The sequence below is a fragment of the Pan troglodytes genome, chromosome 5 (genome assembly GCF_028858775.2).
Source record: "Pan troglodytes isolate AG18354 chromosome 5, NHGRI_mPanTro3-v2.0_pri, whole genome shotgun sequence".
NCBI classification, from domain to species: domain Eukaryota; kingdom Metazoa; phylum Chordata; class Mammalia; order Primates; family Hominidae; genus Pan; species Pan troglodytes.
Genome location: NC_072403.2, coordinates 171902402 through 171974490, shown reverse-complemented (window position 1 = coordinate 171974490; position 72089 = coordinate 171902402). Strand labels below are relative to the sequence as shown.

Here is a 72089-nt window from a genome sequence, read left to right as displayed (position 1 = left end):
CATTGAAGCTCATTGAAGACAGAGACTATAATTACACATTTTTCAGCAGAGCCTAGGATTGCTCCATGCATATAGGAAGATAAATATTTGCTAAATGAATATTTGAAGTTTCATACACCTCAAAGATTCATCTTAATGATAGATTTCCTATTTAAATAATCCATTCTTCATAGAAAGCCTAATGGTAGTTAGTAAGACATCATGCAGGGCTAAGCACTTGTCCTCATCAGGGTAAGTCCACATCTCTAACAGCCACAGACCACAATCACCGCAGAATCCAGAGAATGATACTGCCACAAGATGGCAGAATGACATCGTGCTTCAATATAACGTTTTCAGTTTGAATTATCTTCCAAAACATTGGTAGCCTACCCACTAGGCTGCCCTTAGAGCACATTGCACGTCCCCAGGAGAAAATGGAATAGAAGTTGACTTGACTTTCAGGCCATCCTCACCATGTCTCCCGGTCTTTGCAAAGGGCGTTAGACAACAGGTGATGCCCATCTCCCGAGCACCTGCCACCAGAGACTCTAACACAGTAGGTCCTGTCTCCTGCAGGAGGAGTGGACTGCGGCCATCCAAGTGTCAGGACTTGTGGGTGGTCAGGGTGCCAGGGCATCTTCTGCTGGCAGCTTCTTAGCACTAGGTGCCTCCTCTTAGCCCACAGAGAACCAGATGGAAGTTAACATTTGGACCTGTTGGTCGGGGCTTCCCCCTCCATTTCCCTGTGTCCTTGAGCCACCCACATGCAGTCACCCAGGGCACCCCCACCTGTGGCTCATTCAAGGGATGGTAGAACGCAGACAGAAAAGGGGTAGTAATTGGCCTTGCATTTTGAAAGACTGGTGGAGATATTTTTGAATGTATTTTTTTCGGAGAATGCACGACAAGGAGTAGCAAGGCTTTCTTCTCTTGCACTTTCTCCCCAAGTCTGGATGAAGATTTCTGGAGCTAGACCTCTCTAAAGATGGAAGCCCTGCCCTCTCCATCCCTAGAATCCCCGGATCATTTTGAAGAGAAAGGATCAGAAGCCCAAGAGCCACCTTTCCTGGGTAGAGCCTGAAGGAACCAGGAGCCCAGGAAGAAGGGCAGACAAGCTCCCCTGACTCCAGTGTGACAAAATAAACGTCATTTACAGAAGACTCACAGTATTCCAGGCACTGCTCTAAGTACTGACTGCTTTAATTTTCACAACAACCGTATGAGACAAACTATTTTTATTTTTATTTATTTATTTATTTATTTATTTTTTGAGACTGAGTCTTGCTCTGTCGCCCAGGCTGGTGTACAGTGGCACGATCTTGGCTCACTGCAATCTCCACCTCCCGGGTTCAAGTGATTCTCCTGCCTCAGCCTCCTGAGGAGCTGGGATTACAGGCGCATACCACCAAACCCAGCTAATTTTTGTATTTTTAGTAGAGATGGGTTTTCACCATGTTGGCCAAGCTGGTCTTGAACTCCTGACCTCAGATAATCCTCCCTCCTCAGCCTCCCGAAGTGCTGGGATTACAGGCATGAGCCACCATGCCCGATCTGAGTCAAACTATTTTTAATTAATGCCCACTGTTGTTTTCAGATGCAAAAACAAAGTTCCTGCCTTTGCTGGGAAATGTGGGACCTTCCTCCCATCCAAACAGTCTCTGAAGCCCATGCCTTTAACTTCTTATTTTTATTTTTTGTAGAGATGGGGTCTCCCTGTATTTCCTAGGCTGGTCTCAAACTCCTGGCCCTAAGCAACCCACCCGCCTCAGTCTCCCAGAGTGCTGGGATTACAGGCATGAGCCACTGTGTCACATGCCTCAGACTTCTGTGCGTGGAAGACACCAAGGAGAGCTGAACCTGAAGAGGCTTTAGGCTGCACTGGGAAGATCGAATCATGAGCCGTAGGTGCTCAGCTAGAGGAAGGTGGAGGGCACCGACTGCTGAGTAGCCCCTGATGAGGACAAGACCCCAGCAAGCGTCATGCCCAGAGGCCTCCACATAAACTTTCCTCAACTTAGAACTTACTCTTAGGAAGGGCACCAACCAAATTAATTGATTTCTACTCAACAGTGGGTCGATGGCTCAAAGTAGAAATTAAATTCAGTACCAGAAAAGTAAAGAAAAAATCAATTTCTGGCATGTCTGACTTGGACTGAACTTCATTCCCACTAGAATAAGGAAAAGGAAGAAAACAAGCCAGGCACTCTTTAACACCACTCCATGAATCCTCCCCACAGGCGCAAGGGGCTAATGTTGACCCTGAGGACACACATGCCAAGGAGTTGAGGGCCGCAAAGGCCAGCACTAGTGCCGGTGCCTGGTGGAGAACGAAACCCAACCCAGACCAATAGAAAATGCTCAGTGTTTCCACTGCCATGAAGTCTTGGGTATTAAAGGTTATCTTATCCAAGGCTGCCATCTTAGCGATGAGAACACTCAACTTGAAGATGGAGTGAAGCCTCTTGGACTTGCTGACCTGCCAGCCCTGCTGTTCACCCTGGCCCAGTCCCGCTGACTGAATCCCTCTGGAGAAAACTCATGTGACTGGAAAACTTCCTCTTATTCAGTACAAATGACTCCATTTTATTTGCAGTTTTGGCACCGCCTTATCTCTGATTTTGATAAAGGGAGCTTTGCTGAAAAGCTCTTGGCAGTGGTTCAGTAAGGGATTTTTTTTTAATTTAAAAAGCTTTATTGGGGTATCATTAACATGCAATGACTTGCTTATTGATATACAATAAATTGTCCATTTAAACTGAACAGCTTGGTAAGTTTTGACATATGCATACACCCGTAAAACCATCAGCACCATCAAGATAGTGAACGCATCCATCCCCCACAAAACTGTCCTTTGTCCCTCCTTTGTATACCTTTCTGCCCCCCGAAAGCAACCACTGATCTGTCTTCTGTCTCCATAGATTAGAGGGAATTTTCTAATTTAATATAAATGGAACCATATAGTATGTACTCCTTTTTATGTGGATTCTTTTGCTCAGCATAATTTTGACATTTGTCTCCTGTGTATCAATAGTTCACTCAGTTTTATTGCTGAATAATATCCCACTGTATGGGTATACCAGTGTATCCATTCACCTATCGTTGGACATTTATCAGTTTTTGGGGGGTAAGTATCTAGGAGTGAAATGGATGGAATGCATGGAATGCATGGTGGGTCTACTACTTGCAAAGATGGTTGTACCATTTTATATTCCCATCGGTAGTGTCTGAGACTTCCAGTTTTTCTACATCTTTGCCAACACTTGGTATCATCAGACTTTTAAATTTCAGCCATCTTAATGGGTATGTAGTGGTATCTCATTGTGGTTTTACTGATAATGTCTAATGATGTAGAACAGCTTTTCATGTGCTTATTTGCCACCCATATATCTTCTTTGTGAAGCGTCTGTTCAAAGTTTTTACCCATTTTTAAATGGGCTTGTTTGTTTCTTCATTGTTGAGTTCTGAGAGTTCTTTATATATTTTAGATAAAGTCCTTTTCACATACATGCTTGGCAAATATTTTCTGCCCATTTATTGCTTATCTTTTCGTTGTCTTAACAGAGCCTTTTCAATGGCCAAGTTTTTAATTTTCATAAAGTACAGTTCATCACTTTGTTACTTTACGGATGGTGCTTTTGACACCGTATGTAAGAAATCTTTCTTTGCCTAACCCAAGGTAACAAAGGTTTTCTCCTATAATTTGTAGAAATGCTATAGTTTTGGATTTTACATTTAAGTCTATAATCTCATTTGTTAGCTTTTGGTTTTTGTTTTTTTAGAGTCTCACTCCCATTGCTCAGGCTGGAGTGCAGTGACATGATCTCAGCTCACTGCAGCCTCAACTTCCTGAGCTCAGGTGATTCTCTCACCTCAGCCTCTCGAGTAGCTGGGACTACAGGTGCACGTCACCCCACCTGGCTAATTTTGTGTATTTCTTTTAGTAGAGATGGGGTCTCCCCTTATTGCCTAGGCTGGTCTCAAACTCCTAGGCCCAAGTGATCCACCTGCTTCGACCTCTCAAAGTGCTGGGATTATAGGTATGAACCACCACGCCCAACATTTGTTAGTTTTTGAACACACTTTAAATTATGGATTCAAGGAGCTAAGTTTCTTCTTCTTCTCCTTTTTTTTTTTTTTTTTTTTTGCACCTGTTCCAGCATCTTTTGTCAAAAATCAGTTGTCCATATATGTGTGAGTATATTTCTGGACTCTCTACTCTGTTCCATTAATCTATTTGTCTATCTTTATGCCAATGGCATGCTGTTTTGACTGCAGTAGAGGAATTTGAGCATGAGAGGTTTAAAAATGGCTCTGAGGTCCATCTTATCCTGGAGATTTGGAATTCCTTTTTCCTTCCAAGTCAAGGGGGAAAGCCTACAACCTCTTCTTAGAGGTGAGCATGACCTGTCTTTTGCTCAAAGGGTCTTAGAACTGCTGCCAACAAGTTGCAACAGAGAATTTTCTGGGCCTTTGTGGACGATGGGAAGCTCTGCAGAAAATTCATCCATCATTGGCTCCTCAAAGCAGCCTCAGAGCCAAGCTGACAGCAAAGCAAAGGCCTCATGTAGCCACTCCCACTGGCAAGGAGGAGTGCCCTCTCCTGTAGGAACAAGGACTACGGGGTGTCCCTCGTTCTGGACACTTGCTAGCAGTTTCTGTAAAGATTTCCAGACACGGGGGCTGAAATTAGACATTAAAATCAGATTTGGGAATATTAAAGAATTTATTGTACCTCCTTCCCGTCCCTCATTTCCCTCTTCCAACATCACTCTCGATCTTCAGAAATTGTGAGACAGTTACATGCTAAGAAGGAAGTAGGAAAAGAGGCTGTCTCTAGCTCTGTCTCCCTAGGAGCATGGTATTGACGACCTGCATGAGCCTGGCACTGGGCAATGGGCAGGGCTGGACAGAAAGTTAGGGGAGCAGGGAACGTGGAACCTTCTGTATGATCTGTGTGATTTGCCTGTAAATCTAAAACTATTCTAAAATAAAAAGTTGTTTTTTGTTAAAGGTCCAAGTAACTGTTTAGAAGAAAAGTTAGGGAAAGGAAAGGTTTATTAAAACTAATGAAAAACAGCTTAGCCATTATAAAAAGTAACGGCTCTCTTTTATTATTATCTTCCCAACTGAAAAATGACCATAAATCTTCAGTCTTCCACAGACTCCTATTTGTTGGGTGTGCATTTCTTCAAGCTGTGAAACAGCCATAGATGGCTCCATGCAGCAGGAGCAAACGTGTTTTTGTTTCTCCCCCAACCCTTCCTGGTTCAAACACCCTTCCCTTTGTTCCTCCTTCTCCTCAACCCTGGTCAAGTCATTTTCTTTCTGGTTTAATCAAAGATAAGAAAAGCAGATCTTGAAAGTCTTTTCACAGGAGAATCTAAAAATCTCAGTGCTGATGGAAGGTATGAAAGCGTGGGAAGTTAAAGAAGAGGACTTCCGGCTCTCATCATCTATCACCGCTGCTCTGGCATAATACAAATGGAGGATATGAAAACATCCATTCTGTGACCTGGGAATCAGCCCCCTGCTGAGAAAGGTCTTCTACTGAGGAGTGTCCCACTAATGGGATAATCTCACAGATGGATAAACACAAAGACACAGGGCTCTGTCACACACTAGCACCAACCAGGTTGCTGTGTTTCCTGGGTCACAGATTTGCCCAGGAGAAAGTCCATCCACTAAACCCAAGTGTTAAAATGAAAGCAAATACATTGGAGCCTGAACACAACAATGCATGCTACAGAGTGGAATTCCATAAATGGCCTTTTACTACAATAAAATCACAAGGAACTCAAGATAAAACCATTGAACAGTATGTACAATAAGGGCAGTGTCAGTCCAAGACTTGGAGACACTTACCAAACGGAATGGAGAAGGCATTAAATATTCATTGACATGTCAAGTCAGTCTTTCCACATAGAAGGTTCAACGGAGAATGTGGTGGAAAGACCCAAAGTGACCCCCAAAGACACCCACCTTCTGGGATCATGCCTCTGGGTACTCTCCTCCCCTTGAGTGTGGGCAGGACCTGGGACTTACTTGTAACTAACAGGATATGGCAGAGATAAGGGATGTCCCTTTATGATTAAGTTACCATATATACAAGGCTCCCTCTTAGGAGCAGACATGCTGTACTCTCTCTTACTGGCCTTGAAAAATCTGACATGAAGTAAGTGGCCATGGTGAAGAAGCCCATATGGCAAGGAACTGCAGGCAACCTGCCATTGCTGAGAGCAGCTTCAGCAAGAATGCAAAGCCTCAAACCTGCAAGAAGAAGGAAATGAATTCTGCCAACAAGCTGAGGGAGCTTGGGAGTGGATCCTTCCCTGGTTGAGTCTCTGATGACACTGCAGCTGAGTCAACACATTGACTTCAGCCTAGTGAGATGCTGAAGCTCAGAACCCAGATGAGCCATGCCCAGGCTTCTGACCTGCAGAAACACTGAGATAATAAGTGTGTGTTGTTCTGGCTGCTAAGTTCATAGTAATTTGTTACGCAGCAGTCGCTGACTAATACAGGAGATAAGAAATAGTTTGACTTGCTAGCCATTTTTACTTTCATAAAAATGTTGTTTCTAGTTATCCTTTCATGCTATGAGAAGCATCCTTTCCAACTCCCACTGTCACAGAGGGGATCCCACATCTCAAGCTCATGGTGGTCCCCCAGCTGAAATAAATGACTGACTGTAGAAGAGGGGTGGTTCCCCAAAGGAAATACAGGGTCTCATTACCAAAAGAAAAAGGAGATAGAAAGTGAACATCAAAAAAATAGTAATTGCCCACCTGAGAGCCCTCCCCATTTAATTTGACAGGGGAAGGAACAGGTCCAGAGATGGTGAACGGCTTCCACGATCACACAACAACTTCATGGCAGGGCCAGAAGCAACACTTTTTCCTCATGCAGTCCAGGAGTCTTATCACCAGAGCACACTGTGTGACTAATGTCTTTAGATGATTTCATTTCTCTGTTATTTTAACCTATTTAGGAATATTTATTCAGTGAGAAGACATGAAAATCAAAGTTAAATAATTGGTGAAGATAAATAAAAGCTTTTTAAAAATCCAACAGTGGAATCAAGCTTGTTATTTGGAAGAGAAATGTCTACTTGGCTGCCCTTTTAAAACATTTCCAACTGGTTTTTGCATACTTGAGACTTTGAATTACTGCCACGACCAAGAACAACAGAACAGCAAATATGAACCTGTTAAAGAAAGAAAAGAAAAGAATTGAGTTTTTGGTTTCTATTTCCCCCCTCCTCCTCTTCTTTTTCTCCTTTCACATATAAACTCTCAAGGGTCTTTTTGTATAAGAGAAATGCAGCCTTTTGCATTGAGATTATATACTCAAATGCCCCCCTTTACATGTAAATAAATGAGTGGCTAAAGGGGCCAGTTTTGTGCTGAGCACTATGCTGGGCACAGTAGAGGTGACTCTGGGCTTGAGTCGCCTTCCTTGACCTTGTGATTTCTGTCCAGTACATCTGTGGCCCAGGAGCACCAAAGCTTCCAAGAGTAGCAGCAGCTCCTGAGTTTGGATCACAGCTGCTCAGGACCCCACAGGGGTCCTGGGACCACAGAGCAGCTGCATAGAAAGGTCCTATAAGTAGCATGTCACTGCTCAGCCCCTCAGAAGCCAGTCAGGCATTTGCCTCTTGCGTTGCATTCTGCTTTTTATTAAATTGATGCCGATTTCACCAGGCATGGTCTTAGGGATGCCCACAATTCCATGAAGCCTAAGGGGGCAGAGGAGGAGGGAGGATGCAAGTGGAGCAGAAAGTAAGTATAGTGCTACATCTTAGGAATTCTGCCACCAGCTTGCTGTGTGAGTCAGAACAAGTTAACCTCTCTGAGTCTCAGCCTCTCCTGTGTAGAATAAAGATCATAAGGGCTGCTCTGCAACCTCAGCAGGTTGGGCATGTGAAAGCTGCCCGTAACATGTTTAATAAGCATTATGGGTGCCAGTTTGAGGCATTTCTGTTGCCATAACCACTTCTCACCCATGGCTGAGGCCCTGAGGGCTTAGAGGTGATCATAACTGACACGGATGCAGTTCTTACTGTGTACTATGTGCTATGCTATGCACTTTACACATGGCAACTCAGTTCATCTTCACAACTGCCTATGAGAAAAACATTATAATGATCCCCCATGTATAGATAAGGAAACTGAGTTACAGAAGGTTCAGGTACTTGTTTGGAGTAAATAGCTAGTGTGCTGGTACATCCAGAATATAGGTTCTGGCATTGGGACTCCAATGTTTGTGTTCTTCATCAACAAATTCTGTGCCTTGCAGATAAATGCAGTATCACCCAAGAAAGGGACGAAACAGCCCAGGAAACTATCCGTCTCCCTGTCTCCCACCTCCTCTCTCCCATTCCCCATCAGCTGCCCCTGGCCCTCTAAACCTACTTCTGGTCTGTAATGCCTGTATCCTGCTCCAGGTTTCTGGATCCTGGGCCCTGTGCATTGCTCCCTCTATTGAATTTGCCTCTTTGACTTCTCTTAAGCACATGTGGCTTTCTCCAAACTACTCTTAGCTCTTGCACTGCAGCCTGGCGGCTGGGAGTTCGGTTGGTTCCAGGGCTTGTCTAGCTGTGGAATTAGGAAAATTGCAGTTTTTGGTCATTTGGTAAAGAAGGCTGCTTAGGTGACCCTTCAAAACCAATATTGAATGAGGAGACAGCAAGCACCTGACCATGCTAAGGTAGTAATGATGCTAGTCAACCATCGAGTGGAACTTACCAGGAGATTCAAAACCCTGGTGGTGAGTTCCCGTTCAGGTAAGCTCCAGGAGAACAAAGAGACAGCACCAGGAAAAGAGATCACCCTTAAGTTCCTATCTGCTGTGACACAGATTTTTTAAAGGTTCTGAAAAGATCATAGTGGAGGAGGAGCTGGGGAATTGGGCATCTCCTCTCTGGCATCTGCTAAACAAGGATCTTGGGCATAAGGCCAAGCTGTGGGCTGCTTCATAGAGCCACAGTGCTCTTCCTCCAAGTCAAAGTTATGCTAACACTTTTCTTTTTATCAAAAAGGTCTTTTGAGTTCATGACAATCTCTTTTCTTCAGTTTCCAATCTCAGAAAGGTTTAGTGTATTTTTGGATTACTTGTCAATGTATTTGACAAATGAGAGTCCCTCTATTCCTTAGAGTGGTGCTTGGAAGCTCATATCTGATGTTGCAGTAGCAGTAACTACCAGTATCCAACCTATCAATATTGCACAGGACTAGTCTTCATTGGTTGGCCACTCAAACTTTTGTCATTTTGTCATATCTAACCAATGAAACAATGGGTTGTATCTGATAAAGTGGGGCCAAAAATATACATGTGATCTACCCTAGTAAGTAAAAGAATTACTCACTCTCCATCAAGTGATGGGGAGTCTGGGGTTTTTGAACTCCAGACTTAGCTGCCCGGGCCATCTGGTCATAGGAGCTGCCACTCCATTGAGTAGTTCTGATTGGTTGCTGATATGGCAGGCCTGGGAGCATCCCTTTCTCCTGCATGTCCATGTCAAATATCTTTATCTGCAAAGATATTCACTTCATTTAAGGGCATGACCTTCAATAGTCACTTGATTTAAGAGAGAAAATCCCCTTCTTAGCTCAAGAATAACCTCCAAAGACACACACAAAGATATTTATGGGAGACACACCATCTGGGATTGGCTTTAAAATTCTTCAGCAGCAATAACTACGAATAACAACAACAAGACAGGAGTGGAGTTAAATAAAAAGGAACTATGGAATGTTGACAATTGTTGAGCATGAGTAATTTTATTTATGTATTTATGTATTTTGTTAACTAAATTGAAAGGCTGAGAGGAAAACTAAAGCACCCCAAAGTAGCATCACAGGAACAGATTTCCTAGGACTGAGGGCACAGAGGGAAGGATTTGCATTATTAAAACTAGTAAATCTAGAGGAGACACCATGGTGCCGGGATCCAGGCTTCTGAGGAAGGGGCACCTTCCTGGCAGCAAGAAAGTGCTGGGATCTCTGAAGTGCGGTCTGATGATGCTGGTGCTGCCTGTGCTGGAACAACTGCAAAGTGGCCTCAGCTGCTGCTACGGAAGGACTTCCAGCTGCGAGGGTGAAGAAGCATGGCTGGAGGAAGATCGTTAAGGTGAGAATCACAGGATCACAAGCAGACATGGATCCCATAGGGAGCAAGCAGAAAGGAGTGTGTTCCCTTTCCTCCTCCTCCAGCCTTCTCTCTTGAGCCCCCTGTTAGCAAAACCTAAGAGAGAGCCAGTGGCATAGCAGACATGTTTGCAGAGCCTTAGCTCGAGCATCACACAGCTGAGCATAGACAGCTGCTTATTGAGGGATAACATAATAACTGGCACAGTGGATTTACTTTGCCCCCTGTGCTTGTGCTTATCTTTTCCAGCTTAGTTCATTCATTCACTAAACCTTGAGCTAGATGTCAGGTGCTAGTCTAGATTGGAGGATATGATACTAACAAGATGGGCATAATCCCTGTCCTGGGACTTCAGTCAACCTTGACTTTTTTTTCAGTCTTTCACTTTTCTAATAGATTCCAGCCTCTGGCTCCACCCCTGCTGCTGTGCAACCCACTGTGTTGTTCTTGTCTGTTTATTATATATAAAATATACATAACATAAAGTATACATAACATAAAATGTACCATCTTAACTATTTTTAATGTACCATTCAGTGGCATTAAGGACATTCACGTTGTTGTAAAACTGTCTTCATCATCCATCTCCAGAACTCTTTTTCATCTTGAAAAACTGAAACTCAGTAATGATTAAACTCTCACTCCCCACTTCCTCTTCCCTCCAGCCTCTGGCAACCACCATTCTACTTTCTGTCTCTATGCATTTGAGTACTCCAGGGACCTCATATAAGTGGAGGCATACAGCATTTGTCCTGTTATGACTGGCATATTTCACTTTGCATATTGTCCTCAAGGTTCATCCATGTCATAGCGTGTGTCAGAACTTCCTTTCTAAGGCTGAATAATATTCCATTGTATATTTCACATTTTGCTGATCCATTCACTCGTTGACACGTGTTTGGTTTGTTTGCACCTTTTGGCTACTGTGAATAATGCTGTTATGAACATTGATGTATAAGTATGTGTACAAGTCCGTGCTTTCAGCTCTTTTGGGTATATGCCTATGAGTAAAACTGGTTGTTCATATGGTAATTCTATGTTTAACTTTTTGAGAAACCACTCCATGTGTTCACAGCAACCATGCCATTTTACATTCCCACCAGCAACTGGTATCTATGAGCGTTCCGATTTCTCCACATCCATGCCAACGTTTGTTATTTTTCTTCTTTAATAACAGCCACAGGTGTGAAGTGGCCCACTGTGGGCTCTGGCATAAATTTAGCCTGAATACATCAAGTTTCTGCACAGTGTCCTTATTGAGACAGTGCCTCAATTGTCACCCTTGCAGCCTTTTTTCAGCCCAGGCTTTCTCTCCTTTTCCAAACCAGTTTGTTTTTATTGGCTTTTGGAAGTTTCACCAGTTCTCAGAGAGAAGGTTTGTATTCTTTTGATAGAATGAGCTTAATGAAATGCCATAAGATCAGAGATGCAGAAAGAAACCAAGAAAGAGCTTTTTACTTTGATGTGTAGGAGTGTGAACACTGATGGGGCAGGAGCCCTTTCCAGTCTCATCTGGAGGCACAGCAGCAGGGGTGGCCTGGGCCCCAGTAGCAACTGCAGCATTGGCTACCAGTGGGCCAGTTGGGTACCAACCTGAATGTCCAATAACTGGACAAACATACTATGACCATAGAGTGTAATTTCATGCTAGCATTAAATATGCTTCAAAAACATGTTTAATGACACAGGAAAGGCATATGACTTAACTTAGGTGCAAAAACCTGAATACAAAGCAGTAATGATGTTCAATATTATAAACATGCCCTTTAAAAGACTAAGAAAAAGAACATCAAAGTGTTAGCACTTATCTATGATATAGGTCACTTTTAAGTCTCTATTTTCCTGTTCCCAGATGATTTATGATAAGCTTCACATATTTTAATCAGAAAACAAGAAAAACATTTTTAAGCAAACACACCAGTGGCTGTAGTGGGTGCACTAAACTGGCTGCTAGCCAGGGAAAGCACGTGGAACCGCCTGGAACTCTGCCAGGGAAAATCCAGAACGGGGATGGTGGCCGAGAGGATTCAGCTATTTTTATAACTGCTGCCACCGTTACCTGAGCCCTTGCTTCCCTCTCCAGCCTGGTGTGGTGTAGACAAGCAAGGGTGACAAAGAGTTTACAGCAAACATACAACCGCAAGCTCATTGCCACCTCGTAATAGAAAGAACCCCAGAATTAGGGAAAGCACCATTAGCTACTGAGATGTTTACTGATGAAAGACTCTCCTCTTTTTCCTCCATAGCAGTTATATAAATGAGCCAGATGTGGCCTCGTGTGTTGGCCTACAATGTTGTTTAGGCCTTCACAGCAGGCTAGACCACTAGCTCAAAGCCCACTGGCACCAAACTCAAATTCTTCCACATTGATTGCTTTAAATATAGTCCAGAGAAATCTATTTTTGGCAATTTGGAGCCTACCTACTTTACATAGCCCACAAAACTGTGCCCAACATCTGCTAAGCCACAGGTAAGATGAACCTTGTTGCTATGAACTACCCTGTATTAGTCTTTATATTAACATAATGTCATATATGTACATACATGATAGAATGTATATACAGTCATGTGTCACTTAACTACAGGGCTATGTCATTAGGCGATTTTGTCATTATGCAAACATCAGAGTGAAGGGTATTTTAAAAGTTATTTAAGTGGTACACCTGTACAGGGCGCACTTACCACGAATGAAGCCTGCAGGACTAGAAGTTGCTCTGATGTCAGTGAGTGAGTGGTGAGTGAATGTGAAGGCCTAGGACTGTACCGCACACTATGATAGACTTTATGAGCACTGTACACTTAGGGAACACTACATTTATTTCTTCAATAATAAATTAACCTTACTTTACTGTAACTTATTCACTTAATAAACTTTTTAATTTTTTTGTAACTTTTTGGCTCTCCTGTAATAATATTCAGCTTAAAACACAAACATACTGTACAGCTATACAAAATACTTTCTTTATGTCCCTATTCTATAAGCTTTTTTCTGTTAAAAATTTTTTTTCACTTTTTGTTAAAGACTAAGACACAGACACACACATTAGCCTAGGCCCATGTAGGGTCAGGATCATCCATATCACTGTCTTCCAACTCCACATCTTGTCCCACTGGGAGGTCCTAAGGGGCAATAACATACATGGAGCTGTCGTCTCCTATGGTCACAATGCCTTCTTCTGGATGCCTCCTGAAGGGCCTGCCTGAGGCTGTGTTATAGTTAATTTTTTAATAAATAGGTGCACACTCTAAAATAACAATAAAAAGTATAGTATGGTAAATACATAAACCAGTAACATAGTTGCTTATTATCATTATCAAGTATTGTGTACTCTACATAACTGTATATGCTATACTATTATACGATTGCAGCTCAGTAGGCTTGTACACACAAGCAGCACCACAAACACATGAATCAAGTGTTGCATTACAACATTACAGAAGCAATGATGTCACCAAGCAATAGGGATTTTTCAGCTCCATTATAATCTTAAGAAATCACCATCATATATGAGGTCCATCATTGACCAAAATGTCATTATGCAGTGGATAACTGCACATATTCTAATATATTATATACACAGGTATCTATACATATATACACACACTATATATATTCTGTATGTGTACTCACACAATATATGTTATATAACATATTTATATATATATTTATATATGTTACATATAATATTTATATATGTTACATATAATATTTATATATGTTATATATATAATATTTATATATGTTATATATAATACTTATATATGTTATATATAACATATAATACTTATATATGTTATATATAACATATAATACTTATATATGTTATATATAATACATAATACTTATATATGTTATATATAATATATAATACTTATATATGTTATATATAATATATATTTATATATGTTATATATAATATATATTTATATATGTTATATATAATATATATTTATATATGTTATATATAATATATATTTATATATGTTATATATAATATATAATATTTATATATGTTATATACATTTATATATGTCATATATAATATTATATATGACATATATAAATATTATATGACATATATAAATATTATATATGACATATATAAATATTATATATGACATATAAATATTATATATGTCATATATAAATATTATATATGACATATATAAATATTATATATGACATATATAAATATTATAATATAATATTTATATATGTCATATATGTCATATATAATATTTATATATGTCATATATAATATTTATATATGTCATATATAATATTTATATATGTCATATAATATTTATATATGTCATATATAATATATATTATTTATATATGTCATATATAATATATAATATTTATATATTTCATATATAATATATAATATTTATATATGTCATATATAATATATAATATTTATATATGTCATATATAATATATAATATTTATATATGTCATATATAATATATAATATTTATATATGTCATATATAATATATAATATTTATATATGTCATATATAATATATAATATTTATATATGTCATATATAATATATAATATTTATATATGTCATATATAATATTTATATATGTCATATATATAATATTTATATATGTCATATATAATATTTATATATGTCATATATATAATATTTATATATGTCATATATAATATATAATATTTATATATGTCATATATAATATTTATATATGTCATATATATAATATTTATATATGTCATATATAATATATAATATTTATATATGTCATATATAATATATAATATTATATATGTCATATATAATATATAATATTTATATATGTCATATATAATATATAATATTTATATATGTCATATATAATAATATAACATATAACATATATAAATATATGTTATAATTTATATTATAAATTATATAACATATATAACACATATAAATATATATTTTTTTAAGAGACAGCGTCTCGCTCTGTCACCCAGGCTAGTGTGCAGTGGCATGATCTTGACTCACTGCAACCTCCACCTCCTGGGTTCAAGCAATTCTCCTGCCTCAGCCTCCCGAGTAGCTGGGATTACAGATACACACCACCACACCTGGCTAATTTTTGTATTTTTAGTAGAGATGGCATTTCACCATGTTGGCCAGGCTGGTCTTGAACTCCTGACCTCAAATGATCCACCCACCTCGGCCTCCCAAAGTGCTGGGATTACAGGCATGAGCCACCATGCCCAGCAAATGTGTTCTCTCTCTATGTATATACACACACACAGAGGGAGAGAGATTTATAAGGAATTGCCTCATGCAATTACAGAGGATGAGAGGTCGCAGGACCTGTAGTTGGCAAGCTGGAGATCCAGGAGAGCCCATGGTGTTTCAGTCCAGGTCTAAAGGCAAGAGAAGACCCCTGTCCTGGCGCAAAGATGGTCAGGCCGAGCCAGTGAATTCTCCCTTACTCAGCCTTTTTTGTTCTGCTCAGACCTCCAGCAGATTGGATGAGATCCATCCACGCTGGGGAAGGCAGTTTGCTTGACTTGGTCTTACAATTCAAATATTGATCTCATCCAGAAATGCCTTCACAGATAAAACAGAATAACATTTAACCACATTTCTGAGCATATCAATACCTAGTCAAGCTGATGTGAAATTAACCATCACAGATCTCAAACTACTTTGGCCCTTTGGAAGTCTCTGACCCAGACATTCCCCACCTTGTTGCTGAGTGACGTCACCTAGACACATAAGGCCCCTCTTTGACTCTCTCTGGCCCTGGAGTTCCCTTGCCCTCTTCTCCTTCTGGGAGGGTCTCCTGCTGTGAGGGAGCCCCCTCTTCTCAGGCAGCCCCACTCAAGCATCACCCAGTAAAGCTTATTGTACAGGGCTGCCTCTTCCTGATTTGCCTTGAAACCTTCAAGCTGACCACAGCAGTCCTCATTGTATCATTAAAGAACTTTCTTTTGACCCTTTCTGTTCCTGTCCAAACTCTTGGGGAAAAAATGATCACTTTCAAATCACCATGTCCTCTGCATCAAATCACTCCCCAAGGGGCTGGGCGCAGTGGCTCACATGCCCAGAACTGTGGGAGGCTGAGGCGAGTGGATCACTTGAGGTCAGGAGTTTGACACTAGCCTGGCCAACAGAGCAAAACTTCATCTCTACTAAAAATACTAAAATTAGCCAGGCACAGTGGCAGGCGCCTGTAGTCCCAGCTACTTGGGAGGCTGAGGCATGAGAATCACTTGAACCCAGGAGGCAGAGGTTGCAGTGAGCCAAGATCGCACCACTGCACTCCAGCCTGGGCAACAGAGCAAGACTCTGTCTCAAAAAAAAAAAAAAAAATCTGTCTCCAAGCTCATTGCATTTCTTATCCCTAGCTCAGGAATTCTGGTAGAGGGTGCACTAGGAAAGGAGAAGCAGGCTGGGTGAATTAAGTATCCTTTCTTCCACTGAAGCTTCTCTCAATCAACTTGGCAAAGTCAGAGCTTAAAACGCAAACTACTTTGAGAACTTTAGTGGTTCCCAAGTACTGAAAAGATTATGACACCCACTATGAACTTCAAATGAGAACAATATCAAACCGTAAAATTCAAAACTTATATGCATGCTGAAAGTAAAAATAATTTCTAGATCCTTCTGGATGCAAAATGCTAAATGAGTTTATTGAAAATGAATGTTTTGTTGAAATTTTTCTTATTCTGCTTTGTTTTTGAGCCCCTGACTTGCTGGCTTGCCTAGCACAAAGCAGTCCTGTATGGCTAACACTCCAGCGTGGTAAGAAACCAAAGATCTCTGAACCAGGATCGCATAATTTATGATTAGCATGGTGCATGGCATGCAGGAGGTGATCAATAAATGTTTGCACTAATTTGGAGAATAAAGTAGAGAATTATAATGACCACTTTAAAGCCACACACTGTGGAGAACTGCATTTTTCTTCCAGCTGACCTTAAGCCACTGAAATAATGTGTTATGGAAAGTATTGTACTATATTTATTGTTGTTTCTTTTTAAAAAAGAATATAAAGCTCCAGTTTCAATAAAGCCTGTAAAAAATGTCAAAAGGGAAAACAGTTCCTTCTTAACCAAACATTCAAGATTTCTAAATTTAAATAGTGAGGTTTTTTTTTTCCCCTCAGATCTCTTTTTGGTAGATGGAGGCTGCACTATTATATAACCCTTTCTGTTGCCAAAATACAATGTAAATTAACCAAAAGGTTAAAACTGTACCTTTAAAAATATCTTAAACATTTGTTTGAATCATGGAAAGAAAGGGTGGAAGGCAACTGACCTCTGATCTTTCATTTGCCTTATTATTTGGTAATTAATAAATATATTTAGAAATGTTCTTTCTGTCACAAAAATATTGGAAATAATGTTCCTTATAAAAAGATGTCAGACAGAACTTGTAAAATGCTATTTATAGCCTTTTCAGCAGAAAACTAAAGAATAATTGATTTGGCTTATTAAGTTCTGCCTATCTCTGGAAGCCAACAAAACTCCAAACTCCCAAGTTCTTAAATGTCAGAACCCTGTGATTAAATGTCTTGATATCTACAATCTGTCTGAGGCTATTATCTGTGGAAATGTATTTGCTTCTGCCAAATATATTATTCCCTAAAACACAGGGTGGTTGGGATTTTCTCTTGGTTAAAAGTTATCTAACATTAAAATGAGCACCTATTTGCAACTTCCGGAGAGATGTACCCCAGCAGGGGAGTGCAAATCAGAGAGAGACAACATCTTCCAAAAGTGCAGATCAGCCTCAAGTTAGCTCAGTTCGTGATTAGATTAAGATGATCAAACTCACTCTATCTTCCTAACCAAAGCTTGCAGCACACACCTCTGGAAGAAGATAATAATATCACCCATAACTGCAGCATTCTTAACTAGGGTTCCTGATATGGTTTGGCTCTGTGTCCCCACCCAAATCTCATCTTGTAGCTCTGATAATTCCCACATGTTGTAGGAGGGACCTGGTGGGAAATGACTGAATCACGGGGTGGGGTCTTTCCTGTGCTGTTCTAATGATATTGAATGGGTCTCATGAGATCTGACAGTTTTAGAAATGCCAGTTTCTCTGCACAAGCTCTCTCTTTGCCTGCTGCCATCCATGTAAGACGTGACTTGCTCCTCCTTGTCTTCTGCCATGATTGTGAGGCTTCCCCAGCCACGTGGAACAGTAAGTCTAATTGAACCCCTCTCTTTTGTAAATTGCCCAGTCTTGGGTATGTCTTTATCAGCAGCATGAAAACAGACTAATACAGTTACATTTTCATATAATTGGTTTCTTTGTAATCTCATAGATTTTATTTTCTGCATTTAAAAATATTCTTCAAGAAGGAGTCCTTAGGCTTCTCTAGATTGACAAAGGATTCCTGAGTCACATTTATTATATGCAGTGTCCAGAATTCAACCAAAAGTTTCCAGGCACATACACAAAAAATAGAACCAAGAATAAAATCAATTTCATTTCTACGTACTAGCAACAGGAAATATAATTATAGCAACCCCCCACCATCTACAATAGCAACAAAAACTATAGGGTGCCTAGAAATAAATCTAATAAAATATGTGCAAGACCATTACTCAGAAAATTATTAAAACTATTAAAAGTTATTTTAAAAGAACTATAAATGGAAAAATATTTCATATTCACATGTAAAAAAATACTTATCATAAGGGCACAATTGTGCTCCAAAACTGATCTATACATTCTATATAATTCCAAAACAAAATCTCAACAGTATTTTCATGTAACCTGAAAAGATATTCCAAAATCTATATGGGATGTTTTTTAAAATAAGTTCGTTCTGAAGAAAACGCTGAGACAGGGATACATGTGAAAGTAATTTATTAGGAAGTACTCCCAGAAAAAACTGGTAGTGCAATGGAGAATGCAAATGAATCCAAAAGAATTTGGGGAGACCCCTGGCAACAGTTGCTCTATTATCCTAAACAAAATGAACAGCAGAGGGAATTGCCCCTCCAGATATCAAGACTTATATAAGGCTATGGCAATTACAGCATTATGGACTTGCTAGAGAAATTTTTTAACATTGACCAGGGGAAAAAAGTCAGAGTGCTGGCAGAGCCATGCTCATTCTGAAAGCACTAGAGAAGAATCCTTCCTTGTCTCTTCCCAGCTCCTGGAGGTTGCTGGCAATCTTTAGTGTTTGCTGGCTTGTAGATGCCTCACTCCAACTTATCCTTCTTGTATTAGTTACTTTTCACAAGACTGGGCAATGTACAAAAGAAAGAGGTTTATTGGACTTACAGTTCCAATAAACCTGGGGAGGCCTCACAATCATGGTGAAGGTGAAAGGCACGTCTTATATGGCAGAAGACAAGAGAAGAGAGCTTGCGCAAGGAAACTCCCCTCTTTAAAACCATCAGATATCATAAGACTGATTCACTATCAAGAGAACAGTGCAGGAAAGATCCATCCCCATAATTAAATCACCTTTCACTGGGTTCCTCCCATGACATGTGGGAATCATGGGAGTTACAATCCAAGATGATATTTGGGTGGGGACAGAGCTAAACCATATCATTCCACCCCTGGCCCCTGCCAAATCTCATGTTCTCATATTTAAAAACCAATCATGCCTTCCTAACAGTCCCCCAAATTCTTTACTGATTTCAGCATTAACTCAAAAGTTCACAGTCCAATGTCTCATCTCAGACAAGGCAATCCCTTCCACCTATGATACTGTAAAATCAAAAGCATGCTAGTTACTTCCTAGACACAATGGGGGTACAGACATTTGATATATACCGCCATTCCAAATGGGAGAAATTGGCCAAAACAAAGGGGCTACAGGCCCCATGCAAGTCCAAAATCCAGCAGGGCATATTGAATCTTAAAGCTCCAAAATTATCTTTTTTGACTCCATGTCTCACATCGGGGCCATGCTGATGCAAAAGGTGGGCTCCCATTGTCTAGGGCAGCTCTGCCCTTGTGGCTCTGCAGGGTACAGCCTCCCTCCCAGCTGCTTTCACAGGCTGGTGTTGAGTGTCTGCAGCTTTTCCAGGCACATGGTGCAAGCTGTCAGTGGATCTACCATTCCAGGGTCTGGAGGACAGTGGCCTTCCTCTCACAGCTCCACTAGGTGGTACTCTGTGGGGGGCTCCAACCAACATTTCCCTTCTGCACCGCCCTTGCAGAGATTCTCCATGAGAGCCCCGCCCCTGCAGCAAACTTCTGCCTGGGCATCCAGGTGTTTCTATACATCTTCTGAAATCTAGGCGGAGGTTCCCAAACCCCAATTCTTGACTCCTGTGCACTCACAGGGTCAACACCACATGGAAGCTGCCAAGGCTTGGGGCTTGCACCCTCTGAAGCCATGGCCCAAGCTCTATGTTGGCCCCTTTCAACCATGGCTGTAGCAACTGAGATGCAGGGCACCAAGTCCCTAGGCTGCAGACAGCATGGGGACCCTGGCCCCAGCCCACGAAACCACTTTTTCCTCCTAAAACTCCAGGCCTGTGATGGGAGGGGCTGTTGTGAAGAACTCTGACATACCCTCGAAACATTTTCCCCACTGTCTTGAGGATTAACATTCATCTCCTCGATACTTATGCAAATTTCTGCAGCCGGCTTGAATTTCACCTCAGAAAATAGTATTTTCTTTTCTATCTCATTGTCAGGCTGCACATTTCCCAAACTTTTATGCTCTATTTCCCTTTTAAAACTGAATGCCTTTAACAGCACCCAAGTTACCTCTTGAATGCTTTGCTGCTTAGAAATTTCTTCAACCAGACACCCTAAAACATCTCTCTCAAGTTCAAAGTTCCACAAATCTCTAGGGCAAGGCAAAGTGCCATTAGTCTCTTTGCTAAAACATAACAAGAGTCACCTTTGCTCCAGTTCCCAAGAAGCTCCTCATCTCTATCTGAGACCACCTCAGTCTGGACCTTATTGTTCCTATCACCATCAGCATTTTTGTCAAAGCCATTCAACAAGTCTCTAGGAAGTTCCAAACTTTTCCACATCTTCCTATCTTCTTCTGAGCCCTACAAACTGTTCCAAACTCTGCCTGTTACCCAGTTCCAAAGTCGCTTCCACATTTTTCGTTATCTTTTCAGCAATGCCCCACTCTACTGGTACCAATTTTGTCCATTTTCACGCTGCTGATAAAGACATACCTGAGACTGGGCAATCTACAAAAGAAAGAGTTTTCTTCCCACAACATGTGGGAATTGTGGGAGTTACAATTCAAGATGATATTTGGGTGGGGACACATCCAAACCATATCACTTCTGTCTTCACATGGTTCTCTTATAAGGATATATGTCATTGTATTTAGGGTCAATCCTAATCCAGTATAACATCAATATAATTTAACTAATTACAGCTATAAAACCCTATTTCCAAATCAGGTCACATTCTGAGGTCCAGGTGGACAGGAATTTTGGGGGAGGCAGGGACTCTATTCAACTCAGTATACCATATGGCTAAGAGTCATAAAAGATGCTCAACCACTTTTGTAATCTGGTAAATGTAAATTAAGCCCACAACGTTATACCATTTTACACCCTGCAGATTGGCAAACATTGAGAAGTACAGAGAGAATGTGAAGGAAGTAGACTCATATATCGTGGATGGGAGTGTAAATTGGTTCACTTGATCTGACTGGCCCACCTTGAAAGCACTTCGGTATTGTTTTATAAATCTGACCTAGTAATCTTACTCCTAGGTATACACCCAAGAGAAATTCTTGCGGAAGTGTACAAGGAGACATATATAGAAACGTTGTTTAAATAGCAATATGTCCACATTTCAAAAAGTACCTGGAAACAGTCCACTGACAAGAGGATAAATAAAATCTAGTATATTTACTCAGTGGAATATATTTTAGCAGTCAAAATAAATGAACTACACTACACACAAAGACATTGAACCACTCTGCATAATGCTGAGTGGAAAAAACAATACAAAGAAAACTACATAGAATAGGATATGATTTTTATAGACTTCAAAAACACAAAAACTATATATTATGTAGCACACAAGTATGACAAAATGTTAATTGCAAGAGAGTGATAAAGAGAAGAAGTTAGGGTAGCAGTTGATGCAGACATAAGTAGATTAAACATGGACATCATAGCTGCCTTGATGGAATTTTCAAAAGCAAAATCTGAATGTGGTACACAGGAAGGCAAAAAGGTAAATCATTTATTTGTTTATATATATATATATATATAACCTCTCCGGAGACTTGCTGCTGAGAACAAAGGGTAGGGGGACCTGGGCTGCATCATTCTGGAAAAGGAAGGGCTCCAAACTGCGGAGGGAGGTAGGGTGCATAACGACATTTTGTTTATTTTAAAACATTTAAGCTCCTTGGTGAAAGAAGATGTATTCGGTTGCTGTAAAAGTAGTCGCGAGTTTTTGCGTTTACTTTCAATGGCAAAAACCGCAATAACTTTTGCACCAACCTATAGATACCTGCTAATTATTACATAATGCATCTTTTATTCATAACTGTGTGTACTGTTAATCCTTATCTTCATCAAATCAGTTTCATTCTTCTTGGTTCCTTATTTTGCCATGCCCTTGGCCTTGTGCATTATCATCTAATTTATCTCCTATTCTCCCCAAGACACTTTAGAACTGCCCTTCATGCTTCCACCCCCATCTTCTTATGTCTTCCCTCTGTACCCTCCCACTTCCAGGCTCTGCTCTGGAACATTTATGCTGTTTGTGGCCCTCAGGACACAGGACCACGGGATCCTTTTTCAGTAGGAACAACCACCAGGTGAGATGGACCTGTGAGGTGGGAATTTCCAGATACTCCCTGGAATCCATACTCAAGTCCCTGCACAGCGTTCTCCACTCTCTCGGTTCTTTTCTTGTTTGCAAGCAGTGTTGGTGCAGCTGAATGCAGAACCTTCCATTAAAACCTGAAAAGAGAACATTGGAGCAGCCCCAGTTCCATTTCCTCCATGAAGTGTAAGCGTAACATGCCACACTGCAGCAGCTGGGCTGGAGGAGGAAGGCAGGCGAACGAGTGAAGAGCCAGAACACCAAGACTCGTTTCCCAACAGTGCAACTCCACACTACTTATCTCTCTGAAAGATCTGAAGCTTGAAGGAACATCTTAGTCTCTCCCCAGTGATTCCTCATAGCATCTACATGACATGTCAATTTCTCAACTTACTTTTAATGATAACAGTGAAAGTGAATCTTCAGTCAATATGGGAATGAATGTAATACTGGGTAAGATGAAGAGCAGAGCTCTGGGCTCAGACCGTCAGTTTGAATTCTGGTTCTAATGCTTGACTAGTTTCAGGACTGTGGGAATGCATGGAGAGGTGGAATCTCCTCTGACTCAATCTCCGTTCTAAATCCAGGCTGTGAATCAGCCAGGGGCTGAGACCTCTGCTGGGAACGCTTCCTGAGAAAGTTTTCTCTGTGAAGGTCTCCATCATCCAACAGACACTTCTGAGATCTAAGGCCCACTCTCTGCCTCATCTTCCACATCAGCCCTTTTACTGAATTCAGATCAGCTCTGATGAGCCCCTCTGGTCACTCGAGGTCATTTCTTACCACGTGAGAGAAAGAGCATGGGCTCATCAGGCCTCACAGGCCACTTCCCAAGCATTATAACTTCATTCCGTTCTTCACCATACTCTTGTCTGTGCAGGGAGGGGAAGTGCAGGGGCCCAGGGGCTGTCATATTTCTGCAGCCCTCAGCAATGTTCTGCTGTCACTGGCATCGTCTTCCCTCACTTCTGTTCAGCAACTTTATGAAAAATAAGGAAAATGATCAAAAGTTGGTGTCTTCGTCTGTTCAGGCTGCTATCACAAAGTCCCATAAACTGGGTGGCTCATAAACAACAGAAATTTGTTTCTCACACTTTTGGAGGCTGGAAAGTCTAAGATCAAGGCACTGGCAGATTCAGTGTCTGGTGAGGGCTGCTTCCTGGTTCATGGACAGTACCTTCTCACTGTGTCCTCACGTGGTGGAAGGGCTGAGGGAGGTAATGGGAGGCCTCCTTTTCAAGGGCACTAATCTCATTCATGAGGGCCTTATCTTCAGCACCCACTTACCTCCCAAGAACTCCACCTCCAAATACCGTCACATGAAGGGTTAGGATTTCAACATATGAATCTGGGAGTACACAAGCTTTCAGGCCATACCAGTTGGGCAGGAGGTCTGCAAGGAGAAGTCAAAGCAAGCAGGAACTGTCTAACATGATAATGCTCGAAGCGTTGTGGGAGAGGGTGCTGAGCCACTGTCCTGGAGGAGAAAATGGCTGGACGTCGAGGACTGACACAGGCCACTAGGCTGATAGGCCAGCTTTATCCATGTAAAGATAATATAGATTATTCTTTTCCATATGTCTACGCCTAAAATTCAACTGGGAAATACCCTTGTTCTTGGTCTGTAGAAATAAAAGAAAAGATTTGGGGATGCTAAACCCTCCAAAAATACTATCAGCATTGTCACGCACTCACTGGGTTAGCAAGCTCCTAGCTTAGTCACATGCAGAAGGAAGACTGCTTCTCAGCCCTCATCTATTTTCTCTCCTCTTGGAAGAAGAAAGACAGGAAGTGCTCAGTGGCTCAATTCAATTATCATAAGCATTCAACCATCTTTAACTAGAGCTAATGAGCCTGAAGGATTTTTAATGATGTTTTATTGTGTCATTATTTTGTTTTAAGTGTTTTAAGGAATGTTTTGAGCTTTTGACATTTGCCTAAGGGCAACTAATTCTAAAGGGTTCATTTGATTAAAAGCATACATCAATAAATCAATGTAATACTGACCTTTGCAACTGAGTTCCTGAAATATTTATCCTGCAACTTGGGACAAGGCTTATGTTCCTCGTTAAGGATAGTGATGGTACAGAACCTGCAAGTGCTAATCAACCCAATATGAGGAACGTTCTGGTTTTTAATTTGTTAGCAACTGCATTTTATTCATGCTGTACCCAGAAGCCATATGTGAGATCCTCATCCTTCTAAAAGCCCAACACAAAATTCTCATGCATGAACATTTTATTCCTGATCTCTGAAAAGTTCCAATAATTCCCTCTGAATCCAGAGAATATAGTTTGATACAAGTGAACAAAATGGTCCCTGAGCATGTAGAATTGGAATTCTATTTACAGGCAATGTACTTACTACAGAAAATCTCTCATTTTTTAAATCACCTTGTGATTAATCCAAAACAGAATTTCTCAACTTTACACCAATCTCATCCATCAGGTTTGGGTCAGGATGTCTGCTGGTCCTTCTGCAAAGTTAAATCCACCAGGAAACAAGGAAGATTTGCCACCACCGAGGTCAGGATTGTCAAATGGACGTGCTGCAGCCACACTGGAGACCATTTCAGAACAGGGAATTCCCAAAACACTCCAGGCTGGAGGTGGCAAAGTCCGGCCACTACCAAATCTGGCTGCCACCTGTTTTTGTAAAACCCACAAGCTGAGAATAGTTTTTTTACATTTTTAAATGGTTGAAGGGGAAAAGAAAGAATTTCTATGACATGAAAATTACATGAAATTCAATTTTTAGTGTCCATAATGAATTTGTTGGCGTGCTGCCATCCTCGTTCATCTAAGCAGTGTCTGCTTTCACACACCCACAGAGTTGTCATTGCAGCACAGACTGTACGGCCCGCAAAGCCAAGAGTGGCTGCTATCCGGCCCTCAACAGCAGCTTCATTGGAATCAGGGGAGTCTGCACTCACTTGGAAATACAGGTTTGAGGTGGGTTGTTGAATTGGCCTTGTGTCTTTGCCTCTCACTGGCAACAGTGCCAGTGCTCCACTCACTGGAGTGAAGATGAAGAGGAGGTTTGTCTTCATCCTTCATCACCCAAGTATTGACTTGGCACCTGTCTCGGGGCCATGTGCTGCCCAGCATCCTGAGAAACACACCGAGTGCCTTGAAAGTACAATAACTCACTTTTTTATTGTGGTAAAATATACATAACATAAAATTTACCACCTGAAACATTTTTAAGAATACAGTACAGTGGGGTTAGCTACATGCCCATTGTTGTGCAATAGATCCCCAGAACATTTTCATCTCCTCAAACTGAAATTCAGTTCCTACTAAACACTAACTCCCCACTCCCTCCTCCCTCCAGCCCCCGGCCACCACCATTCTACCTTCTGTCTCTATGAATCTAACAACTCTAAGCCCCTCATATGAGTGGAATCATACAGTCTTTGTCCTTCCGGGCCTGGCTTATTTCACTTTACATAATGTCCTCAAGAAATAACTAACATTTGCTTGATGCTTGAAAGTTTACACAGAACTTCCTTGTGCATTATTTCACTTACTTGGCACAGCTACTTCGTGGGGTAGGTTACTTTAATTCCATGATAGCAGATGCCATTGGTCAGCCCTGAAGCCACCCCTGTAGTCACTTGCAGATAGATCCTGTACCTGCCCATGGCTCCCTGTGTCACTCTGCCTAGACATATTCCCTGCTTTAGGCCATGCTCGGCCTGAGCACAGGGCAGGCCAGGAAGAGCTGGGAGTTGACGTCGGGGAGTGATGCTCCCTATTGAGGGGCAGGAGGTGGGGGTCAGCGCCACGGCTCCTTCGTCCTTCCAGGAGGGCAGTTCTGAGGTGGGGCCTCACTGTCCTGGGCCCTTGTTCTCCTTCACTCACCCTTTGCTAACTTCCTCCTTTCCCTGTCTAAATTCCCCACTTTCTCCCATGCTCCTCTGGATGATGGCCACATGAATTACTTGCACTAAATCCTTGTCTCAGGATCTGCTTTGGGTGGAACTCCAACTAAGTCACCAGTCACAGAGACTAACTTGTTGACACTTGCCAAGCTACTAAGTAGGCAGGCTTCTAGTCCTGTTTTCTCATTCCAGAGGCCTCTGCCTCAGGCATTAACAGGCTGGTGTTGGCCAAAATGTACCATACAGGTAATGTTAGCATCAAGCCTGCAAATCACTCCTTCCCCACAGGAATGCCTGCAGGAAAAATAACCTCAACCAGGGCACCTTGCAAAGATGCTGAAGACCTCAATCAGACTGCTCTGTAGAAACGTTATACTCAGTGAACTAGTCCTATTTCCAGCAGGATATACCTAATCTGTCAAGATTGTTTATTATAAATAAATTTGGGATTTATAGGTTTATGGGGGAGGGAAGCTGGAGAAAGGGTACGGGTAGTCACATAAGTATATTCTACCCGTGTAATGAACAACGTGCAAAATGGAGGCACCCCCAAACTTCACCAGTTTCCTTTGAGAACAATGTTTCTTTGTATACGTTGCTCAAAACTCATCAGTCAATGTGAAACTAAAGCGTGTGCCAATGTAGGAGAAGGGGACATTTTGGGAGAGCTCAACAAGATGGCAGAATAGAAGATTCTCTGGAACCTTTCCCCCCACAGAAATATATTCCAACTATTCAAAGACAAGAACACCACCCTGAATTCACCAGAACTTTGGGGAGAAGCTGAGAAACCCCCTAGGTCCACAGAATTGAAAGAAGCCAGAACTGGTAAGAGAAACAATCAATTCGGACTGTGCCACCACTCCCAGCTGGCATAGTGTCACTCAGAGAATGTCTCTAGATCCATGGTTTCCAAGGTGACAGGAGAGAATTACAGGTGAGCATTTTATCTCCCCACTGATCTGGTCATCTTCATGGGACACCCACTCTGGCCCCGTCCCACAGGAACCACTGGGAATGCCAGGATAGCTGAATGACCTGGGGTGAACTGGGGACAAAAAGCCAAGCACTGATTGCAGCAACTGGTGTACTGGTGCACTCTGAGCTCTGATCAGTGGGGACACCATGGTGAAGGGACTGGCTGGCACAATCCACAGGGAGGTCCAAATCCCTGGCTGCATTTTCCACGAGCCTAGGTATACTCGAGAGCCCTCCCCTGGCCTGGAAACAACGAAAAGCTCAAGATTAAGTTCTGATACCCACTTACATCTTCCCTGAACTGGGAAATGTTGACAGAGCAGCAATATAGTTCCAGGGCAATGTTTAAGTTCCAGTGCTCACCGCAAGTCTCACTCAGAACAGGAAGAAACAACAGACCAGAGTTTAAGTTCCAATACTAAGTAGCAAAGCTCTGACACCACCAAGAACCCTTAAAAAACTGTCAGAGGTGACTATCTTCTCAATTGCACAGGGATCGACGTGAAGTGCAAGGACTGTGAAAACTCAGGGGAAAACGACACCATCAAAAGAGATAACAAAGCTGTAGCAATGGACCCAGAAGAATTGAAGATCTCCGAAATGTCTGACAGAGAATTCAGAGAATCACAAAAAGTACAGATAGAAAACTAAATGACATTTGGAAAACAATCTAGAAGCAACATGAGAAATTTGACCAAAAAAACCCCAGAAATAATTAAAACTGTTGGTCTCCTCCAGAAAAGAGTGTTTCATTTGTGCCTGGCACTTGCCTCTTATCATTTGAATCATTAGTTTCATGTTGGGTAAGATCTGTAAGTCACTCTGAATTCGCTTTAACAATTCAACCCTTGGTATGAACATGTATATGTACACATTTAAATAATTAGTGTAAGAGGATCTCCTTATCCATGAATGACTGGTTTTAGTAAAAGATTGTTAAAAAGGAATCTTGTTAAAATGAGGACCAAAATTTCATAGAAAATCATGAAAAAAGTGAAATTAAAGTCATGAAAATTGTTTTAATTTTGCTTTACTAAAACTCATTATAATTTCAACAACATGCCAATAATTTTAAGCAAATGAGACCCCAATAGCTGATTTTTGGCCTTTAGGAAAAGCTAAGTCTCAGGAGACTTCCTTCCAGAACACAATCACCATGTTGTAAGAAACCCAAACCACATCAAAGGGCCTTGTGTAGGAACTCTGGTCCACCTTTCCAGCTGAGCCCCAGGAAATGACCAGCCTTGTGAGTGTACCACCTCGATTGCCCTGCCTAGTCAAGCCTTCAGGTGGCTTCTGCCTCAGCCAACAACTCACTACAACTACAAGAGACGCCAAATGAGAAACTGAACTCAATCAACCCATGGAGCCTTGAGAAATGACAATACATTGTTGTTTTAAGCCACAAAAGTACTTAATTTTTTGGCATAATTTTTCTTTTTTTTGAGACGGAGTCTCACTCTATCACCCAGGCTGGAGAGCAGTGGTGCGATCTCAGCTTACTGCAACCTCCGCCTCCCAGGTTCAAGCAATTCTCCTGCCTCAGCCTCCCAAGTAGCTGGGATTACAGGTGCCCACCACCACACCCAGCTAATTTTTGTATTTTCAGTAGAGATGGGGTTTCACCATGTTGGCCAGGCTGGTCTCAAACTCCTGACCTCAGGTGATCTGCTCACCTCAGCCTCCCAAAGTGCTGGGATTACAGGCATGAGCCACCGTACCCAGCCAATTTTTCTGCCTTTACTTAATGGTTACTTTTGCTGAACATCAAAAAGTGGGTAATTTTTGCAAAAATATCTAAAGACTTCAGCAGTTTTCCCAAGAGCCTCTCTTCAACATTTGATATTAAAACGCTTCTTTTTGGAAGCTCCCATCTCATCATCATCCTTGTTTATTTACCTCTGATTCAGCTGCTAACCGGTCTAACTCCGCTCCATGCTCTTTTATCAATAGTTGAAGTGTATTTTAGCAGTTCTGTGACACCTCTCTTACCACCTTCACAGAATCCTGAATGTTTGTCAAGATCATCAATTAAAGTTCGAGGACAGTTTGCACATTGACTCTCAGGCATCACAAGACTGATCCACAAAACTGTAGATGAGGCAGCAAGAGAGACTCTGGTGCTAAGCAGGGGGATGCCTGATGGTACCCATTTTATAAGTGATACATTTGCTAATGTTTTCATAGCAAGGATTTTTGTTTCCCATATAACCTTGCAAAGTTAAACAGTCAAATGTTAGGTTAAAGAGAAAAGAAGCTTCTTGTTTGTGGAATCAAGCAAGCAAATACTTGATTGCTCCCACCTCCTCCTTTCTTCACTTCTACCACCCACTCCTCACCATCTCATTCAGCAGCCTGAACAGCTGGGTGTCTTGTCTTGTGCTGCTCCTCTCCATGAGAAAAAGCACAGGAAAAAGTATGTATGACTTGATGTGTTTTCCTTTCCAGAAGTGATTCCTAATTTAAGAAGAGGTTGAGTAAAAAGACAAATTTCAGCCTAACAGAACTACTCTTCTAATGGTGAAATTGTAGGGACGCCCATAAAGCATCTTCTAAGTGCTCCTTAAACAACTCCATGAAGGCAGCCAACGATCCCATCTCCATCTCCATCAGTCACTGGAGCTGTGAGGCACAAAGAGAGGGGATGGCTGCTGGTGGCTCTCCAGTTGCTCATCTCAGTGCATACAATGCTGTCTCCAGAGAAACAACCAGTATGTGTGGCAGGGAGCAGGCTAGTCAAGGCCAGTGGTGCTGTTCACCAACCCTCCTCCATCCTGATTCCTGAAAATTCTGTCCTCCGTTATCCTGGACTGAAATTGATGGTGCAGGACAGAGAGGGAGAATTGCTGGTGAAATGCCATCGGGCAGGCAACAGGGGAAGGGGTTGGAGCATCTTAGCCAGGGTATCACCTTAGCCAGGGAGGGGCATAGTGAGTTCCCCCTGAGCACACAGGGGAGAGGCTGATATGAAGGAGATGTAGCTAGGTCAGCAGAGGGGACAGCGGGGATGTCTGGAAGAGTTCTTCCAGTTGCTTCTATTCCCGTTGTGTAAAGGGGAGCCAGCCATCATTTGCTGAGAGTGAGGAAGGGAAAGATGTGGAAAGTCTGGGAAAGAAAAGGTATGGCACGGTTATCCAGGAACTCAGCTTCCAGAGGCTCTCCTGAGTCTCTAATGCTTGAGCTGGACGTAGATGGATAAATGGAGTTTGCTAGATTAAAAAAAGGTAGAGCAATCTGTGCAAAGGGAATAGCATAGCAAGGGGGACAGGGTGACCAGCGGTGTACTTCACTGAAAAAAGAATAGGGGCAGGCCCGGCGCAGTGGCTCACTCCTGTAATCCCAGCTACTTGGGAGGCTGAGGCAGGAGAATTGCTTGAACCTGGGAGGTGGAGGTTGCAGTGAGCCGAGATCACGCCACCGCACTCCAGCTGGGGCAACAGAGCAAGACTCTGTCTCAAAAAAAAAAAAAAAAAAAAGGAAAAGAAAAGAAAAGAAAAAAGAAACGGTGGGGAAATGAATGGGTTACAAGCACCTGCAGGACATTGGGTCAAAAAGTCCATTAGATGATTGGACACACAGGACTGAAGCCCAGCAAAGGGTTCTGGTCAGCAAATGTCTATTTGAGGTTCATTAATAAGCAGGTGATTATGGATCAGGATCCAGGGAGAGTTCTCAGAAAGAGGAGAGCAGAGGCCCAGCCACTGAATTATGGAAAATGTGTCCATTTAAGGGAGGAGCAGTAGAAGAGGGAGGAAAGAAGTGAGAAGATTCCAATCAGGAAGATAGGATTCAAAAAGAGAGCTGGAGAAAAATGTAGCAAACTAGAATCCAAGAAAAGAGATAATTTCAGGAAGACTGTGGGTATTAAATGCCACAAAAGGCATAGGTAGAAAACAGCCCATCAGATTTGACACTGTGGAAGTTACTCACCTTCCTATCCGGACCAATCTCTCTATGATGGTCAGGCTGCAAGACAAATGGCAGGATGTTGAGGGGTGAATTGTGGCAAGAGTCAGGACAGTGAGTGTGGAAGAGCCTTTCCAGAAGGTGGTTTGGAAGGAAGGGAGGGAGGGGAGATAGAAACTGGAAAGGACTGTGGGGCAAGGAATGGCTTCTGGTTAGGTGGAAGCAATTTGAGTCTATTTATATGTACAAAGGAAACAGCCCAGAGAGGGGTGCAGTGGATTCGACCACCACAGCAAATAAGCTGGGGCTACAGCAGTGAGCAAAGCTACGTCCCTGCCCTCAAGGAGCTTGTAGTCTAGCGTGAAGAGACAGAGAACGAGCAAATAAGCAAATCGATATATGGCATGATGAGTGCTGAGGAGAAACCCCAGTGGGCAGGGGAGGGAACAGAAGAGGCTGCATGCAATATGGGGGTGGCAGGAAGAGCCCCTGCTGCGGTGACCTCTGCCACACAATTTTGTTCCTAACACTTGTCAAACAAACTTGTGTGCAGCCTGGTGTTGTAGTTATGCGGTGTCTCTCTCTCCTATGACATAGACAGCGGCTTCCGCTTCCCCGTCTTTGCCTTGTCCACATCATGGTGTTCTGCAGAGAAGGCTGTGCATGAATCTTTGTAGTAGGAATGCTACAAACCCTTCCCGTTCAGTTAGGACAGGCATTATCCAAACAATCTCCTCCCCATCCCCAGGGAATTCTCGGAAGTGGCACCTAGTAACCTACAATGACTTAGGCAAATTGTCTGAATGCCTAAAGGATACAAATGATTTAGTATTCTCTACATATTTGCAAATTTACTTAAATCTTCTTGTTATAGTTTTAACCTTACAGTTCACTTTGGGAATGGGTTTGGGGGAAGAGAGAAAGAAATTAGTCTTTATAACCCTGCCAAACTCTGAATCCTACCTCCTACCTCTTGGTAAGGCATCATTTTAAAAGGTTAGAATAATTTTTATATTCATTATCACATTCGATTTCCCCACTTTATCTGCAGAAAAACAATAAATAGGGGCTTCCTATTAGTTCACCATATTTTCCTTAGTAGAAATTCCTTGTATCTGATAGTCTTTAAGGTCCTCTTTGAGACTAAGATCCCCTTAGAGATGAGACGAGGTTGGCCCCCTTTCCCTACCCCAGAGGCCAGCACACAGCACACACAGGAGAGGACAGGAAACAGAGGGGAGTTGCTCTGATCTCCATATTCTGTTCTTTCCCAGGGAAAATGCTCTGTTTTCAACCAAAAACAAGATCATTCTAAATGTCATTGCTCCACACCCCATCTGGGCTCCTGAAAGCAAAGCTGCCTTGTTTCTGAATCAGATGTTGTCACCCACTGAAAAGCCTCCTGCATCCAAGCTTGGCTGGCAGTGGGGTCCTTGCTCGAGGGGACAGACTCCTCTCCCCCAGCGAAGCTGCCCCACATCATTTCTTTTGAGAAAGGAAGAGGATGGGGAAGGACAAGCAGCAACAGAGAACCATTACATCACTGCCTCTCTGACCTTTTAAAGAGCAAATGGTTAAAATAAATACGATCGGGCTCATTTCTATGGACTTGAACATTTTACAACCTGTAGAATCATGTGACATATTGCCCTTTTGTGGAACTCCTAGAAGGGACAGAAGGAAATAAACATAGCTATGCGACGGGCTTCACAGCTAAAACCCAGGACGTGCAGTGTCTGGAGGGCAACTCATGGCAGGCAAGAGGCAGAGCCCACCCTGGAGTGCTGAGTAAAGATTCTGAGGAAGTCATGCAAGGATCTGTCATGAGCAAAAATATCAGAGTCCTCCAGGATGTGACCACATTTTCATTAGCCCTTGCCACTGAGCCTCCTTCCAGGTGTGATGAAAAAAAAAAAAAAAAAGCCTCAGGAGGAGAGGAGGCAGACAGGTGCAGAGACCCGCACTTGGCTGCAGGTGAGAACTCTGGCTACAAATAACCCACCTCTTCATGGGGGAGGAAGGTCCCAGTCACCCCCAGGAAGTCATAAATTCAACTCCATTCGTAAAAATGTTTATGCAATCAAAGGATTTCAAAACACAGACTTTCATTTCATCTAGTATTCCCACAGAGGGAAGGGGAGCCACGAGAAACTCCTCTACTGGTGGCCAAATGTATTTCTTCACAACCTGAAATGATGCACTAGCACACGGCTTGTTAGATCATAACATCCGCGATGTTTTTCAATAGAGGTGTAATGCCATGAAATGCTTTCATGCTGCAAGCAAGAAGAAGACCTTCGTAAATTTACATTCAATGTGTAAAAACACATAATAACTTCTGTGCATGATAGAGCTGTGTGTGTGTGTGTGTGTGTGCTTTACAAAACAAAAATTTATATCTTGTCTACCATTGAAGGGAGTGAGGAGAGACTGATATTTGTTGAACATCCACAATGTGCCAGGTACTTTACAAGCCTCATCTTCTCATTTCATCCTCACAGCAGACCAAGGAGGTATAGACTATTGCCGCGACCATTTTATGAGTGAGAAAATGAGGCTCTGAGAGGTTTAACAACTTGCCTGAGGTCACACAGGAAGCGACCCTTGTTCTTCCTGCTACATCAAGCTGCCTCCTCAAGTTCCAACAAATAGTTTTGTTACCTTGTCCCGTACACATCTGTAAATCTTCCTGCAAAAGTCATTTTTATGGTTCATGGTAAGATGCTGCCAAAAGAGCTGAAAGAAATAGAGTCTTTGTCAAGTACAGAAATGACAGGTCATTTCCAGAAGATACAGTACAAGAGTTCAATTTCATCATTAATTAGTATCTCATGCATATGGGATGAGATGTCCTTCTGTATCACATTTAGGAGATACTTAAGTCATATTCCAAGCACAAACTAAAAATGACCTGTGCTCCACCATTTTTATCCACAACTTCCCTCACAGTTCTTAGACGACAGTCTCAACTGTGACCGTATTACAATTGTCTTCCTGGCGCCGAGGTTGCATTTCATCTTTGAAAGCCCTGGTCAGAACAACTTTTAAGGACTCCTTGAATCTCTTCTTCTTACTGCTTCCCACAAAGAAGTAAATGAAAGGGTTGGCGCTACTGTTGATTGTGGAGAAGAGCAGGGAAATGTGGTGTAGGTTCCCAAAGGTCGACCAATACTCATAGTACAGCAGGTAAAGGAGTCTCATGGGCATAGCGAAGATGAGGAATATAATGATGGTGACCATGATGACTATGTAAAGCTTGGAGGAATGGGAAGCCCACGTGTTCTTCCGGATCTTCACGACCAAGATGGTGCTGGACACCAGCATGAGGGGCGTGAAGACCAGGAAGCTCAGGATGGCTATAAAGATGATGACTGCCCGGCAGTCACTCCGAGAGTGACTCTCTTCTTCTCTGTCGATGCACATGACATACTCCATGGTGGTCACCAAGCAAGAAAGAGCCCACAGAAGGGCACAGACCAATGCCGACTGGTACTTGGGGCGATGGCATCGGTACCAGATGGGGTAAAGGACTGACAGGCACCTCTCCACACTAATGGCCGTCAGCAGATAGAGGCCCGTGTTGTAGCCAAACAGAAAAGTCACTGATAATGTGACAATTGTGTAGTAATGGCCAGAAGAAAGCTCATAATCTAAAGCATAGTCGATAGACAAGATGAAAATACAGAAGAGCAGTGAGATGTCTGCGATAGACAGGTGGGTGATGTAGACAGTGAAGGGATTTCTTCTCATCCGGAAGCACAGGAACCAGAGGAGAATCCCATTCTCAACAAAGCCCACTGGGGAGATGCTCATAATGACCCAGTGCACGATGGGGATTTGCCGATGTGCATTCCCGACTGAGGCGTTCCTGCCAGTTGAGATGTTCGTGGGTTCCTCAACAACAAATGATGTCACGTTTGACCCATCCATGAGGAGGCCTCAGGCTGGAACTCTTCAGGTAATTTTCTGTAAATATGTCCAGAACAAAACAAACACAAAAAGCCATGAAAATTGTTGAATTGGAATAAAAGGGAGAAATTCAGCTATAAGTCATAATCTTCATGTTATTTAAAAAAAGTTTAACAGACTCTACAGTTATCTTTGTCACAATGATAAGATTAGGCCTTTAGGACCTGATAAGAAAGGAACTTAGACCTGATAAGACTGAGAACTGATTGAATGACCCTTCTGGATCCCCAGTGATAACCATTCATTCTATATCATTGTGTGCTTGTGGCTTAGTGCCAAAAAGGAGATGGCCAGGCAAGAGTGGCCGAGTGCCCTGTGCGGGACCCATTTCCAGTTCTGGCCTGAGCTTTCCTAATGGCATTTTGAAAATCATTTCATCTTCTGTGCCTGCATTCATTTGCCTGAGGGACCAGGTTGACTGCATTAAGACTTGATGACAAAACGCATGTCTGGGCAATGCTGCCACTGTAATTTTTTAATACATGAAGTGCCATAAGCAGTAAGGAGAGGGAGTGCCTGGGACAATGGGTTTAATACTGTACCAATATTGCTTAAAGTGTGAACAATCAAAAGGCATTTATTTTACACGGCTTCAATATCTGCGACAAAGCTGGGCACCTGCTCAGACTACGTAAGCCAGGCAAGCCATTGATGTGTGGACTGGATGGAGAGCCCTAACAAGACGTATGTACGTCCCCACAGACCACAGGCCAGATGGTGCGGGAAACACCATCGCCAGATGCCAGACAAAGCACTCAAAAAAAATTTTTTTTCTAGTTTGTGTGCATGCATGTGTATGTGTATGTAGTAAAACATTGTTCTTTGCTTTCTGAACTTTGTCCATAAGAAGTTGATCAAAATAACTTTTTTTTTTTTTTTGAGACAGAGACTTGCTCTGTCGCCAGGCTGGAGTGCAGTGGCGAGATGTTAGCTCACTGCAACCTCCGCCTCCCAGGTTCAAGCGATTCTCCTGCCTCAGCTTCCTGAGTAGCTGGGACTACAGGCGCGTGCCACAATGCCTGGCTAATTTTTTGTATTTTAGTAGAGACGGGGTTTCACCATGTTGGTGAGGCTGGTCTTGAACTCCCGACCTCAGGTGATCCACCTGCCTCAGCCTCCCAAAGTGCTGGGATTACAGGTGTAAGCCACCGTGCCGGCCAATCAAAAGAATATTTTTAGTGAATAGATATCTGTCTTTTCCTCCTGAGCTCACCTGAAGCGGAATAATACATAAATGTGTTATTTTGTGGCACTTGAATGGCTCTGGTGATATTAGACATTTCTAGAATCAAGTCAGCAGAGCCCCAGCATGTGCAGGGCCCTGAGCTGTGATCTCAGTACAGCCGGGCCTGGACCCTGGACCAGCAGGTAGCCTTTGGGTTGGCGAAACAGGTGTTTCCTTCCAGCGATGTGATCCAGGCACCCAGGAGGACACTGCCTCCGTGGTCCCAATCACACCTATCCCACTGACACTTCCCTCAGCTGTTCTAATGGGATGCAGGAAATTACTTTCACTGGAGGAGAGCTTCCTTTTACTTCATAATTAGTAGACAGAGACCCGGATAAGAACCCACACAGGATGAGAGCTCGCATGCCCTGTCATACCTAACCAAAGCCCTGCTGTAGAGACCAGGCCTTGTTAGAAGTTTGCAAGTAAGACCACCATGTTCCCCAAATTCTCCCCCCACACATTTAGCCCATGCCAGGCACTGTGCTAGGCACTGGGACATGGCAGTAAATAAAACAAAGTGCCGGCCTGGTGGAGTCTGCATCCCAGTGGGGAGGCAGTCAAGCAAAATACAACAACAGCAACAACAATCAAACTGATGTCAGTGCGTGAACAGTTCTATGGAAAAAAGTAAAGCAGCATTAAACGAAAGGAGTGGCAGGGACCTGGGGGTTCCATCGTCCATAGTGTGATGGGAAACGTCTCACTCATGAGGTCACACTTGGGCAAAGACACGAAGGAAGTAGGCGACCGAGGCCAGCAGGTTCTTGGGGGAAAAGTATTCCAGGCAAAAGAAACAGCAAGTTCGAAGTTCCAGAAGCAGGAGGCAGCCAGGAGTGAAGAACTGCAGAAAGGCCAGCAAGGCAGGAACGGCCCGGCAAGGAGAACAGTCAGGTGCTGAAGGCAGGGGTCTTTGGCGACCAGGTCCAAACGGGCTTTGTGGGCTGGTGCTTTTACCCCCAGTGAGACAATAAACCACAGGAGGTTCTGAGAGGAGGAATGTGGTTAACTTGGGGGACTGAGGCGTGAACAGCCTCGGTATGGCCCCTGTGTTCAGGTGACACTCTAGGGGCCATGGCAGGAAGGAGGAGGCCAGGCGGGAGGTGAAGGCACTGGCCTAGACACAGGGAGGATGTTAGCATAAACCAGGTTGTGGCAGAGGTAGTACTATCTGGTGGGAGGTCTTTGATTTGATTCACTGACGGAAGAGATACGTGTTGCGGTAGAAAGAGAGAATACGTGTTTAGCCATTTGCTGAATGGACAGGTGCAGGTGAAGCGGGTTAGCAGGGCCTGTGGAGTTCGAGAAGCCTGTGAGGCAGCCAGGCCATGTCCAGGGGAGCGTCAGGAGCCGGGGGAAAGTTGTAGCTTGGGGATATAAATGTGGGTGTTGTATGCAAACAGGTGGAATTTGAGGCCGTGAGGCAAGATGAGGGTATCTGTGAGGCAAGATGAGAGTATCTGTGAAATACGGGCCATTAAAAAGGAGAAGACATTCAAGGACTGGGCCTTGAGGCATTTCAAAGTTAGAGGCTGGGGAGATGAGGAGGAAGAAGGAGAGGAAACTGCGGATGGCCTGACAGAGAGGCAGGAGGACAACTGGGGAAGAAGCGCTCCCAGGAGGCCAAGTAAGAACGAGTTCAAGGGGAAGAAAGTGGAATCAACTGGGCTAAATTCTACTGCAAGTCCAAGTGGGCTGAGACCTGGAACTTGATATTGACCATGGGAGTGGAGCCATTGCTGACCTTGGTAGGAGTATTTTCAGCAGACTGGACAAAATGAACGCCTGATGCAAGTGGTTGAGAGAGAATGGGAGGAGAACAGGTGAAGACAGTGAGTGTAGACAACCCTCTTGGGGGCTGTGGGGTTGAGAAGTGATACATGGATAAGAATTATACATGGATAGAAAGCAAATAACTGAGGAGTCAGGAAGTAGGGGTCTAGAGCTGGGAGGAGTCACAGCCTTGCCCCAGCATAATTTATACCTGGTGAAGGGGAAGGCAGGGTGTGTGGCTGCAGATCCGGTGAGGTGGGTAGATGTGGTTGTGGGAGTGCCCAAGGCGAGAAGTTGTCTTCTGAAAGTGCAGTATCTCTTTTACAGTAAAGTAAGGAGCAAGGTCATCAGCTGAGAGTGAGGAGATGTTCAGGGTTTAAGGAGAGAGGGCACGATGTGAAATAAATGAGGGAAAGAGAGGGCTAGGGACATACACAAAGTGCAGGATCTCCAGCCAGGCCAACCTAGAGCCCACCCAGCTTAGTGCTCGGGAACCTGGGAGAGACTACTCAGCCTCACCTGTGCTTCTCTACGGCTTAGTTCAGCTGTCCAGGTGCTGACATGGAGAAAGAGGAGAGGTGGATTTAACCAGGGCTGGGGTTTACCAGGCGGGTACGACACAGAGTGGGGGTCAAAGGAAGCAAAGCACATAGAAGGGAAGGGCTACGATGATGGACTCTGGAGCCCAATGGGGTTAGGAGAAAAATGAGGGCACGAGGGAGGTAACAGACGTGAACAGGAAATAGGAGCTACATATCGGAGGTCCCAGCGATGTCAGGGAATCATTGAAGTCCCCGTACTAAAGGCACTGAAGGGGAAGGAGGAGGTGGGGGCTGGAGAACGTGACGCTTAAAACTGAGCTTGGGGCAGTGTAGTTTTGGGGTTATCAGTATTAAGTGCAGAGTGTGACTGTGGAAAAGAAGGGCTGAGGGAGAGTGGAGGATAAGATCATTTGAGCTGAGAGCAGAACCTGGAGCCACAGCGCTGGAAGAATTATCCACAGATGCTGAAATCGCTGAGAAATAGTGTTGGAGACCAGGAATATTGTTGGAAAACATGGCTGTAATCCAGGTGCTGAAATCGTCAAAGAATTTGGGACAGCAGCCCAGGGGTCCGAACCAACCACAGCAAGGAGGGTGGGAGGCGATACAGTGGCCAGCATGCACTTCAGAGACTGGTGTTTTGTTGCTCCTGCTGCTGCTGGTGTTGGAGAGAGAGGAGAGAGGGAAGAAAATTCAAAGTACACAAAAGGTAGGGGTAACAAGGGCCTGGACCAGCGCCGTCCAACAGAAACACAACGTGGGCCACCTGTGCAAGTGAAGTTCTAATAGCCATGTTAAAGAAAGTAAAAAGAAATCAGCAAAATCCATTTTAACAACATACTTTATTTAGCCTAATGTGTTTAACATATTATTTCAACACGTCATCAATACCAAAAATATGGATGAGGTATTTCATGTTCTTTTCCATGCATTAAGTCCCCCAGATGCAGCGGGTATTTCACTCTTGCAGTGCGTCTCACTTCCGATGAGCCTGGTTCCCTATGCTCAGGAGCCTCATGTGACTCGGGGCTCCCATGTTGGCCAACACAGGTAGACAGCCATGGCAAAACCAAAGTCGCTTATGCAAGGAAGCCAAGTGCTTTCATCTTTTAATTACAAACCTAAACCAAAGACCAGAGATGTAAATTCAGGACCTAATCTGAGTTTTTGAGGTTACTGACAAGATCCTCTTTCTGCCTCTGGTCCATGCCCTGGGATCTCTCATGGACCACATCCTTCAGCTGCAACTTCTTGCTGTGTGGAGAGAGCTCTCAGTTACCCCAGGTCACCTCCCCTTCTCTGTCACCCTGCTTGCTCATCCCAGATTCAAGGCATGCTCTATTTTTACTACTGACCCATTCTCCCAAGCGGCCTGTCCTACCCTTTCCTTTTACAATACCAGTTTCTATTTCTGTATTCAACTTTTCTTCTTTTCCCCAAAAGTTTCCAAATAAATTCACAAAATTCATCTGAGAAAGGTGTTTCAAATTGCATCTTCTTTCATTAATTTTTTTTTTTTTTAGAGATAGGGTCTTGCTCTGTTGCCCAGGCTAGAGTGCAGCTGTGTGGTCGTAACTAATTGCAGGTTGAACTCCTGGGCTCAGGTGACACTCCTGCCTCAGTCTCCCAAATCACTGGGACTACAGGTGCATGCTACCACACCTGGCTTGTGTTTTATTTTTATTTTTGTAGAGATGGGATCTTGCTATGTTCATACCCAAGACATTTCTCCTTGTAACAGAGCAGAGTTAAAATTTTTTAATTAAAAAAAAAGTTTAGAGATAGTCTCACTCTGTTGACCAGGCTAGAGTACAATGGTGCAATCATAGCTCACTGCAGCTTCAAACGCCTAGGCCCAAGCAATCCTCCCCTCTCAGCCTCCTGAACAGCTAGGACAACAGGCATGCACCATCACACCTGGCTAATTTTGTTTTTAATTTTTTGTAGTGTTGCCAGGCTGGTCTCAAACTCCTGACCTCAAGCAATCCCCCTGCTTCGGCCTCCCAAAGTGCTGGGATTACAGGTGAGAGCTACTGTGCCTGGCCTCAGAGTTAAAATTCTATCTTATTGACTGTTGTGGACGGAATTGTGTTCCTTTCCAAAATTCATATGTTGAAGTCCTAATCCTCAATGTGACTCTATTCCGTGATAGGGCCTTGTAGGGAGGTAATTATGGCTAAATAAGGTCCTAAGAGTGGGGCCCTAATCCAATAGAAGTGGTGTCCTTGTAAGAAGGGGAAGAGACATAAGAGATCTCTCTCTGTGAGGGCACAGAGGAAAAGCCATGTACGGACAGAGGGAGAAGGCAGCCTTCTGCAAACCAGGAGGAGAGCCCTCACCAGACCAGCCCTGATGGTGCCTCGATCTTGGACTTCTGGCCTCCAGAACTGTCAGAAAATAAATTTCTGTTGTGTAAGTCACCCAGTCCATAGTATTTTGTTACGGCAGTCAGAGCAGCCTAATACACCCACTAAACAGCAAACTCCTTGAAACCAGGACCTTATCCTTTTTGCATCTGAATCTCCAACACTTGCACACAGTAGGCATTTAATAAATACTTATCAAACTGTTTCAAGAAATAAAGCCCATTATAACAGTTCTAAGAATACACTCTGCTTCCCCACGAGAGAAAACCACCACTTTCAGTGCAGGGCATCACACTGAATAAACATGGGTTTCTAATGGTTAGAGCACAACTCATGAAGCACATACAGTACTCAGGCAGACTTTGATCATGATGCGGATTTTAGTCATGATTGGAATGCACATAAAAAATTCCATTAAAACTAGTTCTCATTCAAAAACGAATCATAATCCTCCAAATTGTTTTTATAGCGGGGTTCTATTTAAACGAACACATTGCTAAAAATCACATTCCCAGTCTTACCCAACTAACTGAGTTTCGGTCTCTGAAGTGAAATAGCAGATGGCGAGAAACGCCTTGACAACAGCCGGCCCTACGTGCTCGTCACCCTAGCCCTTTCCTCCCCCAGCTCCTTGGTCATTTTGTGGATTCTTCATCTCTGTCGGTGGATGACTGACGGGGATATTTGAGGTTGGGAAGTGTGAGGAGAGTAGAAGGGTAATTGCTGCTAGCTGACAAAACAGTCTAGCTCAGAATAATTTAATGTTGGCTCAGTGAGCCTTCCCCAACAGCAGAGAGAAGACCACACAGTTGAGATCTCAGAAAGCCATGCAGACGAGGTAGGCACTTGCACTGCAGGGTGAATCAGTAGGGTAACTTCTCTCTGGGTCAACTCAATTCTAGGACCAGAGGCTCTCTGCCCAGACATGCCAAACATTTTTCATTTTTATTATTATTATTTTTTGAGATGGAGTCTCATTCTATCGCCCAGGCTGGACTGCAGTGTCGCGATCTCGTCTCACTGCAACCTCTCCCACCCGGGTTCAAGCGATTCTCCTGCCTCAGCCTCCCAAGTAGATGGGAATACAGGCACCTGCCACCAGACCCACCTAATTTTTGTATTTTTAGTAGAGATGGGGTTTCACCATCTTGGCCAGACTGGTCATGAACTCCTGACCTCGTGATCCACCCGCCTAGGCCTCCCAAAGTGCTGGGATTACAGGCGTGAGCTACCGCGCCCGGCCTCATTATCTTTTTTTTTTTTTGTTTTGAAACAGGGTCTTGCTCTGTCGCCCAAACTGGAGTGCAGTGGTGCAGTCATAGCTCACTGCAGCCTTGACTTCCTGGGCTCAAGTGATCCTCCCACCTCAGCCTCCTGAGTAGCTGGGACTACAGGCACTCACGACCATGACAGCTAATTTTTGTTGTCGTTGTTGTTTATTTCTTACAGAGATGGGGTCTCACCATGTTGCCTAGGCTGGTCTCAAACTCCTGGGCTCAAGCCATCCTCCTGCCTCAGCCTCCCAAAGTTCTGGGATTACAGGCATCAGCCACCACACCCGGCCACCAATCATTTTTCTTACACAGCACTTGCATTTGCAGGGATGCATGTTTACCTGGCAGTGACAGCCTAGGGTGGAAGGATAGCTCATCCTGACAGCCCTCAGTGGCCTCTGGAGTGGTCAATTACACTGCAACGGAAACCTCAGTTGGGAACAGATTGCAAAGACAGCCAAGGAGGTGACAGCACCACGACTGGTCAGCATTACTGGCAGCATCACAGAGCATCTTCCCTCCTCTCTTTCTTCTCACAAAAGGGATGTCTAGGGAGAAAGAAATAAGTTAGACTGTGAGAATATCGCAGTGTGGGGCTCTTGGGGCCAAAGCACCTTTCCTTCCATCCTAGCTTTGGAGCCTTGAAATCAGCTTGGGAGGCTGATAAGGATGACATCATTGCCCCCTTTTTAGAGGGAAAAACCTAAGGATTAAAAAACATGCCAGGCTCAGAGCCACCGTTTTGCACAGCCCAAGGGCCTACCAACTGCCTTTGCTCCAGTGTGTCTGGTGCTCCCTGGGTCCTGCAGGGCTGTAGTGCCCAGAAACTTATGTGGATCTTAATCACAGTGCTGGCCAGGCAGAAATCCAGGTCACTTGACTTCTGATCATGAGCTGAGACAGTAAGAAGAAAGAAGAAGAAGGGAGAAGGGAGGAGAAGGAGAAGAAGGGAGAAGGGGAAGGAGAAGAAGGGAGAAGGAGAAGGAACGAGGAGGAGGAGGAAGAGGGAGGAGGAGGAAGGAGGAGGAAGAGGGAGGAGGAGGAAGAGGAAGGAGGAGGGAGGAGGAGGAAGAGGGAGGAGGAGGAAGAGGGAGGAGGAGGAAGAGGGAGGAGGAGGAAGAGGGAGGAGGAGGAAGAAGGAGGAGGAGGGAGGAGGAGGGAGGAGGAGGAAGAGGGAGGAGGAGGAAGAGGAAGGAGGAGGGAGGAGGAGGAAGAGGGAGGAGGAGGAAGAGGGAGGAGGAGGAAGAGGGAGGAGGAGGAAGAGGGAGGAGGAGGGAGGAGGAGGAGGAGGAGTCGTAGTCTGGAAATCACTGTTCTACCAAACCCCTCAACTTTACAGGACAGTGAGTGGTTGTTGGAGAGCCTGTGAGGCAGGCCAACCTTCACAGCCAGTTTGAGAAGCCCTGTGGCCCAGCGTGCCTGGTCTTAGCCCAGAGCTCTCTACACTACACTCTGGGGCCTAATCCTATTTTTAAGACTTTACCGTTTATAGCCTCTCTATACTTCAGTTTTCTAATCTAGTCTGCCTCTAACCTTTCCTATTTAAGGAATTAAAGTCACCATATTGTAGGGAATATTTTTTATTAAGACTTGTTTAGGCTGGGTGGAGTGGCTCACACTTGTAATCCCAGCACTTTGGGAGACCGAGGCAGGCAAATTACCTGAGGTCAGGAGTTCAAGACCAGCCTGGCCAACATGGTAAAACCCTGTCTCTACTAAAAATACGAAAATTAGCCAGGCGTGGTGGCATGTACCTGTAATCCCAGCTACTCGGAAGCAGAGGCAGGAGAACCACTTGAACCCCGGAGACAGAGGATTCAGTGAGCCAAGATCGCGCCACTGCACTCTAGCCTGGCCAACAGAGTGAGATTCCATCTCAAAAAAAGAAAAAAAAATAAGACTAGTTTAATTTCTAGTTGTGACTTTGCCACTATGTGGTCTCTGCATGTGAAGTAGTCCACTGTGAAGCAGTCCGCAGGGACTGATCAAACCACTCCTGCCTGTTCAAAGAGCTCTGCCACCAAAAAAATGATTACCCTGAAACCACCTTTGCAAAAATTATAACAGTGAGAAAATTACGACAGTGTGAGATCTCACCTAACTGATTCCATCTTGCTTCTAAACTCTAAGCTGCCCCTGTTCATTCCTGAGCATAGCCTGAACTAACTTTGGAAGAAACTTAGTTTATAGTTTAACTTGGAAACAAAGACAATAACAGCCCTTTCCCAAAACAAACCCACTTCTTGCCTGGGTACCAGAATGCCTTTGTAAGACTAACAAGTTAGGCACAAGATTCAAAATTATGGTTTAGGAGTCATGCAGCCAGAGGCTACAAGATTCTCTACCTCCCCATTACTCCTAGGAATAACATCACTGTTGTAAAACCTGTTATTTGTGCTCAAGACATTTTTCAGACCCTGCATTCTGATGCACCAGCTGGTGCCACTCAGACAGATAATCTGCCTCAACCAGTTCTGTGATCCTGCCCAGAAACAGAAGACTGCAAAAACAAACCGCTTGAACTTCCTGTGACTCCATCCTCCAACCTGACCAATCAGCACTCCACATTCCCTGGTGCCCTACACACCAAATTATCCTTAAAAAAACCCCAGTCTCCGGCCGGGGGTGGTGGCTCAGGCCTGTAATCCCAGCACTTTGGGAGGCCGAGGCGGGCGGATCACAAGGTCAGGAGATCGAGACCATCCTGGCTAACATGGTGAAACCCCGTCTCTACTAAAAATACAGAAAAATTAGCCGGGCGTGGTAGCGGGCGCCTGTAGTCCCAGCTGCTTGGGAGGCTGAGGCAGGAGAATGGCGTGAACCCGAGAGGCGGAGCTTGCAGTGAGCCGAGAACTAGCCACTGCACTTCAGCCGAGGTGACAGATCAAGACTCCGTCTCAAAAACAAACAAACAAACAAACAAAAAAACCCAGTCTCTGGATTTTCAGGGAGACCGATTTGAGTGGTAAAACTCTGGTCTCTAGTTTAGCTGGCTCTGTATGAATTAAACTCTTTCTCTGTCGCAATTCCCCCGTCTTGATAAATCGGCTCTGTCTGGGCAGCAGGCAAAGAGAACCCTTTAGGCAGTTACAGTCCCAGCAGGGCTCATTTTATAGCCTCTTTAATCTTAACACAAAATGGGGATATTTTCTTTTAAATGTTTATCACCTTTCTTCTAATTTTAAAGCAGTATGTGCTCATTGAAGAAAATTCAGAAAATCCACACATACAACTACTATTAAAAATTAACCTGATTCAACATTTAGGATATTCCATTGGTCTTTGTTCAATGTCTTACACACACTCGTTTTTAAAATTGAGATTGCATTTTATAATCTTTTGGTATCCTTTCTTTCTACCATTTTTTACTCAGTATCATATTGCAAACATTTACTCATGTCAGTATATACTCTAAAAGTATGACTTCAGTATCACTAACTGAAGGTATCATGATTTATTTACTTATTTATTTATATATTTATAATTTTGAGACAGGGTCTCACCCTGTCAACGAGGCTGGAGTGCAGCAGTGAGATCACAGTTCACTGAAGCCTCAGTCTCCTGGGCTTAAGTGAGCCTCCCAGGTAGCTGGGACTAGAGCACTTGCCACCATGCCAGCTGATTTTTTGTATTTTTTGTAGAGACAGGGTTTTGCCATGTTGCCCAGGATGGTCTCAAACTCTTGGACTCAACTGATTCTCCTGTCTTGGCCTCCTGCAGTGCTGGGATTACAGGCGTGAGCCTCGGTGCCCAGCTTTCATTATTCATTTTTAATAATCCCCTAGCCTTGGACATATCCATTTGCTTCTGATTTTTCACCGCTATTTTTAAAAACAAAGCACCGTAATGAATTTATATGGATGCAAATTTTGTGCACATCTCTAATTATTCCCCTAGGACATATTTCTAAAAGTGGAATTGCTAGACCAAAGGGTATAAACATTCTTCAAGATTTAAATGTGTATTAACAAACTGTCATCCAAAATAACCATGCCAATTATACTAATACCAACATCAACAGTATATAAAGTTTTTTTTCACAGCATATATATGTTTCTTTTTCTACAACATCTTCAGTTTCTTAAATTCCCAAATTTGATAGATGATAAAAGATACCTTGTTTTAATTTGCATTTATTTGATTCCTAATGAGGTTGGACATTCTTTTATGTTAACAGTTGCTTGTATTTTTTGATGGATTGTTTTTTCATACTCTATGTTCATTTCTTTTATTGAACTGCAAGAAACATTTGTAAATATGGCAATTTGTTATATGTTATACGTTACAACATATGTATATGTTATATTTTTCCCCAGAAACTGGAGTATTTTATAAAAGACATGAAAGGATGCAGCTTGGAGTTTTCTTAAAAACACTTTCTTATTGGTAAAGTCAGACCAACCTGTGCTGATCATTAAGACTTAGAGCTTGAAAAAATCATGCAGATACTGCAAACCACCCCCTTGTTTTTCCAGGTGAGGAACTTAACTCAGGACTAGTCCAAGGTTACATACTCAGTAACAAAGGCAGCAGCAGAGCCTGGATTGCCCCAGGTCCAAATTGGCACTATTTCTAGCCCTCCCGTGCCCCAACCAACATACACACACACCAGCTCATTGTCAACAGTCCGTCTATGTGTGAAGTTCACACACCCATTCATGGGGCTGTCAGGACTTTTGGAACATTTATTAATGGCTTTTATGTCACCAGAAGCAACCGCACAATCAACTGGGTTGTTAGTAATTAAGATCCTTAAAAGATGGAGTTTTTAATTTATCAAAGGATGGATCTTATTTATCGAAGAATGGATTTTTATTTATTAAAGCACCATCTACCCAATACCAAACCCATAACCAAAACAACACAAACACACAGGAATGAGTTGTTTTCAGAAATATTGTCTCTGTTTTCACTTTCTTCTGTGAAACAGAGTGGCTCCTAGCTATCACTATTATCAATAAACACATCTATTGATGAAGGACACCACGCTTCACCATTATGGGCAAAGATAATTGATGTCAGAGGGGGCAATTCAGGCATGTCCTTTCATCAGAACAAATAAGAGAAAGGAGCCAGTGCATTCAACAGCGCAGCGCTCTCAGCCAAGTCCTCTAGAAGCGGTTGAGAAAAGATCTGGGGCTCGAGCCCCTCCCCAATGCATGAATGTTGCTATGGAACCCCACTTCACGTCTCCTCGCCTCTGTCTCCGAGATGATGCCAGAGCCTAGCATATTTCTTCCCTCTGGCTCTCCTCCTGCTTTCCTGCAGTGCTTCTTCTTTCTCCTTCACTGGATCTCTTCTTACACTGCCCTTTGCACCTTGGAGTTCCACCAGGCTCCATTCTTTTTTTTTTTTTTTTTTTTTTTTTTTGTTGAGACAGGGTCTCACTCTGTCGCCCAGGCTGGAGTGCAGTGGTGCCATCTCCACTCAATTCAGCCTCCACCTCCCGGGTTCAAGTGATTCTCCTGCCTCAGCCTCCCAAGTAGCTGGGACTACAGGCACCCGCCACCACACCTGACTAATTTTTTGGTATTTTTAGTAGAAACGGAGTTTTGCCGTGTTGGCCAGTCTGCAGGCTCCATTCTCGACCCTCTTCCCTTCCTACTCCACAGACTCTCCTTGGGTGGTCTTGTTCAATCCCACCGTTTCAACCATCACCATTGTCTGATGAAATCCAAATGCACAGCTTTAGCTCACACATCTCCCCAGCATGTCAGACCCATATAACCAAACGCCCTGGGTATCTCCAACTGAGCCTCATCAGGTGGCAGAGCAGCCTCAGTGGGCCAAAACAGCAATCCAACCTTCCCCGCTGGTCCACACTTCCTCCAATATGCCTAATAGCCTTCCAACACAAAAAACTGGACACTTTACCATAATCTTGTATGTCCCCTGCCCTAGTGCCTAGAATCAGCCATTTCTCCAAGGAGCCCTGGTTCCTTTCAGTAAATAATTATATTTAGAAGCCAAGATCTGGGTGTAAAATGTGCTCATTGCATGGAGGCTGTTGCTGCTCCCAGCCCCTCTCAGTGGCAGGGCTAAGGAATATATGGACATAGATACATTTATGTATAGTCATACATACACACACCTACGGCTATATTTCTATGTCTTTTTATATCTTTATAAAATATATACATATAATCATAAATTGACACCAATATCTCCAGTTTTGACCCACCACCACTGAATTCATTTGAGTTTTCTCCCTCTCCATATTTGTAACTCCCTTCTCTGAGAAACCTGGCTTCCTTGGCCCTCTATGCATTTACTCATTTGATCAACCCACCTATGAATGGTTGCCTATGTCTGCCACTGCTCTTCCCCTGCCCCTGCACAGATGCCCTCCTCACTTTGTTGGGCCCTTTTACTTCCTGTTGGACCAGTGCTGCCCCTGCCCCCTACCCTGAGACACAGACCTCACACTGCAGGAGCTCCAACACCCAGCACCAGTTCCCTGTACCCCCCATGCAGATATCCTGCCCTGCCCAGCACTGACATCCCCTGCCATGTCACCACTGCCACTGCCCTCACCCCAGCGTAGCTGCCCCCATGGGGATGATCCTTGCCTATTCAGGCTCCAGCACCTCACACAAGACACCATAAGCCAGGGTGACCATGGTGGAAAGTAGGACTTAACACCCACCACCTTCCTGCAAAACTCAAAGAATCGTGGGCAGTATCGCATCTGAATGCAGAAGAGACTTTTGAGAAGAGGGGTTTTGACATTGATCAAAGTACAGTGCAGAGGCCACAGCCTATTCTGCTTGTGCCTATGGCTGCTTGGCCTGGGAGCTGCACTTTCAGTCCAACTGACCACGAGAGGCAAGTCCTCCATCAAGCAGATTAACCCCACTGGGTCTCAACTGCTTCACATGCTGGCATTTTAATGTAGTTTTGAAAGGCTGGGGTATAAGAAATGCTAGAGATTGAACAGCACTTTGCCAATATGAGTCTCATGGAAATGCCAAACTGAGATAATGAATCAACAAGCAGGGGAAACAAGCATGGTGGTTTCCATTGATGTGTAAGGATGTGCGCTTTGCAGAGCCTGTGTCCTGGCAGGTCCACCTGAGATTGCTGGCTGCAATTACCTCTCAGTGAAAGTGAGAGGAACAGATGGGTGGTGGAGCTGATAGAAAAAACAAGGAGACTCAGAGTCAGCAGAGAGTTCTAAATGCCATACATTTATGCTGCTCAAGTGTTCTCTAGAGACCTCAGAAGCCAACAACCCCTTCCACATTCCCATTCAGTTGAGCACAGTCCTCCCATGGCCCCAGATTCCCAGCCTAGCACATCACTCTTAGAAGAAAGAAAGAGGGGGCTGGGGAGAAAGGCAGGGAGAAAAAAGGAAAGAGAGAAAAGCCAACAAAACTCAGGTTGGGGGAGTGGGCCATCCGAAAGCGCCTGTTGTTCCCAGGCAACTTAAAAGAGAGCCTGACCCTAGGCTGGATTTCTAGGCGTGCAGATCCAGAGAAAAGGGCAAATTCTTCCCTGTGTGTGTGTGCAGTCACCTGCACAAACAGAAACCCATTTGTGAGATGGAATTTCCATGGCAGGCAAGGGCTCCGATGGGAATGTACAGGGCAGGACCATCTGTCCTGGTATTAAATGCATCATTCCCGTCTTCCCCACACTAGGGCCATCTGTACGCAGAAGCAGAGACTTCTTGCTCCCTTTCCAAACATACCACACGATCAATTTTGAGCCCTGGTCTAAAAGGGGGGAAGGTGATTTTGTCCCCTAAGGGATGTTTGGCATGCCTGGAGATATTTTTGGTTGTCACAATGGAGAGGAGTGCGCTACTGGTATCTAGTTGGTAGAGGCCAGAGATGCTGCTAAACATCCTACAATATACAAGACGGCCCACACGGCAAAGAATTACCCAGCCCAAAATGCCAGTAGTGCCGAGGCCGTGGCACTCTGCTAGAGGCCAGCTTCTTACCACCTTTTTACTGCTGCACCCATAGCAATCTAACAACACACTATACATTCTCTCACCAAATTACTCCTAAGTATCCTGGCTGGGAAGTGTTGCTAAGACGCTCATACCAAAGATCAAGACTGGGCAGGAGATTCCTTTTAACAGACATCTTGTCACCAAAGGAATGCATATGGCTTCATAAGCAACACAAGCTAATACTGATGCCAGTGCCCACTAAGGAAAAATGAAGAAAAATCAATACAGCTTGCCCCTGTGATGCCAAAGAGCTGATAGCCAAGTGATTTCTCCAGAGGAATCAAATTCAGTAACAACCCTTTCAAACCTCAACTTCTTCATCATTCATAAGCTTTCATTAAGTAGCCTTGAAAACCTCCAAGTCCACCATTCGAACTGTGAATTGGTCCTAAGACTCTTTCCCCTGCAACGAGTTAAAAAAGAAAACGCTACTGCAGAAGTTTCAACCCTGAAGTTGAAAAACAATGTCTGGGAACAGTTAACTCAGCAAAGAAGTAAATTTTCCAAAACAAAGGCAGGAGGAAAGAGAAGTTTTTGCCAACACACACCAACGGCAAACATCTAACACGCCGAAAAAAAAAAAAGAAAGAAAAACCAGCACAGAAAAGAGTTACCCAAGAAATAGCTTTTTAAAGAGAGAAAATCTTACTCTGGTTGTCAAGGACAGCTAAGCAATGAAAAACTGGGACGCAGACTCACTGGTGTCATTTGCTCAGGAAGGGTCAGACGTGGCCAACAGGTTGGCTGCCCCTTCACATCTGGGGCATCAATGCCCAGCCAGCCTGCAGGGTCTCCGGTCCCAACATCTCGAAGGATGGCTGCAGCCTCTCATCTCTGAAGGAATCAGAGCTGCTCTCCCACTGCTGAAAATATTTGAGATGTGCCAAGCAGATGGTCCCACGCTTATCAGCAGAAGCTTCCAATGGCATCATTCAGTGACACACTCAAGTGAAAATCTTCACGCCAATCCAGAGCGGGGTGTGAGCTGGTGATAATGCAAGGCAGTGGACCACCTTGAACCACTAAGGCCAGCCAGGGCTAAAGAGAAAGATGACGTGGAGAAATGCCACATGGAAGGGCAAAACCCCATGTGTAGTAGAAAGACAGAACACAGCTCAAATTCCCAGCTCAGCTTCTAATAAGTTATGTGACCTCTGCCAAGCTGTCTAAGACTTGGTTTTCTCATCTGTAAAATGGAGCTAATAATATTAACTCAAAACCTAGTAATGATGAGATGAGTCTATGTATAGACCCAGAGAGACATACGGGAGACACATGGCTAGATAGTTAAGGATTTGTTCCCTTCTCCAACCCAGTTTCGGAGAGTATCATGCTTAGTGTAGTATATAAGACCCGTAGGATGCTATGAAAAGCAAGCAAGCCAAGGAGTGTGTTCAGGGGTGAAGGCAGGGGTCTGCACCATTGGCCATGGCCAGACTGCTTCCCAGCCTGGTCCGGGGGCTCCTCCTGGGAGCAGCTGTTTCTGTTAGATGCCGACTCTCACCCGTGCAGTCAGGAACATGAGAGCAAATTCCTTTTCCCCGATCCCTGTTCTGCATTTTTTGTGTTTTTGTTGTTGTTGTTGTTTGGTTAGGTTTTTTGTTTTTCTACCTTTTAAAAACCAAAAATGGCCAATATGTTACCCATTTTTCAAATAACCCAATGTGAAGCCCCAAAGGCTGAGAATTCTGGATCTCTTGGATCTCAGGTAGCCAAGTCTGAGATCCCAAGCCTGAAGACCCACCCCTCACTCAGGGTAGCATTTTCTCTTGTTTAAAGGGATTCCTTCATAGATATTGTGCCAAAGTATTAAGAACCCCGGGGACCAACTATATCAAAAGGGGTAAGAAGGCAGTTTCAGACTCTGTGGGAAAGCAGACATAGGAACCCACAGATGAAGTTCCCCTCCGACTGTTTTCGTAAGCAGGAAGACCATAGTCCCAGGGCAGAGCCAAACTACTCTTGTGGGAAGCCTGACCAGCAGCTCGGTCCTCCCAGTGGGAAGAAGAAAGGGGAGAGAAGAGAGCTTCCCCTGAAGCCAGCAGGCATCTACTGGCTAGGCAGTGCTGAGCAGCAAATCAACAGACCAGGTGAACTCGGTCTTGAAGTTGGAAAGGTGTTCTCATTACCTGGTTCTGATGTTCCAAGGAAGGAGAAGTTCAGCCTCCTGAAGAACTTTAGTTTCCCAGAGGATGGTCAGAAACTAAAAAAGAAACAGGCACCATCTAAAGCAGACTGCAAGGCAGAAAAGAAGGAGCACGGGTGGGAAATGATCAGACCCACAGAAGAAAACATGATTAGGGAAAAATAACAGGCTGCCCAGGAAGCTTCCAATCCCAGCAGGGGAGGAATTGATCCCGAAGGAAATGAGGGATGAAGGAGATGGGATAGGACAGAGGGATCCTCTCTGCTCCACATTCGCTGCTTCTCAGATCAGGGGCTGCCCAGATGTTATGAACATTTCACCCTGTCCCCATGGGTGCTGTGAAACCCTGCGCAGAGTGACCAACTAGAAGGAGGACTCCAACGTCATTATGTAAGTCAACAGAACAGAGGGCCTCACCAATTTGCTTTTTCCAGTGCCTAACGGAAGTCTGTCCACACGGGCAGAGGACAACAAGCTGCCCAATTTGGAAATTGATAATGGTCCCAAGGTGAATGAAGAGCAAGCCGCCAGGAAGCCAGGGTGGCCCGATGGCTTCTAGGTAGGGAGAGAGTCTCCAAAGGGGTTGGTGGCCGGCCGGGGGAGTCAGAAAGAGGTGGCTGTCTTTGCCCCCAGCTTGAGTGGGTGGCGGAAGGCCCCAGTTGTTTTGTGACTAATTGGCACCACTAACAAAGCAGGAACTATCACAGATGGAGCTGGAGTCGCATTTTTGGTAGATAATGATTTATCCTTAGAGAAAATACAGCAACTCACTGTAAAAATAAAACTGCTTGCATTTAAGCCACAAATAGGTTGGCTATTTCTGTGCTTGGTTTGTCTTTGTGAGTAATCATTCTCCCCTTCAGAGGTGGGCAGATTTTGAGGGGAAGGAGGTGTAGCAAGAGAGGGTAACAAAGCAACTGAACCTGGGGAAGAGGAGGGTCTGGAGCTCCAATTTCCGGCGGAAGTTCTAGCATCCACCTCCAAGTCACACCTTCCAAAGTTCCCTAGAGAAACAACATCCCTCTTTCTGCCATCAAACAACAGAGAACCATAATGAAGGGGGCCTGGTGGAGGGCCTTATGGGAGCAGGGAAGAAGGAAGCTTATTTACCCACGGCCACGCAGCAGACCCATAAGTGGCAGTACGCACAAGTGGTAGGTCCGTTTAAGTAGGGTACAGTGGTAGAATCCCTACGTAGACCATAAGTGGGAGAGCCCGTAGGCACCCCAGTAAGTGGCAGAATTCCTTTCTTCCATCAGTGCTTTACCCTAAAGCTCCAAACCCTCTCCGTGCCTCTTCACTCAGCGCTAAACCCAAGGAAGTCTAGAGAATTCAAGTCACATCCTAAGATGTGCTCCTTATCTGGAAGGAACTCTTCTACGCCCTCGATGCTGAGCCTATATTCTGGGGAGATAACCATTAAGTGCCTCACAAAAGCCCAGCACTCCCCTCCGTGTTAGAAAGATGGAGAGTCAGGAGGGCAGGGGGCTGGGCTGCACCGACGGAGGGAACGGTCGGTGCCTGAGTGCTCACTTTCACAGAAGACGGTTCCAGAATAAGAAGTGGAAACACATGGAAGGTCCACAGAATGGCAGGCAACTGGCTTAGGACACATTGTCTCGGTTCACCATTCAGGAGCAGAACAACTTCAGGTATGCTAGAAATTTAGACTTGCAAACTTGACCGGAGGGACGAGTGATTATCCCATCTGTTTGACTGACAGTCTCAGAGTGGAACTGGTCTGCCCTCTGCCCTCTGGAGCTGCAAAAGAGGCTTCAGACCTCATTGACCAGATAAAAGCCCAAGATAAAACCCTGAGAACAGAACTCTCCCAGGCTGATCGGATCCCCATCAGCCTCAGGGAATCTTCTCCAGGCTTCTGCTAGCCAACCCTGCCCTGGAATTGGTTGGGTCTGTCCCCAGTAATAATCTTTACGCTCAGCATACATTTCTTAAACATCAGATCTGAAAGAGAAATGACATTTTCTCCCCGACGTGCTCGGTTTCTTCCAGCTAGTCAGGTCCACATGGGGGAGCATAGTGAGAGTACTACAAAGGGCAGAACCTATATAGGTATGAAAACGGGGAAGCAAACCCACCAGACACAGTGCAAGTAGCCCTCCAAGATGCACCCTGGGAAGGGCCCAAACAGAGCACAGCTGCAGATAAGAATTCAACATGTGGGAGGCTTTGCTTCCAGCCCCCAGGGCCCCCCCAGCCTCCCCTCAATCATAGGAGTCTGCCCAAAAGGAGACTTCTCATCTGGCACAAGTGCCTTTGCGGAGCAGTGAGGAGGATGTGAAGTGACCAGAGTCGGGCATCCCTAATCCAGGATAGCTCTTCCACTGAGGGGCGGGGCGAGGCTCAGGGAGCTGCTTCCCTCCTGCGGGAGAGCCTGGGATGGTGTCCGCTGCCCCAGAGATCATCGCAGTGGACAAACTAGACCTCACTAGTTCCAAAAGGAGAACTCCCAACTAATATAGCTCATATAAATAAGAAAATAAATAAATGCCTCTCTGAGTCCCCCAGAATCACCAGATATCATATCTACAGGGCTGGCTAAAGTTTGCAGCAGGAGAAAATAATTAGAAAATAAACCGAGCATGGTGTGAGGCAGCCCGGGCCAACATAATAAAGATGGGGAGAAGGCAGGGGTGGCACTGGGTGCCAGGGCAGGGTGGGGAAGGAGGGAAGAGGAGAGGAGCACACTCCATCCCCAGGGGGAGATCGGGGTCTGCCTGAAGAGGCTCACACGCTCTGACGATTTGGGAAAATACCTTTACCCCAACAAATTTTCCTCCCTTCTTCTCCCCTCTTTCCCTGGGAATCTTTGTTAAAAGGGCCCCTGAGGAAAACCAGTGCCAGAGCCCTTTGCCCAGGACGGATGATCTTGCTCACAGGGACATCCCTAGAGAAAGTTCGCATTGAGTCACAGGTGAAAATGTACGAGCACTTCGTGGATGACTCGCTCGATCCGATGTGAGAGCTCATCTCCGCTTCAGGTGTGTGTACTCCTGTCCGTCCCTCCTCCAGTTCAGCACCACCTGGGTTAATAGAGCTATACAGGAAGTCCTCAAAATTCCTTTTTTTTTTTTTGCCCCCAGGAGTCACAAGGACATTTCTTAAGTGCTTAATATTTTATCCCCATTTTACAGATGAGGAAAGTGAGGCTTGCAGAGTTTAAGTAACTTGCCCTAACTCCCTTGTCAGAGCAAGGAGAGAGCGACTCCAGAGTGCACCATCCCCACCTATACCTAGGACGTAAAAGCTGTAAAGTATAAACTGATTTTCATTCTCCTCTTCTTTTTTTAATCTCATTTTTCTCTTTTTTCTAAATCCAGAACACCATACTAGAAAGTTTTTTCTTGAAACAAGTTTGGAAATAATTGTGGAGTGGGAGATGTTCAAAAGTATGTGCTCATAATAAATTCACAGCAAAAGAGACTTCATGACGTTCACGGCACTCACAGCTCAATATAAGAATACATGACTGGTGATGCACACCCATAGATACTTTATGGTATCTCTGATTTGGGAAGTAGGATAGATGTCTGAAGCCTTGTAGTTTATTAAAGGAGGATTTCAAGTTAAAGTATGATACTCCACTTGACTTCAAGATTTATTACTAAGCTACAGTAATTAAGACAGTGTAGGCAGGGCGCAGTGGCTCATGCCTATAATCCCAGCATTTTGGGAGGCCGAGGCAGGCTGGTGTTGGCAAAAGAATAGGCAAATAGATTAATAAAATAGAATAGTGAGTACAGTTATGACACACACATATGACAAGATGACTTTCAAAAAGGGTGACAAAACAATTCAATGAGGAAAGCCAAGTCTTTATAGAGCAGATGAATATTCACAGCGAAATAAGTGAACCTCAGCTGCTACCTCACACCGTACATAAGAGTGACGTTGAGAGGGATCACAGATGTGAGTATAAAAGCTAAATCACAAAGTTTCTAGAGTGAGCAAGAGAGTATCTTCCTGATATTGAGATAGGCAAAGATTTCTTAGGATACAGAAAGCACGAACTGTAAAAAAAATTTGATTAAATGGGCTTTATTAAAATTAAAAATGCCTGTTCATCAAAGACAAAATTTCTAGGCAAGCCACAATCTTGGAGAAAATTCTTGCAAAACATATATCAGACAAAGGACTTGTATCGAGAATATAGAAAGACTTCCTACAACTTAAAAAAGACAATACAGTTTTTTTTGAAATGGACAAAAGTCTTCAACAAATACTTTATAAGTGAAGATACGCAAATAGCCAAGAAGCTCATGAAAAAGTATTCAATATCGGCCGGGCGCAGTGGCTCATGCCTATAATCCCATCACTGTGGGAGGTCGAGGTGGGCAGATCACCAGGTCAGGAGATCAAGACCATTGTGGCTAACATGGTGAAACCCCGTCTCTACTAAAAATACAAAAATTAGCCAGGCGTGGTGGCGGGCACCTGTATTCTCAGCTGCTCAGAAGGCAGAGGTAGCAGAATCGCTTGAACCCGGGAGGTGGAGCTTGCAGTGAGCCGAGATAGCACCACTGCGGTCCAGCCTGGGCGAAACAGCGAGACTCCGTCTCAAAAAAAATAAAAAAATAAAAATAAGTATTCGATATCATTAATCATCAGAGGAAGGTAAATTAAAACTGTAATGAGATACCTTCCATACTTACCAAAGTGTGGGTACAAAGGTTGTTCATACCAAATGTTGGTGAAAATGTAGACTGATTAGAACTCTAACATAGCTCTGGAGGGAGTATAAATAGCACAGCCACTTCAGGAAACCGTGGAAGTTTCCTAAACATTAAACACGCATCTACCCTATGACCCAGAAATTTCACTCTTAGGTATTTATCCATCAGAACTTAAAGCCTATAGCCACAAAAAGCCTTGTGTAAGAATGCTCATGGCAATTTTATTTACAAAAATAAAAATTAGGGCTGGGCGCAGTGGCTCATGCCCATAATTTCAGCACTTTAGGAGGCCAAGGTGGGTGGATCATCTGAGGTCAGGAGTTGGAGACTAGCCTGGCCAAAATGGCAAAACCCGTCTCTACTAAAAATACAAAAGCTGGCCAGTCATGGTGGCGTGCACCTGTAATCCCAGCTACTCAGGAGGCTGAGAAATGAGAATCACTTGAACCGGGGAGGGAGAGGTTGCAGTGAGCTGAGATTGTACCACTGCACTCCAGCCTGGGTGACAGATCGAGACTCTGTCTCAAAAATAATAATAATAATAATAATAATAATAAAATAAAATAAAATAAATAAATAAATAATAAAAATTAGACACAGCCCAGATATCCATCAGCTGGAAGCTGGATCAACAAAGTGAAGATCATTCATACCATAGAACAATGGAATATTATTTGCCAACAGAAGGGAGCAACCCACAGATACAGTTGCATACAACAACATGGGTAAGTCTCAGAAGCATAAGGCTGAGTGACAGGAGCCGGACACTAAAGAGTACGTATATATTATCTGAATCCATACGCATATATGAAGTTCTGGAAGGGGCAAACTTGTCTATGGTGATGGAAATCTGATCGTTTTTTACTAGAAGTGGCAGATTGACTAGGAAGGGGCACCAGAGAACTTTCTGAGGTGAAGATAACATCCTATATCTTGGAGGTATGGCCGATGTAGACGTATGCATTTATCAAAACTCACCAAACTTAATAACTAAGATTTGTGCATTTCACTATATGTAAATTTCATACCTCAATAAAAGTATTTCTTAATTTAAAACAAGTATTATAGCTGAGCTTAGTCATTGAAATCTTCACACTTTTTTTTCCCTTAGTGGCTAAGGAAAGTGATTTGTTACAAAACTACAAAATACACATAGACACACGCATACAGAAGCATATACTTATATAATGTCAAACTGAAATGCCTTCTTTGCAAACTATGAAAGGAAATGGAATTCTGAATTCATTTTTTAATAATTTCAAATTATGTGCTAAAGTTACATGTTGTTTTGTGGCCCCCATTTCTTCTCCGTGACTGCCTCACACCAAAATTATTACTAAAGCAGCTTACATTGTTTGCTGCTAGTCTTTTGGGGAGTAAGGATAGGTTTAAAAATGAATTACAAGTAAAGGGTTTTGATACCAGCCTAACGCATCATAGCATTATGGTACTTTTTTTTTTTTTTTTTTTTGATACGGAATCTTGCTCTGTTGCCCAGGCTGGAGAGCAGTGGCGTGACCTCAGCTCACTGCAACCTCCGCCTCCTAAGTTCCAGCGATTCTCCTGCCTCAGCCTCAGCCTCCTGAGTATCTGGGACTACAGGCATGCACCACCACACCCAGCTAATTTTTGTATTTTTTGTAGAGACAGGGTTTCACTATATTGGCCAGGCTGGTCTCGAACTCCTGGCCTCAGGTGATCTGCCAACCTCAGCCTTCCAAAGTGCTGGGATTACAGGTGTGAGCCATCACGCCCGGCCACATTACAGTACTTTAAACCAACTAGACCCACCATGCTTTCCAAAACTGGTCCTGGATTCTGCTGGCCACTTTATATTTCCACTAAGGAGTGGCTCAAGATCCAGGTTAATAGGGATGAACATGTTGAATATATAGAGAGCCCATGCAAATTGATAAGAAAAAGACAGTAAGACTCCAAATAGAAAAATGGTCAAAGCACATGGAAAATAACCAACCTCATTATTAGCTAAAGAAATGCACACTTAAAAAATATATTTCCCTTTTTCACCCACTGGGTTGGCAAACACTTAAAAATTAAAATATTCAGTGCTGGTAAGGGTGCTAAGAGGCAGGCATTCATACATGTTGCTACTACAGATATTACTAACACTAGCTGGTATGCAAGGTGGCAGAATTCCCGGGGCCTTCCTGGGCCATAGTCAGGTGGCCATCCATGCAGACATGAGCATTGGGATGGTGATGCGATTTTTAAAATAAATGAAACGTTTTCTTGTCCTCTGAATCGGCACCTAATCTGCTATACAGACACTTTGCCTTCTAATTCCTTACCTAGATTATAATCCTGTGCTCTTTCTTACCCAAACATCTTGAAAAAAAAATCCAGTTGTGAGAAAGAGTATTTTTGGAGTATTGCCTTGGATCATGGAATCTATCCACTCCTCTAGCTGTTCTAAATATTACCCCGGGTTTAGCCCTGCATACTTGGCCCTTCATGGAACTGTACCATCTCAATTATCCTTTGGAGATATTCATCAGCTAGCATTTCAGGGCTCTACAAAAGAGAGACACAAAAAGATCAAAATTGTGCTCATGAAGGTTAGCTAACACCCTTCCCACTATACCTACAAAGTTTCCTTTTTGAGATTTCTACATCTGGAGTAGCTGAGTTTCTTCTGAGCAGCAGCCAATCTGTTTGTATTGATAGAAAACTATAAACTGGGTAGGTGGAATGTTTGTTTCTCTTTTCCTGCTAAGAAGCCTGAAGATATGTATTTGACCTGTCTTTGCAAAGGTACCATATGGCTACCTAAAAGAAAAATACTCAAAATTATTTAGTCAGAGGTCAAATCTGGGCACCATAAATTTGTATCATCCTTTTTCTGTCAGTAACTATAGATTTTGGCAATGTTTTTTCACCGATAATATCCTCAAGGATACTGAAAAAAAAGTCACCTCTAAACGATAATAACTTGTATATTGGGAATACTACAAATAGCTAACAAAATAGCAGTGACTCTGAATTCCTGAAGAAAGGAGCCCTGTAAATTCTCAATAGCACTTGCTAAATTCTTCTTTTTTTTTTTTTTTTTTGAGACAGAGTCTTGCTCTGTCGCCCAGGCTGGAGTGCAGTGGCGCGATCTCGGCTCACTGCCAGCACTTGCTAAATTCTATTAGAGTTACTTTATTATGTGTCTGTTTACCTGATTAAAAATAGCTCTTTGAGGCAAGAGTCATGCCTAACTCATCTAGTATTGGCTGAGCCTAACAGTAAGTTGAATAAATCAATTATGTTTAGAATCGTTACCACAGTTTTAAATACTGGTTATCATTATTTCTTGAATGTTAGTCTAATTCCTTCAGTTAGACTGTATGTAAGTCATATGGGAAATGAACGACATCAATCCTTCCTTGTGTGCCTGAGAACACAGTAGGGGCTGAACACTGTTCTGCGTTGTTGTTGTTGTTGTTGTGGTTGTGGTTGTTGTTGTTGTTGTTGTTTGGAGACAGGGTCTAACTCTGTCGCCCATGCTGGAGTGCAGTGGCTTGAACACGGCTCACCAAAGCCTCGATTTCCTGGGCTCAAGTGATCCTCCCACCTCAGCCTCCTGAGTAGCTGGGATGACAAGCATGCCACCATGCCTGGCTAATATGTATATATATATATATATATATATATATATATATATATATGTATGTATGTATGTATATTTTTTTATAGAGATGGGGTCTCACTATGTTGCCCAGGCTGGTCTCAAGCAATCTTCCTACCTCAATCTCCCAAAGTGGTGGGATTACACGTGTGAGCCACCATGCCTGCCACGGCTAAGTGATTTAACAAACATATGTAACTCAGTAAATTGACTAGAGCCCTTCGCTGACATTTTGCTGAACCAATCTGTCTCTGTTGATCATAACTAGCATTTAGCAAACCTTTTCCCTGAATATAGCAGGGTATAATACTAATAACTTACATACATTTAGAGGATGCTTGGGACATCTTTGTCATTACTGCTTGTCATATTTTAGAGAGTAAGGACTTGCTAACTTTTTTTTGTAAAGCCAGGATACCTTATCACGGTATTCTGTGCATCATAAAATGTACTTACTAAATGATTTTGGTGGCAGATTACAAAGGTAAAAATGTATCCAACTAGCCTTGCTTCATTTATCTGAAAACAGCCTGCACATCACCCACATTCCACACCATCTGCTGGGCTCATTATTGGTAAGTCAGTGCCCATACATTGCACTAATGAGGTGCACTCGGCATCTGCAATGAGGAAAATCATAGCTTGATGATTTCTGGCAACTGTTAGCTACTTAAGAGCTATTCAACTACCCAATGTTTAATAATAAAAATTACAGGCGCCACGTACAGGGACTTATGCTTGTTCTCCCAGGGACTCAAGAGGCTGAGGTGGGAGGATCACTTAAGCCCAGGAGGTCAAGGTTGCAATGAGCCACGATTCTACCACTGCACTCCAGCCTGGGTGACAGAGAGAGATGCTGTTTCTCAACTTTAAAAAAAATTATAGTAGACTAAAACAAAAATGTGTCCAGCCCACACAATACAGCAAAATAAATAAAATAGACCTTCTTATTTTTGTCCCAACTTTAAGCATTGTTCAGGGGAAAGAGGAAAATACAGTCACTTTCCCACGGCTCAGGCTCACCTACACAGTGTGTGGTCTCCGCACGGAAGACCTGTTCCTCCCATGCTTCTCTTTCTTCATTTCCACAGACCTACCGCCACAGAAAGGGAACGAGAGGACCAGCATGGGGCAAGCTCATCATACTCGCGTTCTTATGAGAATGTGCTAGAGAAGCAGCCTGTATGATTGGCCAAAATGAGACTAAGGGATTTTCTGTGTTCTCCACCGTGCTCTGCTGATAAGGAACATTAACGGTTGACTGTGGGCATCTAGAAGCCACTTCAGGCCACGAACTCTGAGCCAGAAGACACCAGCCCTTATATGGCCTGATGTGGTCTGGATCCGTGTCCCCGCCCTAATCTCCTGGCTAATTGTAATCCCCAATGTTGGAAGTGGGGCCCGGTGGGAGGCGATTAGCTCATAGGGGCGGTTTCTCATGGTTTAACACCATCCCCCTTGGTTCTGCCATCACAACAGTGAGTTCTTCATCACACACCGGGGACTGTTGTGGGGTGGGGGGAGGGGGGAGGGATAGCAGTAGGAGATATACCTAATGATAAATGATGAGTTAATGGGTGCAGCACACCAACATGGCACATGTATACATATGTAACAAACCTGCATGTTGTGCACATGTACCCTAAAACTTAAAGTATAATAATAATAATAATAATAATAATAATAATAAAACAGTGAGTTCTTGCGAGATCCCATTGTCTAAACATGTGTGGTACCTTCCCCACCACTCTCTTCCTCCTGCTCTGGCCATGTGAGACACCTGCTCCCCCTTTGCCTTCTGCCATGACTGTAAGTTTCCTGAGGCCTCTCCGGAAGCTGATGCTGCCATGCTTCCTGTACAGCCTGCAGAACCATGAGCCAATTAAACCTCTTTTCTTGCAAATTACCCATTCTCAGACATTTCTTTTTTTTTTTTTTTTTTTTTTTTTTTTTGAGACGGATTCTCGCTCTGTTGCCCAGGCTGGAGCGCAGTGGCACGATCTCGGCTCACTACAAGCTCCGCCTCCTGGGTTCACGCCATTCTCCTGCCTCAGCCTCCCAAGTAGCTGGGACTACGGGCGCCCACCACCACGCCTGGCTAATTTTTTGTATTTTTAGTAGAGACAAGGTTTCACCGTGTTAGCCAGGATGGTCTTGATCTCCTGACCTCGTGATCCACCCGCCTTGGCCTCCCAAAGTGCTGAGTTTACAGGCGTGAGCCACCGCACCCAGCCCAGACATTTCTTTATAGCAGTGTGAGAACAGACTAATACATGGCCTCTCTTCCATAGTGAAGTGGAGGTGAGGGTTGGGTTCCTAAGTGCTGACAGGAAAGGAGTGGATAATGGGGATAACGGGAAAAGCAGAAGGCTCCTATGCACAGGGCAAAAAATGAGTGGCCCCTGGGAAGTATACCTTCGCCATCAGGGAATCCCTGGAATCCCTGGGGAGAGGTCAGAGGGCACAGACTTGTTGACATAGGTGAAGCCACACTAACCCAGGTTCATAGCACAATTCATCCAAGTTACATGCAAATCCCTTAAATAGTTCTGATACCCTGGGATTGTAAAAGGCATAAGCTGAGCTGAATATTCTAGAAAGCTCTAGAATAGGAAAGTTCTAAGATTGGAGACCTTTCCCAAGCGATTCCACAGGCATAAACCCTGCAGCGCTGTGTGCTTCTGCCCTGGGCATGCAGTCCCGACAGGATACCACGCCAGCACACTCTCTGCTTCCCGGGGGAGGTGGGCCCTCCCTGGGAGCTGCTTTACCAGAGGCCAACCTTGAGGTTCTCTCTTCATTGGCACAACAAGGAGCCTTGGAGCCAGAAGGATCGACTGCCTGCCTTTACCAGGAGGTGGGGCTTTAAACACCACACTCAGGAAATGGACTTGCTCATTCTTGTTATACCCCAAGATGCAGCAAGGTTGTACATTCCCCATGTCCACCTCCGACAGGACCTTCACACCTTGAGTTGCTGTGAAGGAGGCTCATCCACACTTGCACAGTGATTCTTGGTGGAGCTGGGGGGAGATCAGCCCACCTAACACCACACGTGGCACTGTGTGTCCAAACAGCAATCCACTTCTCCGCTGTTGACCTTGAGCAAGTTACTTCCCTTCCCAAAGCCTCAGCTTCTTTGTCTGTAAAATGGGGACAATGACGTATCCACCTAATAAAGGCTGTTGGGATAATTAAATGGGATGATGCAAGAAGGGCTCCTAGTAAGTGTGGATAAATCTTAGCCATCATTGCATTGTTGGTTCTACAGCTATTGTGGGACATACCAGTGTGGCCCATAGGATATGTAATTTGAAATTCTATCTAAATCTTCAATAAGTCAGTCAGTTGTTCTCATAATACAAACTTTAAAGAGTAGGACTCAATAAAGTCACCTTGGCGGCATGGGATGGAGAAAATGGAGGGTGAGACATTGTAGTTGTGTGGTGCTCGCTGTGCAGTACGTTGCTCTACCAGATCACCTAGGGCTGTGGCAAAAGGGCCCCACACCCTGGGTGGTTTAAACAGCAGAAATGTATTCTGTCATTGTTCTGGAGGCTGGAAGTCCTAAATCCAGGTGTCACCAGAACGTTGGTCCTTCTGAGACTAGGTGGAGCCCTTCCTTGCTTCTTCCCAGTTTCTGGGGTGGCTGGCTGTCCATCCTTGGCACTCTTTGGCTTGCACAGTCTCTGCCTTTGTGGTCATGTCATTGTCATCACATGACCATCTTCTTACAAGGACATCGGTCACACTGGATTCATTCAATATGAGTTCATTCTACTCCAGTGTGACCTCATCTTAACTAATTGCACCTGCAACAACTTCCAAATAAAGCCACATTCTGTGGTACTGGAGGTTGGGACTTCAGCGTATCTTTTTAGGGGACACAGTTCAACCTGTAACAGGTGCCTTACAAAGCTGAATTGTGTTGGCCTGCTGCACACTGGGATGGCATTGGAACATGTTCTTGAGACCATGCTTAGGCAGCTCTGGGGAATGAGCCCCAGGCAATAGTGGGTGTCCTGTGAGCCCTGAGTGGTCTCCCTGACCACCAGTACCCTCCCAGACCCCAAACCAGCCCACTGCTGGCATGTGTCCAAGGCAACCAGAAGCATTCCAACATTATTCAAAAATCTCTCATGTATGTTGAGGGATGGTGACTGGGGGAAGAAATGATTTGCAAAGAAAGAAAAGAAACAGTTCTCTGTTGTCATCCTTTTAAAAATGTCTGCTCCTGTTATTTTGAGTAAGGTGGTGGTTATACAGGTATCTACTTATATCAGCAGTCATTGACCTGTACCCTTAAAGTTTGTTAATATTTCTGTATACACATTTTATATCCATAAAAAAAAGTCCAGAAAAGAGTAAGAGAGTGGAAAACTTAGGTATAATATTATCAGTCACTAAGTGTTTTTAGTGGATGGCTTTGCTAGATCAAAAACATGTAATCAGTATATCAATGGAGGGTGGGAGGGGGTGAGCGTTGAAAAATTACCTATTGGGTACAATGTTCACTGATTGGGTGATAGGTATACTACAAGCCTAAACCTCAACATTATGCAATATATCTATGTAACCAACCTGCACATGTATCCCCTGAATCTAAAATTTTAAAAAAGCAATAATTTTAAAAGCATATACATTGAATAATAACAGAGCTGCTCTATTTTGTGCCCCTTCAGCAGGAATCAGGGTTTTCCCTGTGTGCCTCATTAGTCCAAAGATGTGCAAGTTTCCTGCTGTGTTCTAGAGGATCGTGCAGTAGAGGGTTGTCCACTCCACAAGGTGGGCGGTAGAGCTGGGTGGGCTCTGAGGCACAGGGGAGTGCCTCACTGCACTGTAGACAACAAGCTGACCTTAGGGACAATCAGTAGGATGAGGGATGGCTGGAGGCTGAGTCTTGCTGGCCAGCCTCTAATTCTTTGAAGGGTGGAAGGACAACCAGAGTACATGCCCCACCCAGCTCCCATCCACACGGTCTTCTCCTTCTCCCAGCCTGTGGTTATTTATCGAGTCACTGTCAGTGGAAAAAATTGGTCTGGAAATGTGCAGCTGATCTTTCCATTCTGGGTGAATTGCAGCCTCATTTTCCCCTGTGACTGCAGTGGATGATTATATTGAGCAGTGCAGGCTGGGGCAGGGGAGAGCCTTCGGGGTCCAATGGTGAGAAGATGGAATAACTTGGAAAATCTTTGCGTTCTCACAGAGACTTTCATTCTTCCAGGTTTCCCTCGACTAGAGAGGTGCTAGGACTCTGTCCTCAATCTGTTCCTCCAGAATGGTTTGTTCCCCACTCCCCTTACCAGTCAGCAATGGGCTGTTTGTGTGACACTGTCCACTTGTCTCCCTAGTGACACACAGCAAAGCCACAGAGCAGAATGGATTTCTTGCTTTGCCCAACGTGGAGTTGCTTCCCCTGCCCCTGTGCCTGCCCCTGTGCTGAAGGTCTCAGCCTTGCCACTCAGCCACACACGCTCTGATGCAAGGGTTGGACCCACCTAGCCGAGGTTTCTCCTCCAAGATAGGCCACTGCCCCATCCCCAACTTAGATCCTCTGAGGGGGTATTTTAGTTTATTTTGTGTTGCTATAAAAGAACACTTGAGACTGGGTAATGTATTTAAAAAATACGTTTAGCTCACAATTTTGCAGGGTGAGAAGTTCAAGGGCATGGCCCTGGCTTCCAGTGAGGACTATCACAACTGCATCATAACGTGGTGGAGAATATCAAAGGGGCAGTGGACACGTTTGAAGAGGAGAAAGTCCCAGGGGAATGCTGGCTCTATTAACAATCCTCTCTCAAAGGAACTAATCTATTCCCAAGAGAACTCATCTAGTCTCCCCGGGGCGAGCACTCACTGATTTCCTTGAGAATAGCACCAACCTATGCATGAGAGATCCGCACCAGTAACCAAACACCTCTCACTAGGCCCCACCGCCCAACACTGCCACATTAGAGATCAAATTTCAACATGAGTTCTGACGGAAACAAACAAACCACGTCCAACCCATAGCAGAGGGGTAGTGGCCCTGACCTTCCTGGAGAAGTGGCAGGACCTTCTGTCTGGCCAACCCTGTGTACACAGGGAAAGCTCACCAGTGGGCAGATGTTTCCTGTGGGTTACCCTATCTTGTCCTATTTCATTCTCCTCCCCTACTTTATGCCTGGATGTATTCACATGCTAGGGCCGTCAGAACAAAGTGCCACAGATTGGGAGGCTGAAGTAGTAGAAACGACAATTCCAGAGGCTGGAAGTCCAAGATCAAGGTGCTGGCAGAGCGGCCTCTCTCCTTGGCTTGCAGATGGCCGTTTTCTCCCTGTATCATCACATGATCTTTTCTCCATATGTATATGACTCTGTCCTAATTTCCTCTTCTTATAAAGACCCTCAGCCATACTGGATTACGGCCCACCCTAACCACCTCATTTTAACTTAATCACCTCTTTAAAGGCCGTATCTGCAAATACAGTCACATTCTGAGGTACCACATGTTAGGGCTTCAGCATAGGAATTGGGGTGCAGTCAGACACCATTCAGCCATAACAGTGGGTAAGGTTCTAAACAGTTGTAGCACAAGACACAAAGAGGCTTCAGCAGCTGACCATTTTGCTTCCTGTCCTGCAGCCCCTGGTTCCTAACAACACTCTGTCTGCCAAAAGCTCCCACATCCTTACCCTGGCAGCCGGCCACTGCTTGATCCAGTCTGAGCTGTTCCAAGATGTGTTGGTGGCTGCTTGTTACAGTTCCTGTGTTTTGTTCCTGAAATTAGTTGCACACTGAATTAGGTCTCCAGTGTCTCAACTCCTTCCAGAGACAGATGGGCAGCCTAGGTCTCCCCTCCAGTTCCCCAGCATAAGGAGGAAGTCTTCTGGCCTCACTCCTAGAGACATATGGACATCCTAATGCCCAGCATCTTTAGACAGTTCAGTTACATCTCTCCAGCTGAGGCCTCCAGTTGAGAGAGTGACTGATAGACAGTTCTGGATTTCTGTCCTTCTCAGAGCTGAGGTATGTCCTGTGTATATTACCCACTATGGGACGGTTCTAGCCGGGAGCCCCCATGCTGAAATGTTGGAAATCCAGAGGTGGGCTCTGCCTTCTGTTCCGGGGTGGACTCCACTTGTGCGCTGAGGGTGGTCCAGCAGGCACACCAGTGTGCTCCCAAGGCTCACACTCTCAAGGTCCAAAGACATGCTGTTGAGGAACATTAACACCCATGGCTTGCTGCTTTTGAAGAGTCCATAGCTAAGATGTCCCTGACATCAGTCACCTTCATCTGGATACAGACGGCCCAAGGCTCTCAAATAGAATTGCCATATTCTGTCAACTGGGGCCCAAAAAGTACCCTCCCCAGAAGTCCATTTTTTAATGGAATCGTTGTTTAATGCCTTTAGAACCAGTGAACATGTCTCAAGAGGAAAGTTCGGTTGTTTGCCACTAGTCTGGGACATGACTTTGAAGTACTCAGGACAACACCTCATTTTCTTCTAGTTCCACAGTAAAAGTATGAGGCCCTTGGGAATGAAAGATTTGTTCCTGTTTATAACTCACTCAGCTCAGGGCCACCCGACTGCCTCTTCGTCCGTTCCCTCCCTCAACTGCAGTGGCATGGAGCTGCCTGCCTGGTGCCATGGAGTTTGCTACTTTGAGAGCGGGGGCCATGAATCTCTAGCCAGACCATGAATATCTCCTGACCTCGAGTCTAGATTTCCTCAAGCCCTTCCTGGGGAAGACTTTCAGGGATCCATGTATGGGATCTGCAGGAAGGGGTGTCCACATCTTCGCTGCTGCAGCTTGGTCCATGATGAACCCCGAGGTCATGGTTACGGACACCCACCTGGGACCTCAGCACCTGTGTTGGCTCCAGTGAGGGGTTACCTGAAGAGAACATTGTCAGACCTTACCACAGAGATGACTCCATACCATATGCCTGAAGCCAGTTTATAAGGGCCAATCTGAGGACTAGGAAATCTAATTTGACGTGGGGCTCAAGTCTCACTTTCAGACTCTGACACACAAAACTTTCTCTGTGGAGTATCTCTCTCTCTCTCTCTCCCCACCCCCATAATTGATTTAACTTTTTGAGACAGAGTCTCATTCTGCTGCCCAGGCTGGAGTACAGTGGCACCATCTCCACTCACTGCAGGCTTGACCTCCCAGGCTCGAGTGACCTCCCACCTCAGCCTTCCAAGTAGCTGGGACTACAGGTGCACAACACCATGCCCGGCTAATTTTTGTATTTTTTAAAGAGACAGAGTTTCACCATGTTGCCCAGGCTGGTCTTGAACTCCTAGGCTCAAGCAATCCACCCACCTCGGTCTCCCAAAGTGCTAGGACTACAGGTATGAGCCACCGTGCCCAACCTGTAATTGATTTTACTGTGGTAAAATATACATAACATAAAATTTACCAGATTAAGCACATTTAAATGTACAGTTCAGTGGCATTAAGTATGTTGTGCAGCTATTACCACCATCAATCTCCACAACTGTTTCATCCTCCCATACTGAAACTCCAGACCCGTTAAACAATACCTCCCTATTTCCCCTCCACCCAGCCCCTGGCAACCCCCATTCTATATTCTCTTGAAGAATCTGAGCACTCTAGGGACCTCATGTAAGTGGAATCACACAGTATTTGTCCTTTTGGGTCTGGCTTATTTTACTTAGCATGATTTATCATGGTTTATCCATGTTATAGCATGTGTCAGAATTTCCCTCCTTTTGAAAGTTGAATGACATTTTGCTGTATGCGTAAACCACACTTTGTTTATCTGTTCATGTGTAGATGGGCACTTGGGTTGCTGGAGGGCAACTTTTTAAAGAGCGCTGCATTGGAGGACATGCTTCTAGATCACTTCCCAAATATCCTTTGTTCTCTCTAGCTCTCAGGAGCCCTCTTGCAATCAATAGGCTGGTATGCTTCATCTAGAGCTAAATGGAAGGTACTTTGCAGGTACTTCTGACCCCAAACTACACATGTGACAAGCAACCTGTATCAGTCAGGGCTCTTAAGTGCAAGCAACAGAAACAGACACCAACTAAGCTGAGTAGAAAGAGGATTTATTAAAAGGATATTATCTAGCTCACAGAATCTCCAGGAAGACAAAAAAATCCAGGCTAAGTTAGAATTCCAAAAACAACTGCACGAGCTAAAATCATGCAGCATCATTAGCTGCATCAAGACACTGCTGCTACCTTCCCCAAGCCACGATGACTCAGATGCACCTCCTATTACCACTGATACCCTGCACCGACACGCTGTTAGCACTGCTCCTGCTACCCATCTTCCTGCCATCACCACCCCCACCAGGGAGACCATTCTCTGTGGCCTGCCCCTTCTTGGCAGCAGCAGATAAGGCAAAGTCGGGACCAGAAACATCTGATTGGCTGTGCCAAGATCAAAGCCCATGGCCCACAGGAAGGGAAGCTGGGAAAGTGAGATTATAGAGGTGGAGAATTCCCCCAACGTGGAAAGGGCGTTAGACTCTGGGTGGCCAAAAGGAGAGACAAAGATTCGCTTCAGGTATTAATGACCTCTCCAGCCCCATTTCAGTCCATCCCAGGTAGTAAGCATCCCAAACTATTTAATCCTGCCTTAGGCCTGATGATGTGGGGCTGCTACCTGAGCCCACACTTTACAGGCCTACAGTGGCCTCCTCGATCACGTTCCACCATAGGGTCAAAGTCTGTGGGACCCAGGCCATGTGCCTGCCTGCAGCCTATGGCCCTCCCCTTTTTGTTGCACTCTAGATATCAAAGACCCTGGTATTTTGGGCCAAACAGCTGTGAGCCTGCTTCCAGGGCCTGCACAGGCCTTGTCGCTGGGTCTGTCCCACTGAAGGTAATGCATGCTGCCAGTGGCTATACTCCTGGGCCAAGGGGCGGCCAAGTCAGGGCTGTTTTCAAAGGGTGTGCATGGAACTTGGATATGTTCCCAGGGGTAGCCACACATTTGCAAGTAAAGCTCCTCACAGAGAGGAACAGAGCCAAGCTCAGGAAGAGAAGAGGGCTGGGCTATAGGCCACGGGCATGCTCTGTGGCTATGTTCTGTCAAGGAACTCCAAGGAGTCCAAGAATTCTAAACTTGAACCTGGCCTTCCAATTGTTTCAAATGTCTATTTTTCAAAAAATGAAATACCTAGGAATAAATTTAACCAAGGAGGTGAAAGATCTCTAAAAGGAAAATTATGAAACACTGCTAAAAAAAAAATAAAATTGAAGAGGACACAAAAAACAGATCATTTTCATGGATTGGATTTAATATTGTAAAAACGAACATACTGCCACAACTGATCACAGATTTAATACAACTCCTATCAAAATACCAATGACATTCTTCACAGAAGCAGAAAAAGCAATCCTAAAATTTGTATGCTATCCCAAAAAACTTTGAATAGCCAAAGCACTCTTGAGCAAAAATAACAAAGCTGGAGGTATCACACTACTGGACTTCAAAATATACTACAGTAACCAAAACAGCCTGGTATTGGCATAAAAACAGACACATGAACCAATAGAACAGAATAGAGAAATCAGAAATATATCCACGTGTTTACAGCCAACCAATACTCAAGAAGAATATCAAAAATATTCACTGGAGAAAGAAGAGTCTCTTCAACAGTTGCTTCAATAAGTAAGTGCAGAAAAATAAAACTAGACTCCTTATCTCTCACCATATCCAAAAACCAACTCAAAGTGGATTAAACACTTAAATGTAAGACCCAAAACTATGAAACTACTAGAAGAAAATATATGGAAAACACTTCAGAACATTGGTCTGGAAAAGGACTTTATGGAGAAGACCTCAGAAGCATAGGCAACAAAAGCAAAATAGACAAATG

General features: G+C 44.0%; 1 protein-coding gene across 2 annotated transcripts; it reads right to left on the bottom strand.

Annotated features, from left to right (window-relative positions):
- Nucleotides 1-18964: 18964 nt before the first annotated feature.
- Nucleotides 18965-51663, bottom strand: MAS1 (MAS1 proto-oncogene, G protein-coupled receptor). 2 transcript variants are annotated; one of them, XM_016956571.4, is made up of 3 exons: nt 51475-51663; nt 43157-43363; nt 18965-35629 (listed from the first exon to the last, which is right to left on the bottom strand). In XM_016956571.4, exon 3 carries the CDS (start codon nt 35591-35593, stop codon nt 34616-34618), a length of 978 nt encoding a protein of 325 aa, XP_016812060.2. In that variant the 5' UTR covers nt 35594-35629; nt 43157-43363; nt 51475-51663; the 3' UTR covers nt 18965-34615. The 2 variants fall into 2 exon arrangements, 1 of the variants encoding a protein (XP_016812060.2); XR_001718878.3 differs by lacking the exon at nt 18965-35629 and adding an exon at nt 39990-40296 and having other exon boundaries at nt 51475-51654.
- Between the last annotated feature and the right edge of the window lie 20426 nt (nt 51664-72089).

What these genes read in the sequence shown, in the direction of transcription:
- MAS1 (XM_016956571.4), bottom strand. Translation starts at nt 35,593, where the DNA reads ATGGATGGGTCAAACGTGACATCATTTGTTGTTGAGGAACCCACGAAC.